This window comes from Tiliqua scincoides, chromosome 4 (assembly GCF_035046505.1).
Source record: "Tiliqua scincoides isolate rTilSci1 chromosome 4, rTilSci1.hap2, whole genome shotgun sequence".
NCBI classification, from domain to species: domain Eukaryota; kingdom Metazoa; phylum Chordata; class Lepidosauria; order Squamata; family Scincidae; genus Tiliqua; species Tiliqua scincoides.
This window is the reverse complement of record NC_089824.1, coordinates 193,908,304-193,980,392: the sequence shown is the minus strand read 5'-3', so window position 1 is coordinate 193,980,392 and position 72,089 is coordinate 193,908,304.

Below are 72,089 nucleotides of genomic sequence, written 5' to 3'. Positions count from 1 at the left end.
CATCTGCTTCAGCTGAGACACAGGCAAAAGGATTGACTGCTGCAAATTATGCAAGCCAGAAGGAGAAGGGAACATGGTGGGTTCCTCAGTCACAGGAGCACAGAAGAGTTTTCCCTTACCTACAGCTGAGCCACTTTGGGCCCTATCTTGCACTGGATATAGCGAAGGCCTCCTGGCCTGCCTGTATAATGGCTTGGTACAGAGCTATCCTTGAATGGGATGGGGGGGGGGGAGAAAGGATGTATATCCCTGACTACCATTGGTGAAAGCTGTAGAGCGAAGATGCTTTTGTCAGATCTCCAGATCTGGGAGATTCTGATCTCCCACAACTCCCACTCAGTTGCAAAGAGAGCACTAGAAGGAAGTACTTATTTCCAAAAAAAACTGTTTTGTTGTTAGCGCATTTTTACAGCCAGACCTTTCCAATGGAAATATTTTTCAAAACTGTTAATATAAAGAAAAAAAAAACCCTATTTTAAACACGTTCTAAAAAAGGTCAAACTGATAGTTTCCAAAAACCCAAAGGTAAAGCGAAGCAATGGTTGTTGAGTGTGTTTTATCAATTTCCTTTTTTCATTCAAACATTTACTTGCAGTGCTCAGTGCTGTTGAGCACTTGGTAAGCCCAAATAACTGTGCTTCAGGATCATCTCAGTGGCATCTGCTTTGACTATATATGGTTCAAGGTTCAGTCACTGGCATCCCCAGTTAAAGAGATTGCAGTTAGCAAATAAGTTGGAGAGCAACTATCAGATCAGTCAGATTTAATGGTACTGGTTTAGATCAGGGGTGTCCAAACCCTGGCCCTGGAGCACTTGCGGCCCTCAAGGCCTCTCAATGCTGCCCTCAGGGAGCCCCCAAGTCTCCAATGAGCCTCTGGATATTTGTTGGAGCCTGCACTGGCCCAACGCAACTGCTCTCAGTGTGAGGGCGACTGTTTGACCTCTTGCATGAGCTGTGGGATGAGGGCTTCCTCCACTGCTTGCTGTTTCACATCTGTGATGCAGTAGCAGCAACAAAGGAAAGGCCAGCCCTGCTTTGTGCAAGGCCTTTTATAGGCCTTGAGCTATTGCAAGACCTTCATCCATTCATGTAAGTTCATCTTTAATATATTCATTTATGTAAACTTATGTAAATTTATTTAAATTGTAAATGTAAATTAACTCTTTTCTTTCTGACACAGTGTCAGAGAGATGATGTGGCCCTCCTGCCAAAAACTTTGGACACCCCTGGTTTAAATGAATGAATGATTTGATTTTGTGTAAGTCAGTTTCATGTCCGCCTGTTACTCCAGCCCATCAGGACAGAGTGCCCTATGTAAGTGAATTACAAAGAGGTAGAGTGTTGAGCTTGGATGATCCCTAACATGCCTGCTGGGTGGCCTTGCATCATTTACTATCCTTCAGCTTAGCCTCCTTCACAAGACTGTTGTGTGGATAAAATGGGATAATGTCCTGAAGAAAGAATGGGAAGCATGATTGCTTATGCTCCAGCAATCCCTGTTTACTAAAAACAATCCTTGTTTTCTGGTGCCTGTCACTGCTAAACAGCGTCAAGCACCAGTCTCTTTCTTTTGTTTCTTTCTCTCATCTGTGCCTTTTAAAGATTGCTAGTTTGTGCATAGAGCTCTAGACTTTTACCCAGCCTCTTCCTAGTTCCTTCAAGTCAAATCTCCCAAGAACATCAGTCAGGCAAATGCAGCTTGCCTTCAGTTGTCGTGCACATGAACACACAATGCCACTTTACTGTAGCCCTTCCACTCCTGCACAACTGCTTATCCAAATAGCATGGGATGACCTTATTGTCCTCTGTGAAATGTGAGAGGGTTTGTCATCATACAGTTTGTATGACTGTACTGTACAGAATGCAGTGAACATTTGTAGCAGAGAAGCTGTTGGGGTTATCCAATTGCTTAATTATTTTATTTTAAAATTCCAAATCTCCTGATGATATAAAAATGTTAGCTGACTTATTGGAAAGGTTACCACAGTAGTTCTCCATGTGCTTGAACATTGGGGCCGATCATCTGAGCATAGTACACAAATGTTCTTCCATGAATAATTCAAAGCAAAATCTGTATATCCAAACAGCTTCCTTTCAATTCTCGGTTAGGCAGGGTAGTTTTCAAAGACAAGAGTGAGTAGCTAGACTGAAGTTGCAAGGAAGGAAACAGGAAGAGAAAAAGTCAAGGTGTGGGAGTAGACAGCTCCTCCAGGCATTTTGGAGGTGAAGGCTTCAAGACAGATTGCTCAGCAGTTAACTCAAGATGAATGACTTCTACACTCAGCATTAGGTTCTTCTCATGCCAGGCTGAGCAATTGTGTGCTAAAGACCTTAAAACCAGTGGCCCCTCTAACCTAGCTTCCATTGGTTTGCAATAGAAGTTTTTACCCCATTTAAAAATGGCAGTGGGGCTGTGTGATTGGGATAAAAACCAAAGTGAGGTTTTTATACTCAAGCCCTATACTCCCCCCAATCATGGCTTTGCCTGTTTTGCTATCCATGGTCCTTTTTATAATTAAAACTATGCCTTGATTGTCTAAATAGACCCCTTGTGTCTTTGACTCAAGCAAGACCATGCTTCATTCCCCAGGGGTAAAAATAATGTGGCAGACAAAATGTTTCTCCACCTGTATTTTTACAATGTTCAGAATACCAAATGCCAAGAAACATTTGCAAGAGTATTTTTCTAGAAAGAATGACAGAATATGCCTAGCAGATGTATTTTTAAAAGATCATCAGTGCTGAATTTAGATGCAGAATAATTCATCCAAAGTCATCATGAAGATCATGGCCAAATCTCTTAACAGTTCAAGAATGATTAACTAATGAGTTTTCATAGCTTGTTCAACATTTGTGAACATCAAGGTTTGGACCTTTGGATTGTCATGTCTGCCACCTAGATAATGCATAGTGTCTCAGTTCTCAGCTTCAATGACATCATGTGGAAAGTAATTCCATAGTCTTTCTATACATAGCAGGGTGTTTCATCTGGCCATTATAGAATGCAGTGGGAAGAATCTGTAATTGTGCAATTAAATAATTAGTCTAAAGTAGGACATGGCTCCTTCCCAAATCCCCTTGTGGGAGGATCATGTGGCTGGTTACAAGCAAGCAACCTATCTGTCTTGGTACAATATTTCCTCACTCAGGAAGCAGCATGAAGATTCAGTTTGTCTCCTCTGCCTGAGATCAGTGGGCTAAACAGTTTGTAATTTTGTTAAAAAAAAAAAATGTAACAGCAGCAGAGACTGGAGCCAAGATGCCTCTAGGCATTCAAGAGAGAAGGCCCAGCCTAATAGATGAGGCTAACTTCTCTACAAATCTCTCATCCTAATAAACTGCAGGTCTCAGGAGGCTCAGAGCGTAAATCCAGTGCTGGGGTAGGAGGGCAAATGGGTAGCCTTGTGGCTTTATGGTTCACCTAGTCTCATGAAGCATAAGCAGAGCATCACTGCTGTGTGCTAACGACACCAAAATCACTTCTGAGCGATTTCTGAATGGCTGTTAACATTCGCTGTCGTAAGACGCTCTCGTCTCCTGCTCCTAATTAGTGGATCAGACAGTAATTTGTAATCCTTTGAAACAGAAAGATTTCAGTGTCTGGTGCTGTAAATCGGCCTGAATTTGAACTGTGCATACGCAGGAGCAGCAGTTGCCCTCATGGGCACCAGTTCCTGATATAGTGAATCATAGGGCACACAGAGGGCAAAGCAGATGTAGCCTTTCATTCTACCCAGAAGAGTTTCCACTTGCAGTCCTGCAGTTTCTCTGCATTTCTAAAATAAATGTTATCAGTCAAAATGCTTTTTTAACAAATGTACGTACTTGGTAGAATGGCCTATGTTCTGTGTAAAATAACTACAAGCCAAGTTGGGTGAGATGTGAACACCAGCAGATAGAATGGGAGATTGCAAGTGCACAAGACAGGAGAGAAAACAGTGAATAACAGTGCAATCCAACTGTTACCCTGCACATGCCTGATGTCATCTGATCTTGGAAGCTAAGCAGGGTCAGCGATTAGTACTTGGATGGGAGACTGCTTGGGAATACCGGGTGCTGTAGGCTTATACTATAGTCTTTCGAGACTGAAGGTTGCCAACCAGTGCAATCCTATCTTGTGCTGGAACAGGCAGGCCAGGAGGCCTATACTGTATCCAGCGCAAGGTTGGGACAAGGGGAAACTCTTCCCCCTTACTGCCGGGTAAGCCACCATGGCCCCAGTGGGTGTCCTTGGAAGTCGGAGGAGAACAGAGATGCTTGCAGCCACTCCGTGCTGCTCAGGGAATGGGGTTGGGATCTTGCATAACCGCCTCCCACTCCCTGCCCGCCCACCCCCCAGGACCACTAGAAATGCATAATCGGTAATCAATTGTCTGTTGTTTGCAAACAAAATTAGTACTGTGCTGAAGGTCTGAACGCGTGTAAACAATTCAAAAACAACACAGATCTCAAAATACAGATTCCAGTGGCCATGCATGCTGGCTCTTGGCTTTTTGCACAGGAGTTTAATAGAAAGTACCAAATATCCAACATGCAACCACACCAGGGTAATTTCCTCTCTGTGGCCTTTTGTAAGAGCCTAAAGAGTAATTTCATGAAGAAAAGCACCAGAAAAAGGAGCAAATTAAGCATAGCAAAGAAAGTACAACTGCATTGAAGTCAGCTCTCTATTGTATATAAATGAGCTCATTATCTCAGTTGCTGTGTAATTGACGCACAATGGACAAGCCTAAAAGCAAACTGACCACCACCAGATGAAGCAGTTATGAGCACCCCAACCATGTAGTGCTGCTTTACAGATGGCGCACCAAGACCTGCAAGCTAATATGGCTGTTTGATCAAATTTCCAAAAACAAAGGAAGATGTCGAGCTGTTTTGTTTTAAAGTTAAGGACACTGATTAGCTACTGTAGAGCAGTGATCTTTTATGAGAATGGGCATCAGGGGCATCTCACTGCGGCTAGTTGTCCCAACTTTGCCTGAGTGAGTAGCGGGAGGGGGTGCTCTAAACACTCCCCGTGGCACTAAATATTAACCACTTGCTCATGTTTTGTTATTCTGATGGTACTGAAGACATGCCCCCTGCTATGCTGTCACAACAGATCTCAGAATCATGGGCATGTCTTTTTTCAATCCACATTTATTGAACAAATCAGCATCAGATCCTGGTTTGATAACCTGGTTAGTTTTAACTACCACTGGTTTGGACAATGCCCAATTCCCCATATCAGTGTTGGAGCACCTGATTTGCATTCAGAAAGTCTCATATTCAGTCTCTATCATCTCTTGGTAGGCCTGGTAGAGACTCTTGTCTGTAACCCTAGAAGTTGCTGTCAGTCAGTATAGACAATCTTGAGTTAAATGCTCCATGCTGTGACTTTGTATAAGGCCACTCCCTATTTACCAGCATCCTAAATTGCAAATGGAAGCTTAATGGTTCACCCCATGTGCAGGAAGGAGAGATGAAGGGGAGCGTGCAAGCCTGAGGCTTGTGCCTGCTCATGCACACGGCATGAAGTCATTAAATTAATGTTGCACCTGAACCAGACCTGAGATAAAGTAAATTATCTACACTAAAATACAAATGTATTGCAATTTAAATTCTTTGGCTCCCACTCAAAGATTCATGGTTTGGTAAAGGGGCTGTAAATTCTCTATTACAGTCTATTCCCCCCTGACAGAACTACAGTTCTCAGGATTCCCTTGGCAGATGGACTGATTATTAAATATTACACTGGTTTATGTCTAGAGCAGTGCTTCCCAATTTTTCTAGCCTCACGATGCCCTTGGATCCTGGAAGTAGATGGTGATGACGCAAAATGTGTCATGCGATGATGTCACTGCCACTTACTTCTGGGTTCAGAGGCCTAGTGCAAACCTAGTAATAGCCAGTAAGAGGGTGAGGGAAAACAGGTGGGCCTTCTCAGCACCCGGTTTTTGCACACGGCAGCTCTGCCTGCTGCGCTGAGCCTCCTGCTATTGCTAGGAGACTCGCGCCACAGTCTTGCTGCCAGACAGCAGCTGTCCCACAGTGCTGCAGAGAGTGACTTGTGACGCACACTTTGGGAATGACTGATCTAGAGCAGCGGTCTCTGAACTGCAGACTGCTGTGCCTTCGAGAAAAGCCTTCTGGGTGCGACACAGCAGTGGGGACACCATACCGTTCTACACCGCAGCACCCTATCTTTACAGCTGATCTTTGCAAAGAGTTATTGCAGGTCAGCCACTTCTGCTACAAATCACCCAGAAGGCCCTGCACACTGATTTCTGGGGGGAGCAGCTGCCTCACACAGGTCAGCTGCAAAGATAGGAAGCTGCGGCTCAGTTCAGTAAGGCTCTGCCACCGCTATGCCTGGAAAGCTTTCCTTGGAATACGAGATTCATCCCTGAGGCTGGGGTTTGGCGGCTCCTGGTCTAGAGGGTACATACAAAAAATCAGAGCAGATTATCAACTTAATTGAATTAATATGATCTAAGATTATACTTTCCAAACTGGTCCTTCTTCACACAATGAAGAATGAGATCACACATGTCTCACTTGCTTGAATAAATGCTGGTTCATAAATTATCATCCAAACTAACAGTGTATCCCCTTATATTCTGACTGAATGCTGGGTTACGTTCTCTGGGTATTATGTAAGAATTTGCTTGGCTTCCTTAATACTCTCTCTTGAAGTAGACTGAGGTTGACCAAAGGGAGTGCTGTCTAGTGGTTAGTGCTCTGCACATCCCTTTCTGCCCTCCTCTTCATTGATTTATTGGGTCAATGGCTGAATGAGGGAGACGATGGTGAGTCTAGTCAACTACCATCCAGGCTGAGAAAACCAAACAGAAGAAATTTTCTAGGAAACTCTTCTTTTCTAGGAGAGCATAGAACCCAGTGGGTTGTGCTTTTTTTCCCTAAAACTCAATTGCAGAAGCACCTGCAAGTGATCAGACATGACAAAGCACTGAATTGCCAATTAACTTGGATTAAACATGCAAGAAGTCCAAATATAACAAGTTTATTAAAAACTTAAAATAAAAAGGAATTAAGCAACATGGAGAAGGGGTGGAGAAAAGTGCAACAAGCAGGTTAATGGAAAATGGCTGGACTTGGCTGGATGATCGCAAAGAGCTTGATAAAATTGGATACAGTAAGTAGTAATGCCCTGCAAGGGCAGTCAGTTGCATCAGAGAAAAACCCAAAAAACCCAAAGCTTGCCTACACTAGCGATGTTTGCAAGCTGTCTTGGAATGGAAACAGCAACCAAAACAAAATTAATTTCCAAACGCATCTAGCTAGAAATACAGTCCCTACTGATAGCTCATATGTTGGCCTAGGAATACTCACTTTCTGCATTTACTGAGGAGTAAGAGGGTGTGCCTTCTGTGAACCAACAGCTGCTTTCAAGAGCAGTACTGCCAAAACACACTCAACTGTCCTTGTGCTTGATCTTAAGAGACCTAAGTTTGATTATGTAAAGGGGTTACCAAACTGAATAAGGGAAAAGCACGTAGTCATTAGTGACCTTGACTTGGTCGCTTGTTTCAGCAGTTGTGACAGTTTCAGCAGAAAGGTGGGCTTGGACCCAGTGTCCCTGGAGAAGTGCAGCCAGATCAAGCCATAAGAACATAAGAGCCCTTATGGATCAGGCAAAGGCCCATCTAATCCCGCTTGCTGTACCTCACAGTGGTCCACCAGATGCCTCAGAGAACACACAAAACAACACAATACATGGATCTTGTTGCTACTCCCTTGTATCTGGCATTCAGAGATAGCCCATTTCTAATAATCTACATATTATGCACATGTGGCCTTTTGGGAATGGCATTTCAAACAAAGAATCACAGAGGCACATCCCTGGATGCTGCTGCATCTAGGATGCCACATCTAGGACTTCAGATGCACTCTGTTTGGGAGGTTACAGCATCCAAAGAGGTTCTGGAGTGAAAATTGTCCGAAAGTAAGGGAAAATAGGAGGGAAGAAAGGAAATTCAAAGGCTTGCTAGAGAGAGGATGCTGTGATTGACAATGGAAAGCCATTCGGTTAAGCCACTTTCTTTTCCCAGATTTCAGCTGCCAACCCCCCTGAGGCATATGGAAGCTCAATAGGTTCTCTTGCAGACATGATAGTTGTGAACTGCATTGATGTTTATAGTTATTTTCCCTTATGTGGCTAAGTTTCTTGTTATAATATGAAACTCCCCTGGCTAATTTACAAGAATCTGTTCTTCTTTATAATCTACTTTATTTCCACATGCCCTTTCTTTTGTACCTTGTAATTGCTGTAAGTGCTGGCTCTATTATGCCCTTGGTATCTGCAGTCCTTTCAAGGAATCTCTCTTGTCATGCCTCCTGAGAATAGCACTGCAAAAGCAGGCCCAGGGCGCATAGGATTCGCTTTCCCGGATAATGAAACAAAAGCAGAGACCATTTGAATTGGGCCAGGGTGCTCAAGGGAAGTGTTTTATTTTTAAGTTTAAGGGAAGGTGGAGAATGAGTACCTCAATGTGTAATCATGTGTAACTCTGGTGCCTTAGGATGTAGCACTGCTCTTGAGGATTTTTTTCTTCAGACAGAGAGTAACTCAGACAGTGATTGTGGAGGTACCTATGAACTGTGCAGGAACATCTGCTGAACATTCAAATGAATGTTACTTGGGGGCATTTTCATGAGTTAGAAGCAAAGCTGAGAAGTATTTAAAATGCTCCATATCTAGGAGCCTGAATCAAATGTTCAAGAGCCTGCATATATATTTTAATTTTCTAGGCCAGTATTTTCTCAAACTGTGGGTCAGGACCCACTAGGTGTGTTGCAAGCCAATTTCAGGTGGGTTGCATAGCATCTAGCTCAGATGCCATCGAAAATACAGAGCTGAAAATACAGGGTACAGAGCTGCTGGGCAGGGCAGGCTCCTGGTGGGAGAGAGGCCTGGTGCCTGAGTAGGGGAGAAGATGGGATGCTGGAAAGGGGGGAGGTCTGTGCGGTTGGAGAAGGATCCAAGTCCAAGTCTGTGTTCTGCTTCGACTTTGGAGCTGGAATGTTTGAATTCCGAATTATGCAAAATAACAGAATTTTGTTGCTGGGAGGAAAACAGAATGAGTGAGCAGGCAGGAAGTTTGACCTCACCCCAAACACTTTTGTCCTCTTCAATCCATTTTCTGAAAAATTGATGAAAAAGTGCACGGTTGTCGTTTCAAAGACAATGAAAATGTTAGTGAAATGTACTCTTATTTTAGCCCTGTCCTGTCTCTTCTTGAAAACCCAACTTCCTTTCCACTTCATCGCTTGTATTCTTGATTTGACCTTGGTACTGAGATTACCCATCACAGTCAACTCTTAAAAGGGTTTAATCATTTCCAAGTCCTCCTCAGTTGTGAGTGTGTAAGGCTACACTCCGATTCACATTTCCTAAGCATAAGCTCTACTGAACATAAGGGGATGTATGTGCCGAGGATTGCACTGGAATGCACTAAAGCAATGGTGCTCAAACTTTGTAGCACTGGGACCCACGTTTTAAAATGATACTCTGTCAGGACCTACTTAGGTTTATCTTAGGAAAATGGTGGTCTAGAAAGTAATAATATTTATTTATTTATTTATTTATAAGTAATATTTTGTTTGTTTGCCAGAAAGCTCAATCCATTTCTTATAATGAGGCAATCCTAATTACTAATCCTAATTACCAATTACTAAGCCTCAAGTCTTGAGGGGCTTAGTTATGTGACCCAGAGCCCAATCCTAAGCAGTGCGCACTGGCTCACCACCGGCATGCACTGTTGCAAACATGCCATAAAGCACATTTGTGAGCCCTAACACCGACCCAGTGCCAGTCGGCAATGGGCTAGCAGTGGTGGAAAGCCGGTACTCTGCCTCTTGGCAGTCACCCAAACCACTGGGCAGCAGAGAGACAGGTGGTGGCATGGGGGGATGCTGGGAGGAGGCATACTGGGGTGGGGGAAGGAGAGGGGAGGGTGGAGAGGAGGTGTGCCGGGGGGTGGGGTGGGAGGAAGACAGGGCCGGTGGAGCTCAGTGGGGCTACTTCCTTTACTCGGGGGAAGAGGGTGAATGTCCCCTTCTCCCGAGAAGGCGACGGCAGCTGCCTGGGGTGCGTAGGATGCTGCAGCAGTCATTTTCACCACCGTAGCAGTCCCGTGCTCCAGGCAGCTCAGGATTGGGCTGCCAGTCCTCACCGGCTCCCAATACCTGTCATGGACAGATTTGGGGGGAAAAAACAGCAGAAAAAAAGATGCTCAGACATTTACCTTCCTATATTTACACAAGCTTGCAAACTGCAGGAGCTCAGCTCTTTGCGGGGCAGTTGGCAGCTATCTGATTTTTGAATAGCTTCAGTGCTTGAGGCAGTTATCTGAACTTTCCATCTTGTTTTCTTTCCAACTTGTTTTCATTGGAGGCTCCGCGGGACCCACCAGAAAATGGGTTGTGACCCACAGTTTGAGAAATGCTGCACTAAAGTATCCCATCTTACTAGTGGATAGCATAACATGGTTGACAGTATCTACAATTCCAAAAAGTGATAAATTTTTTCTGCAGTCCCTGTCACACATTTTCAACCAGGGATCAGCTACCAGGTGGTATTTTGCAGTACCTGGTGGACAGTCCTGGTTTTGCTAAATATGGAAAACTAGGGCCTAAAGCATCCTGTTGCTACACTGGAGCAGTGGCCGAATGCTACCATTCAGATGCAAGAAAATTTCTCAGGATAGTATGGTCTCCTTTAGGAAACACAGAACAATTTTGCATGTTCTATAGAAGCAGGAGGAGGAGGAGTTGTGTCTGTACAACATCAGAAGCACTTTTCAGTAGGAGTGAAATGCTTTGCCACACGTAGAGTCCACTTATATTTTTAGTTACTATTTTAAAAAAGTTGATACATGCTTTCCCCACGGTTTGTACCACAAAGAGACTTGCAGCACATTAAAAACATAGAACTTAATCCAATTGAAAGACACACCAAAACCCACAAGCAGAACAAAAGGCATAACTAGGCATCACTACACCATGGAGCATTTTGAAAAGCAGTCTGGAAAGACCACACGACATCCAGGAATAAAACCCAGCAAGTAATGTGTAGAGGAGAGAGAATCAGCTACACACTGACTGCTCACTGCAGATAAATGCTGAGTCCGAAGCTGGAAAGTTGTTTCTTCTTCATTGGCAGTGCATTTTGTTAGTGCTCAGTCAAAATGCATCAGCACAGCCTTTGGCTCTTCCCTATAGCCTAGCGGTGCTCCCTGTTACCATACTTCACTTTCTGACCCAGAAGACATTCTCTTTTGCTCCTACTAAGAATATATTTCCAGTAACTTTTGGTCATGTGGTTTAATGCCCACATTCATTCAGATTGCTTTAGTAGCGAAAATGTTTAAAATACTGCTTTTAAGGACTGAGTGGTCTGTAATGAGAGATGTAGGTCCAAATCTATGCAAACTATAGAGGTAGCTGCTTATCTAGTTCAATACTGTCTGCATTGACTGGCAATGGCTCTACTGGGTTTCAGACAGAGTACAGGGACAGGGTCTCAGCACTCCAAGAGATGCCATGGATTGATCCTGGGACCTTCTCCATGCAGAGCAAGAGCTATGTCACTAACAGTGCAATCCTATCTTGCTCTGGAACAGGCAGGCCAGGAGGCCTGTGCTGCATCCAGCGCAAGACTGGGGTCAGAAGTGGCTCAGCCGGAGGTAATGGGATACTCTTCCCCTTATTCCCGGGTAAACCACCACAGCCCCAGTGGGTCTCGTTGATCTTGCATAACAGCCGGGTCCCAGCCCCGCCTCCTGCCCACCTGCCTGTCTGCCACTGGGACCACCCTCCCCGGAATGCCTCCTCCCTGCCTTCTCCCCAGCTCCTCCCTCCCCTCCCCAGACCACTGTGTCATGTGAGCTTGGCCAATGCAACCCTCCCTTCCCAAGTCGGCCTGGAGGCTGGATACAGCCTTTGTGGGCAGGTGCACATCCCTGCACCAGCCCAGCCAACTCTTGAGGAGATGCAACTCCAGCCAACACTTGTGACCCTCCTGGGCCAGTGCAAGGGACTTGTGCCGGCCTACAGTGCAGTCAGGATTGCGCCCTTATTGATGCCCCATATCATCATGATTACATTAGCTGTAAATCTGTAAACCAGACTTGAATGCCAGGCTTGTAGCCTGGGCAAAGGTGGAATAGGAATCTAATAAATGAATATGAACATTTTATCTAAAGTGAATTTGGGGGTTCTTCCTCAGATGAATTTCAAGAGAAGCCAAAAGGAGAATCAGTCCAGTTTTGAAGCAGGGGCTTCTCCGGGTGATAGGACTGCATCTGCTATGAAAGTTCAGCAAAACTAACTTTAATAAGATTTGCAAAATCCTTTGCATTGAGACAGATGCTTAATATATTCACACAGTTGGGGTGACTTTTTGCCTAGAGCCATATCAAAGCCATATTTATTTGTTTATTGAGATTTGCAATGATAAAACAATGTCACTAGAAATGTATGGGGAGCAGTTTTATGCAAACAGGTTTCAAAGAAGATGAACCGCTCCATGTGATTGCATTTGAAGTGGCCATCTGTGGGTTGAATTTTTTTTTTTTAGGTTCAGAGTCAAAGTAAGTTAGCAGCAAAGCAAATGGGAAAAGGAACTAACAGCCCAATCCTATCCACATTTTCCTGAGAGTAAGAACAAAATAGGACTTACTTCTGAGTAGACCTGGTTAGGATTGTGCCCTAAAGCAGTGGTTCTCACACATTTAGCACCAGGATCCACTTTTTAGAATGAAAATCTGTCAGGACCCACCAGAAGTGATGTCAGGACCGGAAGTGACATCATCAAGCAGGGAAATTTTTCACAATCCTGGGCTGCAATCTTACCCGCACTTACCCAGGTGTAAGTCCCATTGACTATCATTGTTAAAAGAATATACATAGTAGCTTGTTAAAAGTACAGGTCTGTAACATTTCCCCAAATGCAGTCACATGCCATGGTAGCATCATCTAATATATTAAAAATAAAATATTGAAATGAATGGGGACCCACTTGAAATTGGCTCACAACCCACCTAGCGGGTCCAACCCACAGTTTGAGAAAGACTGAACTGAAGCATAGTTTGGTCAAGATCAAGCTCAGAAGGAAAATATATTAGAATTCAGCATCGTGGACATATTTGTACATGCACGTATTTGCAGAGTTCCTGCAAATGAGAGAGTGCAGCTCAATAAAGTCTGCTTTCTTGAATGATCGATATATTGGAAGTGCTTAAGGCAAAAGCAATTAAGTATCCTTAGTGTGCAATGTAGTGGATACCTGCAGTTCCCTACTGAGCTAAGCTGTTCAACAGGGTTGCTCACAGAACAGTGGTTGCTGAATGACTTTGAATTTAAAGAGAAATGGCCAGAGATTTCCCACTAACAACTCAATTATCTTGGCTAGACAGGTATTAATTTCTTTAATCCATTTCAAAAGCTACCAAAATCAGTTTCCCAGTTTAAAAGAGGAGAGAGGATATGTTTGCACAATGCCGTTTTTAACATTTTATTTATTATTTGTTTTATTTTCATATTTTTGTACCATCGGTTGGTGTACATAGTTTCCTTGTTTTTGTCCTCTCAACAGCTCTGCCAGGTAGCTTAGGCTGAGAGATAGTGACTTACCCAAGGTCACTCAGGACGCTCAGGAGTGGAGATTTGAACCTGGATCTAAGTCCAGTTCCCAGAACCACTACACCATCCTGGTTTCTTCCTAAAAATGGCAGATCTGGAGCTACCTTCCTACCTGCTTGACCTTAAAGGCAAAACAGGACACTGTTCTGAGTCTGCCAAAAAGCAAAATCTCACTCATTATGTAGAACTAGTGAGATAGCTGGAAAAATATGTGCTCCTGAGGAATTACGATAAATAGTCTGAAATGTAGGGAGGGGAAGGGGGTGATCCCCTATCCTGGCCACACAAAGCTGTACCCTGCCGTCCGTGATTGGTGCCTCAGTGGCAATGGGCAGCCCAATCCTGAGCTGCCTGGTGCCCAGGGCTGCAGCAGTGCCAAAATGGCTGCCTCTGCATCCTATGGATGCCAGGTAGTCACCAGTGGCTCCCAATCTCTCCTTGGGAGAAAGGGGCATTTGTCCCCTTCTCTCGGGTAAGCCCCACATTAGGGCTACTCAACTCTGCACCAGCTATTTAGCCAGTGCAAAGTAAAGATGTTCCCACCATTAAAGCAGCCCTGTGTCAGGCCTGGAGACCCAACGCAGAGCTACCCAATGCAGATCTGGCGGAGCAGAGCTCCACTGGTCCCGCCCTGCCACGCCTTCCCCCCACCTTTCCCCTGCCCCAGAACACCTCCCTCTCTGCCCTGACCTACTGTTCTGCTGCCTGGCACTCACATGGAGCCCTGGGTGACATCCAGCTGACCTCCAACCAGTGTTGTCCCAGTGCAGGCTTGTGTTGGGTCAGCTCCAGTGCTCAGCCAGTGCTAACTGTCACAGGCATTCTTTATGGCATATTTGCAACAGTGCACACTGGTGAGGGGCTGGCGCAAGTCCATCTTGATCAGGCTTTAAAATTTTTGAAACTCTCTTGTGGTTTTGCATTGTGATCCACTGATCCTCTGGTTCTGTAGTGGTTTCATGAGAAGACTGTGGCAAGGCTAGAATTGAATATCAGCTCTCAATGCCCTGAGCACAGCACCAGCTCTTCTCCCAGGCAGATGAGTCTGTTGTTATTAATGGTTTCTTAGCTGCAGTGAACATTCCCAAATAATAGTTTGCTTGAGCAGGGAGAAAAATACCATATCGGTGGCTGCAAATATCAACTCCAGCCTTTCCTTTTCTTCCAGTGCATTACACTTTTTTTGTGCACAGCTGCACAGACTATGCAGGCAAACCCAGCCGAGTCACTTTTCTCAATTAACTGAGGCAAACAACCAGCAAGCAGAAGTAGGGGGGGAAAAAAACACCCAGAAAATACAAAGTAGGAGCAACAGCCTTCAGTGTTGATTCTGGGATTATCCAAGCACTGTCATGCTTTGAAAGAACAAAGCTGTCCCCTGTGTTACTGTGAGAAACTAACCTGGGAAGCAGACACAGCAGCCACATGTTCTTTCAGGGCTATAACAACTTCTCATTTCCTGGTTAAATAAGAGAGGGCCTCTCTGCAGCAGTCTTTGCTCAAGCAAGAAACGAAACTGACTTGTTAGCAACTCTCCAAGACTTCCATGGACATCAGACATCTATTCTCAGCTGGCAATTCATCCACAAGGGATTGGAGGCTCTTCTGTTTCTGCATGAACTGTAGCAGCAGGGATAGTTATGAAGGCGCAGGGTTGGAATAGGAAGGAATTTGGGGTCACTACAACTATTGTACTATGTACCTGCCCCTGATTCTTCTTACCTACTGGCTTACCATGCTCTTTGTGCACCATCATTTACCACAGTGCAGAGACATCTGAATTCACCTGTTGTAGCCTAAGGTCAATGGAATATATTGCAGTTATTCAAGCAGCACTGTAACTTTGAGAGCAGACTTCTGAATGGAGCTGACCACAATATTTGCTGAGCCATGGATGATAGTGCTCTACATGGATACAATGGTATTCGCACAGACCCTTCCAAGCAGTTGGGAATCTATACAATCTGATTCAGTAAATAAGCATACAAAGCTTATGTACAGAGGTCTGTTCATAACTTCCTCTGAATTCATGGATGTCGGTGGCCAGGCCCACCTTATTATCCTGGTCAAGTAGTGATTTTTTTTTTTTTACCCTAGTGAAAAGGAATCTTGTCTGTGTAAATCCTCAACCATTGTTGAGCCATTGTTCATCCTCGGCGATTTCAATGCTAGAGTTGGTGCTGATAACAGTTCATGGCCCACTTGCTTAGGTCAGTTTGGCACTGGGAGGATGAACGAAAATGGCCAACGCCTGCTAGAGTTTTGCTGTCATCACGGTCTCTGTGTCAGCAACACGTTCTTCAACACAAAGCCCCAACATAGAGTCTCTTAGAGACATCCAAGATCAAAGCACTGGCACCAGCTCGACCTGATCCTCACCAGACGCTCCAGCCTTCCCAGCATCAAGATCACACGCAGTTATCAGGGTGCTGCCTGCGACACTGACCACTCCCTGGTGTGCAGCAGAGTGAAACTGCAAACAAAGCGACTGTATCACACGAAAAAGGAAGGAAGACCTCGCATTGATACCAGCAAGACCTGGGATCAGAGAAAAGTGGAGGAATTTGCACAAGCGCTTGAGGAATCTCTACCAGGCCTGGCCGACGCAAACGCATCCAACAGATGGGAACATTTCAAGAATACCGTTTACAACACCGCCTTGTCCATATTCGGCAAGAAGACCAACAAGGCGGCAGACTGGTTTGAAGCCCACTCTGAGGAGTTGACACCAGTCATTGAGGAAAAGAGGAGAGCTCAAGCAGCATACAAGGCCTGTCCCAGTGAGCGCAACCTGCAGGTCCTCCGAACTGCTCGCAGCAAAGTCCAACAGACTGCCAGGAGATGTGCTAACGACTACTGGCTCCAGCTCTGTTCCGAGATACAGATAGCAGCTGACACGGGCAACATCAAGGGGATGTATGATGGTATCAAGCAGGCCCTAGGTCCAACACAGAAGAAAATTGCCCCTCTGAAGTCTGCCACAGGCGAGGTCATCCAGGATCGGGCACAGCAGATGGAACGCTGGGTGCAGCACTACTCTGCGCTATATTCCAGAGAAAATGTAGTCACCGAAGAAGCACTGAACAACATTGAGTGCCTGCCTGTGCTGGAAGAGCTTGACAGTGAACCAACCCTAGAAGAACTTCACGTGGCCCTGGACTCCCTTGCCTTTGGCAAGGCACCTGGAAAAGACAGCATCCCTGCTGAAGTCCTAAAATGCTGCAAAAAGATCATCATCACTGAGCTGCATGAAATCTTCTGTCTCTGCTGGAGAGAAGGTGGAGTACCTCAAGACATGAGGGATGCAAACATCATCACGCTGTACAAGAACAAAGGTGACAGGGGTGACTGCAACAACTACCGTGGCATCTCTCTCCTTAGCGTTGTAGGAAAGCTGTTTGCCCGAGTTGTACTAAAGAGGCTCCAGGTACTTGCAGAGAGCGTCTATCCAGAATCGCAGTGTGGATTCCGAGCCAACAGGTCCACCACTGATATGGTATTCTCCCTTAGACAACTGCAGGAGAAATGCAGGGAACAACGACAGCCACTCTTTATAGCCTTCATAGATCTCACAAAGGCTTTCGACCTGGTCAGCAGAGACGGCCTCTTCAAGATTCTCCCCAAGATTGGATGTCCACCCAGGCTCCTCAGCATCATCAGATCTTTCCACAAGGACATGAAGGGCACTGTTGTCTTCGATGGCTCCACATCAGACCCTTTTGACATCCGAAGCGGAGTGAAGCAGGGCTGTGTTCTTGCACCAACCTTGTTTGGGATTTTCTTCGCTGTCCTGCTGAAGCAGGCCTTTGGAACTGCAACAGAAGGCATCTATCTCCGGACCAGATCAGACGGAAAGCTCTTCAACCTCTCCAGACTGAGAGCAAAATCCAAAGTCCAGCTGAAATGTCTGCGTGACTTCCTCTTTGCCGACGATGCAGCTGTCACTACCCACTCTGCCAAAGATCTCCAGCAGCTCATGGATCGTTTTAGCAAGGCCTGCCAAGATTTTGGACTGACAATCAGCCTGAAGAAAACACAGGTCATGGTTCAGGATGTGGACTCACCTCCCTGCATTACAATCTCTGAGCATGAACTGGAGGTTGTCCATGACTTTGTGTACCTTGGCTCAACGATCTCCGACACTCATTCTCTCAATACCGAGCTAAACAAGCGCATCGGTAAAGCAGCTACCACGTTTTCCAGACTCACAAAGAGAGTCTAGTCCAACAAGAAGCTGACGGAACATACCAAGATCCAGGTCTACAGAGCTTGCGTCCTGAGTACACTTCTGTACTGCAGCGAGTCATGGACTCTTCGCTCACAACAGGAGAGGAAACTGAGCGCTTTCCACATGCGCTGCCTCCGACGCATTCTCGGCATCACCTGGCAGGACAAAGTTCCAAACAACACAGTCCTGGAACGTGCTGGAATCCCTAGCATGTATTCACTGCTGAAACAGAGACGCCTGCGTTGGCTTGGTCATGTCGTGAGAATGGATGATGGCCAGATCCCAAAGGATCTCCTCTATGGAGAACTCGTGCAAGGAAAGCGCCCTACAGGTAGACCACAGCTGCAATACAAGGACATCTGCAAGAGGGATCTGAAGGCCTTAGGGATGGACCTCAACAAGTGGGAAACCCTGGCCTCTGAGCGGCCCGCTTGGAGGCAGGCTGTGCAGCATGGCCTTTCCCAGTTTGAAGAGACACTTTGCCAACAGTCTGAGGCTAAGAGGCAAAGAAGGAAGGCCCATAGCCAGGGAGACAGACCAGGGACAGACTGCACTTGCTCCCGGTGTGGAAGGGATTGTCACTCCCGGATTGGCCTTTTCAGCCACACTAGACGCTGTTCCAGAACCACCTTTCAGAGCACGATACCATAGTCTTTCGAGACTGAAGGTTGCCAATACAATACAAATCCTGAACAGATAATTTTGGGAGTGGAGCTCAAAATTGTAGCAAGCATTTACAAGAACTAAGAATAGTCATGCATGGTGTACTGTGGAATTTTGGGGGGAAAAGGTTTATCCAAACTCAGCAGTGAATTCATAGTTCTGGCAAAACTGGTAATCCACTGTTGTAACTGGATTTAGCTAAAATAAAATGTTGGTATACCTCCTCAGTTACAGATGAAAGCATTACTAGATGTGTTTACAACTTATATTTAGAAAGTGTAACATCCAAAACTATCCTGGTGTAATACTTATTTGACATTGGGTATTCAAAGTAGGCACCTTAACTGAATAGAGCGAAGGTTACATTTTACCCCTTGTGCCATTGAATATATTTTCACAGAGTGCCATACTATTAAGGTTAGATGTCACACAAAATCCAATTTACGATGGACTGTGGAATTCAGCATCTCAGCACACGTTCCTCTTAACCTTAAAGGCTAAACTAACCAGCCTTAGTTTAAAAAGTCAAGTGGCTGTTCTATCACCTTTCTATGATGCCAGCCTTAGGTAGTACTAGCTCAGGGATGTCAAACGTGAAACCTGTGGGCTGGATATGGTCCCTGGAAGCTCCTTATCCGGCTCACATGATATGAGGGCTCTCCTAGTGTCATGCTTTCAGCAGCACTGCTTTTGCTAGTGCTCTTGGAGGAAGAGACAGAATGTGGCCTGAGAAGGCAAGGGACACTATGACAGATGGCACAGATCAAGAGGAGCAAGAGAGAGAGAAACTGCCAAAGCACTGGGAGAGCTTTTTCAGCAGTGCCACTTTTGCCAAGGTGTCAATGAACTGCAAAGAGACTCTTTGACAGAAGCAGCACTGCTGAAAGGAAAGTCCACTTGATAATTGGCCTCTCCCAGCATGATAATCGGACTCTCACATATCTTGAACATTTGACCAAAATTTGCATATTTTTTTCTTCTGTCCTTTGCAGCTCATGAGTTCCTATGTGAGAACAAAGTGCTTATTTCTGGCCATTATCTTCTTAATGCTGTCACTTCTAGCTTAATGATGTCACTTCTCAGCAGGCACCATCAATGGTATACGGCCCACTGTATGGAATGTTTGACACCCCTGTACTAGCTGATTGAGATGGGAAAATGAAGCCTAGTAGCCTTTCTTAGGGCACAATCCTAACCCTTTATGTCATGCTTTCCAGCACTGGCATAGCGGTGCGAATGGGACGTGTGCTGTATCCTGCAGTTGGGTGTCACTCACGGAGGCCTCCTCAAAATAAGGGAATAATTGTTCCCTTACCTCAGAGCTGCATGTCCCCATGCACAGGAAGTGCATGTCCCCAGCACAGGAAGCAGTGCATACCCCATTGGCATTGCAGCATCAGCATTGGAAAATTGGATAGGATTGGGCCCTTACTCTACTAAACCCTCCTTCTCCCACTCCTCTATTCCATGCCTTCCATCACCATTCCAATCATGTCTATGACAATCTTCAGCTGTTCCTAATTAGATGGAGATGAGGTTGCAATATTTTGTGTCACAGCATGTTCAGAAAGCAAAAGTACCAGTGCAAAAAACTTCCTATGGATTTAGCAGCATGACTAAACCAAAAGGAAATGAGTTGGGGACAAGATCAGTAACTATAAATTGCCTTTCAAGAGGTGGAGATATTTCTCAGAGAAGAACAAAATACTTTCAAGTGTTGTTTCTATGGCAATCCTGTAGGAGGCTGAGCTGTATCAAACCTTTATCACAAGGTGGAAATTCCCCAGTGCTCAGCTTTTCCTGCAGTCCCTCAAATTCCTAATATTTGTGCACCAAGTATGAAACAAGGACACTATCAAGTCCCCTATCTTTTTAGTGTCCTTATAAGCAATTTGTAGCTAGCATGAGGATTGTGAGAATGTGTTTGATAGTACCAAGTGTAAAAATGCACTGTCATTGACTGCAGCAATGAAGTCCTATCATTATGGACATTTGCTTTTCATGGAAGAACATTAACACAGGGCATGTCTTAATTTGATCCAGGGATGGACAGTCAGCTAACTAAACACACCAAGAGTACATTTTGCTCCCTTCTGATATACCACAGATATGATAGCTCCCCCCAAAAACTAAGGGACTGGATTTTTAGAGTCGAAATATTCTAGGGCAGCCATTTTCAACCACTGTGCCATTGCACATTGGAGTGCCTCAAGTGGTCCACAGGTGTGTCACAGGAATTTGGGAGATCATTTATTAGTAGGGCCAATGAGGGATGATAGCTTTCCCCCCCCCACTGGCAGCACAGTGTGCCTTGTCAGTTGTCAAAAACCAGATGGTGTGCCTTGACAATTTTAGTGCCTTGTCAGTGTGCCATGAGATGGAAGAGGTTGAAAATTGCTATTCTAGGGAATCCTGAGCATTGGCATCTCTTTTTAGAAATTAGCCACTGCCTCTTGAGTTCTTTTGATTTTAGGCAATTTATTTTTTATTCATAAGCTCAGTTCAGAGCAAAATGCATGGCATCTGTAATCCAAGATAGCTATCTTTAGTCTGCATCTGCTGGAGTTCACCCTCTTCCTTTTAGAAAATCATGGAAATGAATGCAGATGCACAATGTTTTTTATAGCTGGAACGAGGGAGTAAACTTATTTATTTATATATGAATTTCTAATTGCTGGCTTTTTTTTAACCGTGAAAACGCCTTCAAAGCATGGAACAAATTTTAATCAGTTCCAAATCAGTCTAACCTTAACAACTCCCCCTAAACAACCTTGGAACCTGTGTTTCCATCAGAGTGTGAGAGGTGCCTTTCCTTTTCAGAGAAACATAATTTCCAGTATTTCTTGATTGCAAGTATTGACTGTTAAACACTGTCTGAAGCCGCCTTTAATGTATCAAGGGGACAAGCTTGCATTCGTTCTTTATCCATAGCACAGTTGCAGTTCGTGATACACTGAAACTGTATTGTCCCTTTCATGCCACCCCACTTGTCCTTGAACAGCTCCTTTTATACCCATCTATCTTCATCATGGAATTCCATGGAGTATACATGTATATTGTGTACACAGTATACATGGAATTAGTGGGCAGTCACCCATCCAGGCAGTGACCATGCTGAAACTTGCTTAACATTAGTAGGGCGGCTATGTCATGTGCCCCCAGACCACACCATGGGACCCAACCTTAGGGATCTGAAGTTGCAAAAGCACAGTTGTTATAGATGCCCTATATCAAGCACATTCCTCATGCAGGCTGTCCCCTCTTGTGGCTGTAGACCAAATGGGTCACTCAGTAGAAGAGCCAGCTGAGTGCCTGCCAGCAAGCTGAGCAGACAGCAAGGAATTCCCGGTGACCATTGTCCTGGCAACTGTCACCGGGGCAACCCCTCCTCCCTTACAGCCACAGACACAATGACTATTCCTTCCAAGTCATTAGGGGTTCCAGAGCTGGAGGATCTTTCAAGCCCCAAGCCAGAACTGTGAATGAGTTTTTAGGGGTTTATGTGCAAAAGCGAGCTTCACATCTCAGTGAGCGGTTGCAGTAAAAAGGTTATGATTCCCTTAGAATCCTGGGCATACAAGAGTTAAACAGTTCTACTAGCATGTTTCATTCCACTGACTGCAAGAAGACCTAGCAGCTTAAGCATAAGCCACTCATATTTTCTGGTATCTGCACCTTTCATTTTGCACACAAGTGAAGGTGATTTAAAAAAAAAAAAAGATATTGGTCTGGTAAAATGGTATCACTGTCTCATTCAGAAGAGCTCATTGTAGCAATAATACATATGGATACTGCCAGTGAAACCTCCGGACCAATTTGGACATTATTTACCCCTCAGTGGGAGGCCTCTGTAAGCACATCTGTGTGGTAGCGTTCTATGTGGAGGAGCATAATGTTTGTCGTATCGATCTTACCATGCAGTGAGGCCCATTTGCATGGAACATGTGCACTTGACACATCCCAGGCAGAAGTTGACACAGATGTGAAAACACAACTGGACTGACTCATGCAGCAAGCTCCAAATATATGCCCTGCTATGTGGAGTACAAATAACAATGTATTTCATTGATCTCCAAGTGCAATGGCCAATATTTGAACTGGCCCTCAAAGAGACAAAACACCTGATTTATAAAGATTAGGTCCAATTAGAAGTCTCATGAAAAGAGGGAGATTCAAGGGAAGCAAAGAATTCTACCTTTTAGCACCAAAGTAACAATGAGCTGATTGTGCCTTCCTCCCTTGGCAGTCATTGTCATTGCTTTGCTACCCCTTCCATTCCCCCTGTTGGAAGTCATGCTTCCTAAATGACCCCTCAGTGCAAGGCAAGATTCCCCTTTCACTGTTCATTTTTATTGCTGCTATGCGCTCTGTTGGGCTTGCTCAGGAAATGGCAAACGTTCCATGTGGGCTTGAGGACAAAAAAAAAAACAAAACCCCTTCTTCTTGTGCATCATTCCCAGCTCCTTTTGTTGCACAGATTGTGTTTGTTTCAGCCCAGTGCTCCCATTAGTTTTAAATGGAAGAGTTGATTTGAACAAACTTGAAAGTACAAAAACAACCTTGCCAGGTTCACCAGATGGAGCGAACAGCCTGGCAGAGCAGCCCGATAATGGCAGGCACCCTCAGCCAGCACCCTCAACAGCTGCTGGCTGGCTTCTGAGTCCGCGTCCAGTGCTTCCTCCTTCTGAGCTGCCTGTCTAACCTTAGCATTCTGAACATGTAAATGGCCAGGCTCCATCTGGATGATTAGCAATTGTCACAGGCAGTGCCACGGACTATTAGAAAAGCAATTTGCACTGTAGACGCAAGGTGCGGTTTCGGAGCGACTGACGGGCCCCGTTGACATTACCTGCCACAATTGTGTGGAAAATTTAGGTCAACGGTTGCTAGACTGTCTAGAATGCTTTATTAATTCAATTAGTAAAACCCTTCGGCTTTTATGAGATGCTTTATTTTTCTGTGTCATGGTGGCGGAGCAGAAGATGACGCCTGCTGGGAGGCCTCTTCTCAGTGCAACAAGGATTGTAACTGCAGCAAGTGGAAGGCATCAGCACCCTGTTAGGAAAGTTCTCCAACTTTCAGAAAGTTTGGCTTTCTATTCTAGGCAAGATGTTCGGGGTTGTAAGGGTAGCGGTTTGTCCCTTTCATGCTCTCATGACACAATACTGTGCATCAGTGTCAGAGGAGCACTAGGATATGTGTGGTTACTATGGCCTCTGAGCGGCCCGCTTGGAGGCAGGCTGTGCAGCATGGCCTTTCCCAGTTTGAAGAGACACTTGGCCAACAGTCTGAGGCTAAGAGGCAAAGAAGGAAGGCCCACAGCCAGGGAGACAGACCAGGGACAGACTGCACTTGCTCCCGGTGTGGAAGGGATTGTCACTCCCGAATTGGCCTTTTCAGCCACACTAGACGCTGTTCCAGAACCACCTTTCAGAGCGCGATACCATAGTCTTTCGAGACTGAAGGTTGCCAACATGATGATATGTTTTGTACATAAACTAAGACTGGAGCCCCCAGTGTTACATATTCCTAGATGGTAAAACTTTCTCTTGAACATGGTTGCTGCTGTTCCACCTCTCCCTGTGGATCAGTATATCGCAATCACTCTCTCTCTCTCTTTTCTCTGGACATTCCTTCATAATACATCTGCTTCATAATCTCCAATCTGGGTGTGTCAGGGTCTCCTAGGGTGGGCCTGTGAATCTGCTGCCTGGTTCCTTTTAAAAACAGACTTTGACAGCATTCCACATTTTATCATGCTTTGTGTTAATGGTATGCTAATTGAGTATTTGCCCAGCAGTGCTATTGTGTCATCAGAGCTTTGCAGGGACTAAGAAAACAGTTCTGGAAGCCATGACACAACCTTCCATGGCTTTGTGATTGTTTATGCACATCCCAGTCCATTCCCTAAGGCTTTGTAAAACCTACACAAATAATTTAATATTAAGAATTTAATATTAAAAATTGAATATTAAAAATTGAATATTTTCAGTCAAAGAAAGCAATCAAATGGAATTTCCCTACATATTTTATTTTCATGTCATGTTGGCAACCTTCAGTCTCGAAAGACTATGGTATCGCGCTCTGAAAGGTGGTTCTGGAACATTGTCTAGTGTGGCTGAAAAGGCCAATTCGGGAGTGACAATCCCTTCCACACCGGGAGCAAGTGCAGTCTGTCCCTGGTCTGTCTCCCTGGCTATGGGCCTTCCTTCTTTGCCTCAGTCTGTTGGCCAAGTGTCTCTTCAAACTGGGAAAGGCCATGATTTTCATATAATAATAATAATAATAATAATAATAATAATAATAATAATAATAATAATAATAATAATAATAATAACTACTATTTATATACCTCTTTTTAACAAAAAGTTCCCAAAGCTGTTTACAGAAATAAAATAAAATAATCAAATATGAAAACTTGTATTTGATCCTCTGGCTGGGAAGTAGGACCCGATTGTCCTTCTCCTTGCTTCTGTAGCTTTAGGCCAGCGGTCTCCAAACTGCGACCCTCAGTGCACCTGCAAAATGACCTTGGGTGCAGCGCAGCAGTGGTGAAGCCTTACCGTTCTAAGCTGCAGCCTCTGTACCTTGTGCCTGATCCTGGCAGAGAGCCACACTGGGCAGCCGCTTCTGCAGCACATTGTCCCAGAAGGCTCTGCACCTGGATTTCTAGGGGGAAGAAGCTGCCCAGCTTGACTCTCTGCCAAGATCAGGTGCAAAGAACAGCATGGAATGGTAATGCTTTGCCACTGCCACACACTTGATCTGGTTCATGGGCTGCGATTTGGCAGCCCCTGCTTTAGGGGAGGGACAAGTGTGGCGGGGCAAACATAAAGAGAAGCTCACTCTTCCTTCGAGGGACCAGCCTCTCTAGGAACTGCTCTCCTGTTTCACAGTAAGCAGACCATTGTGGTTTGTGCACTGCTGCTTCCTGCAGGGAACACGTTCAAAGCAAAAACACTTTCTTGGCACATAGACATGATTTAAGTTGCCATTCAGTAAAAATATGAGCGTACTGAACAATTACACATACTTAATTCCCTTCAGATTGGAAAAATAGTGCGGAAGAGTATAATCTGCTCCATCCTCTTTATTCAAAACTAAGTAGGCAGAGATATGTCATTAAGATAAAATGTGCTTTTTTCACTCTGTTAGATGGGACCATTTCATGCTGCCCTCCAGTCTCTACCAGAGGTGAAGGGCATCATAGCATATGTCAATGGGGCAGCAATTTCGGATGCATTTATTTACAATAAACCCTGCATTTGACCCATGACGTTGGTCTCGCAATAATTGGGATGCTTGAGATATACTTGTGCCTTAAAGAGAATAATGGGCTTGCTGGACCCTTAGGGTTGTGACATGCTGAACTCCTATTATCTCCCATTAAAATCAACAAAAGAAGAAAGATTTTTAGCACCTTGCTGGGTTAATGTATATAGCTGTTTGTCCAGAGCTATTCTTAGGGTTGTGTTATTCCACAGAACAATGCAAGAAGCACCTGGAGGAGTCATGGCCTGGGGCTGGTGTTCAAGAAACCTAAGATAGATTTCTTCCCATCTGAAGTGTTTCTGCATCAGTTTTTTCTAATTGTATTTCATTTCACCTTTGTTCCTAATTTTGCCAGTCCATGTACAGGTATGCACCACGTAACAACGTTTCGGCCACCAACTGCATATATAATGGTGGTCCTGCTGAACTCACCAGGCTAGCTTCCTTCCCTCTTTTCTTGCCAACCGGCTAACCTGCACTTTGTGTGTTTTCCTTTCACTAGCTAGCTGCCTTCCTTCCTGCTTTCCAGGTCCTGCAAGGCATTCTGGGGTGTTACGCAGCTGCTGCAAGGCATATACCTGTCTAAAATGATAGACCTTGCTCAGCTTTCTGAAGGTCAGCTAATAAGGATTTTGATATATTGGGGCCTCTCCAGTGGCTCCAAAGACATTGGCTTTCTGTGAAGAATGACTTTTCACTGTTGTCATGCCAAATGCTGCCCCCCTTATCAGATGATGTGGCAGACTCTGCTCCTTCTACTCTCTTATGTTCTAGCTCAGACCTCCTCCCCTCCACGTTTCCTCATCCTCTCTGTCTCTATCTTTTCAGTCCAGGGAGTGGAAGAGGAAGGAGAAGCAATGGAGGCAAGTTGGTCACAGATGGGTGCTCTCACCAATCTGCTGCTTGAGGCAGCTGGCTCTATTGGCCTCATAGTTGGGCTGGCCCTGGTCATAATCACTGTGTGTGCTGCCCATGCTACTCAGACCTGCTCTAGCAACAGCTGGTGCAAGTCCAAGTGGCCCAGGAAGGGGGGCAAGGATATTAGCAGCCGCCCACTCACTGGGTATGATCACTCCTCTTCCCTGATCTCTGCCCCATTCCTTCCCTGCCCCATTCAGCCTGTCTCCTTCTCTGTCTCTGTCTCTGTCTCCTTCTCTGTCTCCTTCTCACCTCCCATACTGACTTACCACTACCAGGGGCTAAGGACAGGTTGCAGATGCACAGTCACTTTTGGTGGCAGACTGCACAAAATGGTTTGTTGCATTTTTTTGACAACTGTAAAGGACCTTGCCAGTTCCAGCAGTACAGGGCCCCAATAGAATTGGGCTAAAAATGTTGCACCCTTTCAGGCTAAAGGAGAAATTGAGGTGGCTGTGGAGTTAACAGGAAGGAAGAGGCCAAAAATGACTTTTTAATTGCTCCTAGGTTCTTTTTAGCTGTTTCTTAGCTCTTTCAGTCTTAAACCCATTTGTCTTGTCCCTCCACTTCATGCTAGCAGAGCACATCTGCTTGTCAATGTTTGCTTAGGGCTTTGATCATTTATCTTAATTACTGTTTTAGAGAGCTGTGAGGTGTGTGTGTGTGAAGCTGATACCTGATAGTAAAGAAAATAGACACAGAGTTAGTCAAAAATTCATGCCCTCAAAATTTCACTGATGTACAAGCTGCAGCAATCTCAATTAGGATGGAGCAGCTCCAGTTCAGTTAAGTTGTTTTGTAAGGAAAATGAATTTTATATAAATGTTCTAAATGAAATAAATAACTGTATGTTTAACAAATATAATAAGCTTAAGTACATGGCTTTGAAATAAATGCAGGTTCTTCTGCTGTTTATCTCTGCCTCAATATCCTTCCCCTTCCTTTGCTGTTTCCCCATGATAAATTTTAGAGTGTAAGCCCATCAGGGCAGAGATCTATTCTCTTGGACTTTGTAGAGTATCATGCACACTGATTGCTATATAATTAACTACCGTACTCCAAATTTGAACTGGCAGTATCTGTAAACTATTTAAGAGCTGCTTAGATTTCTGCAAAAATATGCTAATGGCTGAATCCACATGCTAAGTTATACTGTTAATGAGTTTGAGGAAGTCATGACTAATTTTGGTGGTCTTGTTTAGAAGGGATTTTAAACCAAACACCTGTACCTCCCATTGCAGAAAGAGATGACATACTGGAAGATTCCCCCCCCCCCTTTAGAATAACAGGAACAATATTTAATTAGCAAACTTTTTGCTAGCTTTATTTTAGCTGGTATGTAGACTGGGCCAAGTGTGCTGGCTTTGGTGTAGGCACATATGCTGTGATGGAGATGTGTGTATTGTTTTATTGTATTCCTTTTCAAAAATTTAAGTCATCTTTCAGTAACAAGTATGTCAGGGTAGCATGCAGTTTAAAACAACAGATACTGTAAACTCATATAAAACAAAGCAGTAAAATGCAGAAGGAATCCAACTATTAAAATCCAGCACAAGCCACAAGCAGTACTGTCATCAGTCATAAAACATGCTGGAATGCCCATGCAAATTTTTTTTAAAAAGGTTCTTACCTGGTTCCAGAAAGACATCAAATTGATGCCAGGCATGTTCCTCTGTGGAGGGCATTCCATATCTGGATACCCTGAGAAGACTCTTTCTTTGGTCACCACCTACTTCAGATGCCATAGGGAACCAGAGGAGAACTTCAAATGGAGGGTTTGGCCAGGTGCATGTAGAAGATGGCCCTTCCTTTTGTAAATCCCAAGTGGTTTAGGGCCAGTACTTTGATTTGTGTCTACAAGTGGTGTTGCTCTTATTGACAATGTAGCTGTTTCAAAACTGGCAAGATATGTGCCCTATAAGCCACCCTAGTTAGTAACTTAATAGGCTTACTTTACTAACTGTAATTTTCAAGAAGGGCACAATCCTAACCAACTTTCCAGCACTGGCATAGCTCCATTCTGTGCTGCATCCTGCAGTTGTGGGGGGGCAGTCATGGGGGCCTCCTCAAGGTAAGGCAATGTTTGTTCCCTTACCTCGAAGTTGCATTACCCTTATGTCAGTGCTGGAAAGTGGGCTAGGATTGCACCCGAAGTCTCACAAGCACAATCCTATGTGTGACTACTGAGAAGTACGTTCCATTGCATCCAATGGGGCCTTACTCCCAGGAAAATATAGGATTGCAGCCTCAAAAGGTAAAACTCAATTTGGACAGTATGGTTTGGATGTTCCCTGTATCTTATCTAATCACTCAGAAAACTGTTAGTGCAGACTCACTTTGGTGGAATCTTTTATTAATATTAGCCCTCCACATTTTAACGAGACTAGCCATTGTGTCTGCCATGTATTCCCAGTGCCTGGCAGATGGGAGCAACTGACAGCAAAAGGCTACTGTATATCATCAACCTTTCCTGCCCACCACAAACCTAATCAAATTATACATGGTGACCTAAAATCAGGTCCCATGAAATCAGGTTGGGACAGCTGAAAGCGGAATCTGCCCAACTGTACTTCTTTGAAAGGATTTTAAATAAATTAGTAACAACATGCATTCAGTGGCGTAGCTAGAGGGGGTGCAAAGCGCTAAGTTGCATGTGCCATGCCAGCAGCCCCTCCCCTTTGGAGCCTTTCCAGGTGATAGGACCAAATGGAGGCATTTCACTCAAAAACCAGAAGTGCTCTCCAACCTGCAAATCAAAGCAATACAAAGCTTGGGGGAGACCAAAGAGGGGGCTGAGGGCCTTTTGGACCCTTTCCAAGGCCTGCAGACCTCCTCCCAGGTAGGGAGACAAGTCTCTGGGTGCCTGTGGCACTGCAATGCCACCAGGGCATATCCCCCTTCCCAGTTCTTGCCCCCACAAGCACGTAAACAGCAGTTCTCTTAACTCCTAGAGAGTTAGAGAACGGCTGCTATACACTTACCTGGGAGTACTCCCGATTAAACTCACTGGGGCTTACTTCTGAGTAGGCATGCATAGGATTGTTGTTTTGGATTCTACAGAAGAAAGGAAAGACACAAATACTATCAGCCAGTCCCAGCACAGAAACTATTGGGCCAGCATCTGGTAACAGAATAACTGGGCCAATTTTTATACAGCTATAGTCCTATCCACATTTTCTGGGAGGAAGTGGGACTTGCTTATAAGTAAACATGCATAGGGATTCAGGTGTAAGTAAGTAAAGGAATATGCCAACATTGCAGTTAATATAGCTTGATCAGAGGAAAGTTTGCAAAATTTTTCATCTTATGCAAACTTATGCAAGTTTTCAAAGATTTTGTATAATAAAGATACCATCTTCCCTATTTGGTATACCTGACAAAGGGATAACATTGCACATTGTGTAACAACATTCTTTATGGTTGGAACTGACTCCCAGAACACTTGTGTAATGCTTCCTCCAAATCCTTCCCTAACCCATTTCTGCCCAGCCCACAGGTGTACACATTTGGTCCCTGTTGTGTATATGCAAAGTTGGGTAGAAATGACTTAAACTTTGCAAGTTATTTTTCAGGGGTGGGGGGAGCACTTCTAATTTCAGCTCCTTTTTTGCTGCTTGCCTTTAATTTGCTCCAGGGTGTGCCCCTCAAATGCTGCCTTGTCAAACCATGCCCAAGTCTTTCCTTTTCATTTCCCCCCTTAGTTGATTTTACTTGGATTGGGATTCAGCTGACCTTGAATTATCTGGATAGAAGAACCTCTTTCTCTCCGTCCCAGAAAAAAAATAAATAAGATGCATGTTGTGCTTTCCCATCCATCAGAAAGAATTCTCTTTCAAACTGCTTCTTGGGCTTCACCTTCCTAATCCAGCTATCACTTGCTTTACAAACTACTTATTACTGTCGTTGCCAGAGAATGATTGGGAACCTAGAGTTGAGCATCGAAGCACATGATGTTTAAAAACAAATTAAATTACAGCAGGAAGCTTTCTTTGTTTTTTCTCCCTTCTGTATTTAAGAGCCAGCTCAGAAAGTGATGAGGTTTTATCCTCTTCCCAATATGTTGTGTGTGCGTGTGTACTGTATTTTTAAAAATGAGTTAATTACGTGATTTATATACTGCCTTTCTGCCAAGGCATTCATAGCAGGTTATGATGCAAGACCAAAGCCTGGGAGCACTTGCACTCACAGAGGGCCAAATCCTATCCAATTGTCCAGTGCCGGTACAACTATGCCAATGGGGCATGCACTGCATCCTGTGGTGGGGAGGCAATCATGGAGGCCTCCTCCAAGTTAGGGAGCATTTGTTCCCTTTCCTCAAGGCTGCATTTCAGCTGCACGTGCCCTCAAAACTTGGGTAGGATTGGGCCCTGAAGCATTTGCACCCCTTGGTGTATCAGTGGGTGAAGGGACTGGAAACCAAGTCCCATGAAATAAACCTGGTATGTTGAGCCTGGAAAAGAGGAAACTAGGGGGAGATATGACAGCTGACTTCAAGTATCTGAAAGATGGTTACACAAAGGAAGGAGAGGACTTACTTTCTGTGGCTCCTGAGGGCAGTACAAGAACCAGTGGATTGAAACTACAGGCTAGTCACTTTTGGCTAGACATGAAGAAGAATTTCCTAACTGTAAGAACTGTTTGGTCCTGGAACAGTCTCCCTTTGCAGTTGTGGGCTCTTCTTCATTGAAGGTTTTCAAGCAAAGTCTGGACAGCCACCTGGCAGAAATTCTGTAGTATTTGCCTATACTAAGCAGAGGGTTGGACTAGATGACCTTCAAATATATTCCAGCTCAAAAATTCTAAGATTCTGGGCTTTGCCAAGGCACTTTTAAGATTATATTTGCTGCAGCTGCAGCCATAAAGTTGAAATTCTTGGGATGGTGATATTTGTATCCCAGTACCAAATTTCATGGTTTTTCTGGCAGTTCACAGAACCAGAGAATCCATATAGTCCTGCACATTGTCTCTATTAAGGCTACCTTACCAGTCCCAGTGCCTGAGCCAGAACTGAAACTCTCTTTGCCCCAGATCTGGCTCTTATATCCATTGCTGACATTCTAGTGACTCTAGTTTTATCTCTTGCCCAGATACACCATTTTGGAACTGGACAGTAGCAAAAGGCCATCACATGTGATTCCTGTTGCTACATTCTTTGGGCCATAAGCCAAACACAAAGTGGATCCTGACAATGTCAGATCTTGCCAGAGGACACCACAAGCCCTTTTCAGACATTCATGGGGATCTAATAAGCATGCATATAGGGTGAGAAGAAGCATTGCCAGGGTTAACTCCAGACCTCCTAGTATTTGTAGCCTCCTGCCAAATACTACCCAACTTTATCTGGTGATGTGTCAGCCTCTGATCCTTCTACTTCCACTCTTGGGATTGAGAGGGACAGTGGCAGGCAACCCCTCCCAATCTATTAACATAAGAACATAAGAACTATTTTTTTGAGTCAACTCCCTCAGTTGGCCTCATGGGCATTACCAGTGCATGCTCCACCCCAAAGCTACATAAATTTATCATAAGGTGTAGAGAGCACTAGGGCTCTCTCTGCATGAGCAAGAATACTGGAAATGTGACTACCAATCACTCTTAGGTCTCCTGACATGTTTTACTTTAAGTGCGTAGGTGGAGTAGAGCCCATATGTCGCTCCCCAACTTGTGTTCTTTATATCTCTTCTCCATGAAAATTTGAAGAGGAAAAGTCTGAGAAAAGCTAATCCAGGTTAATCTTGTGGGTTTCCTACTTGTAACTGAGTTGTGAAGAACAACTTCCCTCAATAGGGAACAACTTCCCTCGAGTCCTTCCGGGGGAGAAAGGTGGGGGTAGAAATAAAGTTAATAATAAGACTATTTTTGATGAGAATGACTTTCAAGCACTTCACGGCTTCCCCAGTTAGAGTCAAAGGTATGTTAAAAAGCTGTAGAATTTAGCAGATGATTGGCGAGGAGGAGGCTAATGTAGGTTCATTAGATAAAAGAGGATATCACACTTAAGAGACAGATGGCCAGTGCACACAACCCTTTCAGCCTATGGTCGCTGGCAGTTTTCATCAGCTGGTGTTGCCATGGATGCTCAGTCACTGTTGTCACGGCATGAAGTCAGCACAGATTGGATTTTGACACTTGACTGCAACTGCTCCAAAATCTGCTGTCACAGTTAGGTTTACACTTGCAGCATGGCAATTCTCTGTGTACTCCACCAAAGGCCCATTTGCCAATTTAGTACATCCACAGTGCAAAACACAGATATTTTGCACTGAAGCACTTAATTGAGACTTAGGCCCTCAGTGGCGCACTTTTTTTTTTTTGGTTTGCTTCATTACTATCTCGGTCTATCTGAGTCGACCAAAATTTCACCACCAAAATCTGGCATCAATACTAAATCAAGAGTGAAAATATGTAGATCAGCTGTGAAAGTTATTCACAGCACAAATCTAGGCTTATCTACTCAGAAGGTAAGTCCCACTGTGATCAGTGAAACCTACTCCCAGGCAAGTGTGTGTTGGATAGCAGTCTGAGCCATGTAACTGAAAGCATCGTGAAGAGCTCACAAGTACAATCTCTTGTTCTTGTTTCTGCCCCCATTTGTGTCATTTTACTTCAAGGCAGGTTAAGTCCAGCTTGCTGCATTCATTTCCATTCTCTTTAGGTTCAATTTGCCATTTCTAATCTCATTACTGGGTGTACCAGCCTTTGAATGGATGGAAAAACTGTTCTTTTCTTGCATCATCAACTGAAACGTCTGGTATCAGTTATTCCCCCCACCTCCACCCCCACCATCTTGACATAATGGAGCATACACTTGCTGGAGAATAAGTTTGCTTTTTATTTATGCTACTCTCACCTTTATGAATTGGTAGCCTGTTTCATATCCCTCTTTTAATCCCTCCAAGTTTTCTCATTGATCCCTTCCTAGAATTTCATCCACATCATGTGGGACATATGCAAGGTTTTGAAACCAAATTCATTTGGTGAATATAACAGCAACTACATTAAACCACATACACAACTGCTCCTTAGCAACTGTTCCTAAAAGGATTATCCTTTATTCCAGAACCAGAATGTCTCAGCCTAGATCCACTGAATGAAACAGAAAGTACACGTACTGAAATAAATACATATTCTCCCTGTTCTCCAACTTCTTCATTTACTTCCCCTGAATTTTAGTTTGTAAGCTCCTCAGGACAGTGACCTTTTCTTTTACACTCCATTAAGTGCCATGTACATGTTAGTGATGCTAGATAAATAAACATGTCTTCTCTCTGTGGCTTTCTCACTCTTGTTTTTCATTCCTTTCCTAGATTGAAGAGACCATCAGCTTACTCTTGTGTAACCATCCATGATGAACTAGCAGCCTTCCAGGAACTTCACATAGCCAAGTCTCTACGTGGCAAGCCAATGGGTGTTAGGAAACATCAGGGATCTCCTTAAAGCAGTATTGTTCCTAAATAGAGATCCAACTCCTGGATGATCATTTTTATGGTGAGTGCTATATGATGGTTTTTCATACAAGTGTACAGCTAATGGGGAAATGTCTTTCCTCTAGAATGCTCTCTACAAATAAAAATGACACAGAGCAAAATAGGTATGTGAAACTGAATGTTTCTAGGAATTGTTTTGGCTTGCTTTGAGGAGTAAGGATGGTTGTTCTGAATGATAGTTTTGTTCTAGGAAATGTGATATTTACACAGACAAGTGCATAGTGTCTTTCCCTCACCCAGATGAGTGTTTGTGTCATTTTCTGTGGCTGATGTATTCACATGTGAAGCCAAGATTTTCTACAAGAAAAGGTCCAAAATGCCTGCTTCAAAGTCATATTTGCTTTCTGCTGACCCAAGCAGAAACACAGTGCATTGAAAATGTCTGAGCATAAGAAGTTAAGACTGTGTGTGTCTACTAGAAGTACACTGTGACCCCTTGTGTGTATATGAAAGATGGACTTTCTGATTCAATAACACACCAGGCAGCTCCTTAATTTTAGAATAGGTCAGTAGGCTCTATGTTCAACAACAAGGTTTACTTTCCAGTTTCTGTGTCTGTGTCTTTGTGGATTTGAATTGAAAAACTAGGTCTTGGGCTTGAATTGTACTCTATGTATGATGATTGTGAATAGAATATTGATTTATTATGACCTGTTTGTGTTTATGGAATTACTGGCTCATGTCAGTAACGAGGTCCCATTCACACATTTATCGGACTCACAGTGAGTGCTTTAATTTGCTGCACATGTCATCCCTGTGCCTGTGGCCAGCCAGTCATCAATTGCTGCCATGCTCATAATTAAGCTTTTTGTGTGACATTGGCCATTGTGATTACTTGCTGTGGCATGTAACGAACAGCTTAATTCTGTGTTTTTCAGTGACTGTTCGTTATTGTGGGCACAGCAGTCAGAGCCTGCTGTAGCATCAAGCAATTTTTTAAAAAACTCTGTTCATATGAACAGAGTTCATACTGCACAGAGCCATCATGTGTACAACTTGTATGTGTCTAGACCAGGGGTGTCAAACATAAGGCCTGGGGGACAGATGTGGCCCTCGAAAGCTTTTTATCCAGCCCTCAGGCTCTCAGTTACTGAGCAGTGCTGAGGTATTACTGCAGAAAGGGCAGTCCACATGAAAAATTGGGCTGTCCCTTATCTTGAAATATGATAAAGATTTGCATGTTTTCTCTTCTGTCATTTGCAGCTAAGTGAGAAAAAGTGTTTATTTTTGGTTATGACCTGTTTAATGACATCACTTTCTGTCTAATGACATCACTTTCGGCCCTCAGCAGACATGATGAATGCTATTCGTCCCTCTGTATGAATCGAGTTTGACACCCCTGGTCTAGACTGAATGCTCACCCTAGGACCTTGCTAAAAGCTATGTTCCCTGTTATACAGAGTGCACACATACACAACTTGTTTGCATGTAGGCCTTGTGCACAAGCCATTTAACATGGGAAGGTGAGGGAGGCCATGATCTTTGCCATTCATCCAGTATTCCCAGTTTGATCATATAAACAGACTGAGAGCCCAGTCCTATCCAACTTTCCAACACTGATGCAGCTGTAATGCAACACTTAAGTAAGGGAATAAACGTTCCCATACCTTGAGGAGGCCTCTGATACTGTACCCCCCCCTTCCAGGATGCAGTGCACGCCTCATTGTCACAGCTGCATCAGCACTGGAAAATTGGGTAGGATTGGGCCCTGAGTCTCAAGGATACAGTGGGTCCTCCTTATCCATGGGTTCAGAACTCACAAATTTGGCTCAACGCTGGAGCCAAACTCACAGGTGCTGCAGGCCTCAAGGATCTCCCGGATGTGACCAGAAGTATCTTCCCAAAGTGTCTGGGAGCCCTTCTGAGGCATGGGGAGTTGCATGATGCCTCCCTATGCCCCAAAATGCCTCTTGGATGCATCGGAGAGGCACTTCTGGTTTCTGGCATGCCCCTCCCCGCAGATTTAATTATCCACAGAATGGAACCCCCACAGATGCCAAGGGCCCACTGTATTGTACTGTTGCTCTAGTGGAACTGGAGAAACTGTAGCCTCATGGCAATATACTACTACTGACTAACAGCCCAATTCTACTAAATCCTCACATGACTACACAGTAGCATCGGTGTAGCCTCTACTGCATCCTATGGAGGATTTTTGGCTGCTGGAGGTCTCCTTAGGATAAGAGGACATTTGTCCCCTTGCCCTGTGGTAAGCCCAACCGTTGCTATGGGTCAGTTTGAACCTGCACCAGCGATATAGCGCAAATCTGAGTTGATCTGCGCAGGTTAATCAGACCCAGGAAGGGGGACAGGATACAGCACACATTGGCTGGTGCAAGCCAGTGCAGGCAAATCAGGTCCAGGAAGGAAGTTTGGATTCAGCAGATGTCTCCACCAATGAACCCAACCCTCTCCTGTGCTCAATTCATCCCTCCCTGCCCCATCTCCTCCCTGTTCCACCCACCCCGTCCCACTTCACCCCTTGTACTGGGCTTACCTGCTGTGGTGAGCCTCCTGATATTCACCAGTGCGTGCAGGAAGGCTTCAGCCTTCCCACCAGTGTGCCAGCAGCTTGCACTGCTGTAAAGTGCTTTACAACTTCTTTGTGGCTACCTGTGCCAATGGAACACGAATTCCACCAGCATGAATAGGGTTGGCTCTAACATCCTAACTGTGTAAAATTCCAATGTGAAACAGGCTCTAAAGCAACTATTTTCAACCACTATGCCATAGCACATTGTTGTGCTGTGAGTGGTCCATAGGTGTACCACAGGAGTTTGGGGAAGGGTCACTTGTTAGCAGAGCCATTAGGGAATGTCCCCTTTAACAGTGTGGTGTGTCTTGTCAATTGTAAAAAATAAAATAAAATAAAAAAATCTAAAAATGATGTGCCTTGTCTGTGTGCCATGAGATGAAAAGGGTTGAAAATTGCTTCTCTAAAGCAAACTCATATTTGGACTAATACGGAGTATACCCCCTATCAGATGTATAGGTCTGATAGCCTCCCCAAAGTTGGAATCTTGCCTTGGTTGGATAGTTGGTTGATAATATAACAGGAGGCTCAGTGCATCTCTAATAAATTCCAAGGATTAAGTATTTTCAAAGTGAATGACAAGCTGACCTCTCTGAAAATTATCTCATTTCCTTGAGTAATCCTCGCAATGTCAAACACTGTCTCAGAAACCACATGTGAGATCTTAATGGCAAGTATAAAGTCTCAGAGCCTTTAAGACCCATACAGAAGTCTCTTGACATTTCATGAATCAATAGACCTTAAGATCAGACACAGATAGGGGAGCACAGCTCAGTCGTGCTCCTTAAGGGTTATTAAAAGGAAACAAAGGAGAGGGGATTAAAGGACCAACTCCTGTAACCCTTACAGTGTTCTGGATGGGGGAAAAACAACTCTATCGGAATTGCATCTTGACTGCCCATTATAGTGATATGCTCAATTGCGCTTTGGTGAGACTGTTTTAAATTGATATCCCTGACAGCACATAGTCTTTTTCAACAGCTGTTGAATCCAGTATTTTTTCCTCAAGCTATCAGTCGTGGAAAGAAAAGGTAGCGGTTCTTTATCGAAAGCATTCCTTTTTATCACCTTCATTGCTGCAAAATGTTATCCTGGAGGTGCAAACTTTTTTCTTAAAGAAGCACAAGTGTTTTCAGAAAGCTTATTTTTAGTATGTTGAAACAGGTTTCCTTTGTTGTTGCTGTTGTTTTTTAAAAACCAGTTGTGTTCACAACGTGAGACAATTTTTCACAAGCAGAGAAATAATGATGATAATGGGCACAATCTACTGGAAAATTCTCCTGTGTAAACCCCATGCAGTTCTGCAGTTCCAATTTATCTTGTTTTGCAAGAGGACCTCCTGATGAAGGCTGCAGTCGTAAGCATAGCCACCTGGAAGAAAGTCCAAGTGAAATCAAGGTAAAGGTATTTAGTATTGGTCTGTTAGTCCCCCAGAGCTTATCTTGGAGGCTCTCCTGCTTTCCCAGCCTCTGCCCAAGGCTCGTATAATTTCCTCTTTTAAAACCTCTGAAAAAAAGATTTCATACAAAAAAATATATACAGCAACACCTTGCACTTTCATCTTGTTAGGGACCAGTACATGGATGAAAGTCAGAAATAGATGAATGTCAAAGCATAGCCTCATTTAGCTTGCAAATTTATTTTGGCCCATGAAAAGCCTAAACCAGTGATTCTCAAATTTTTGAGCACTGAGACTCACTTTATAGAATGACAATCTGTTGGTATCCGCCTGAAGTGATGTCATTGACCTAGAAGTGATGTCATGGCCAGAAGTGACATCAACAAGCAGGAAAATTTTTTAGCAATCCTAGGCTGCAATTCACACTTACCCAGAAATAAGCCCCATTGACTGTCATTGTTAAAAGCATACATAGCACATGGTAGACTGTTAAAAGTACAGATCTGCAACATTTCTCCAAATGCAGCCATATACCATGATAGCGTCAACTCTAATATATTAAAAAATAAAATACTGAAATGAATGGGCTCATGACCCATCTGAAATTGGCTCATGTCCCACCTAGTGGCCTAAATAACTAACTATATAACCCATGCTAATGCATGTGAAACTGAAATAAAAGAAAAATAAACCTAAGAACACTGACAAACTTCATGGAAGGTTGGATGAAATTGGATTAAAGAGGAAAGCATGTGGATGAAATTTGCAATGTAGTTATAGTTGAAAGTGGTTGAAAGAGCAAAGCGATGAAAGTCAAGTGGATGAAAGTCAATGCCTGTATGCCCATATACGGTGGACCTCCACTTTATGATACTGATCTGATCTAGTGATACCATCCTACTTTGAAAATATTGTAATATTTTCAGTGATACAGAAAGTTTTGGTAATTCATTTCAAGCTCTTGGAAGTCCTTCAACTGAACAGAGCATTCCTCTTGCCCTCCTCCTGCTGTGCAGACACAGCTGCCTTGGAGGTATCCCCTCCTTGCTATGGTTGAATCTTATTGCTCCTCCTTGAGATAGTTGGGTTGTTCAGGATTCAAGGACTCCTGGTGATAGCATGCTTCTCAGACTTAAAACCCCACTGAGATTTAAGGGATTGCTATCAACAGAAGGAAAATCTCTGCATCTCAAGTCTGCCACTGAGCTCCGGCATTCTCAAACCACATGCCCAACACAGAGAAGGCAGAGCCACTTGCAATGCATAGCCAACCACTGCCATTCATTTAGTCTGGTCCCTCCCCATTTCTTTCACCATGAACCCTCCACAGCCACCCCAGAAAGGGAGGTAGTGTTGCTGGCTCCACCATGGCACCATTGCCAGGTAAAGAACAAAGGCGCGAGGAGCTCCTCTTTCTACTCTGCTTAGTCATACAATAACTGGCCACTGTCCCCTCTTCCTTTTCTCTCCTTGATCATGGCAGGGCTTGCTTATCAAAGTGCATACTTTATTGTACTGTGAATGTTATTTTATTATGGAGTGGCCATCGTAAAGTGATTTCATTGTATGCTGAACCAATCATAAAGTGGGGGTTCACTGTATGTTTATTAAAACATATACTCAGAAAATAAAAAATAAACTCAGAAACATGATTATAACACAGTTATGACATTGAAAAATAAGCATATGGTTGACTGTTATCTTGATAATTATTTTTACAAAACATAATAGTGGCCATTTTGCAGGGAAGCTTTCAGTTTCTTTCCTAAAATAACTCCTGGGAAAATATGTTACTTTCATTAACAAAGCTGTATTCCAGATTCTTTTTTTAAAGCCATCCAGAACAAATGTAGACTCTGCAGCTTTTTAATGTGGTTTGTTTCATTGCCCAAACTTTTTCACAGTTTGGAGATTTTTCTCTCCACCCCAAATTGATGATGGGCTCCTTAACCGTCTCTGAATGGCACTAGTAATAAGTTAGTCTTCCTTTTCTTGTCAGGCTTTAAGTGATTTAAAACTTGCTGTCATCATCCCTTTACCCATTTGTCGAGGCTCCCCATGCCTTCAGCCTTGCATCATACATCATGCATTCCAAGCCCTCATTATTCCAAGCCCTCAGATCATTATTCCTGTTGTCTATGCACTTTCTGTGTATAGTGTGGATCAAAACTGTGTGAGTTTCTAGAGGTGAAATACTGTCCTCTAGTTTGTAAAAACAGAGAACCCTATTGCACCTTGGACCAGCATGTTCACATAAGATTTCTTGTACAAGGACACACTTCATCAGATGTGTGAAAGAGATGACGAAATGATTTATCTCTCTCTTTCTCTCTCTGAAGGACCGCCTACTCTTATATCAACCTGCCCTATCACTAAGATGTTCAGAGACCATTTTCCTGCCTGTTTCAGAAATTAGACAGGTGGTGACTAGGCAGCTGAGAACATTTATAGAGACTTGTAGGTTTTGTGAGAGCTCATTGCATCACCCCCGTACAGTACAGAACAAATTACAATATTACAATATCATACACACAACCTACACGTTTTCCAGACTCACAAAGAGAGTCTGGTCCAACAAGAAGCTGATGGAACATACCAAGATCCAGGTCTACAGAACTTGCGTCCTGAGTACACTTCTGTACTGCAGCGAGTCATGGACTCTTCACTCACAACAGGAGAGGAAACCGAACGCTTTCCACATGCGCTGCCTCCGACGTATTCTCGGCATCACCTGGCAGGACAAAGTTCCAAACAACACAGTCCTGGAACGTGCTGGAATCCCTAGCATGTATGCACTACTGAAACAGAGACGCCTGCGTTGGCTCGGTCATGTCGTGAGAATGGATGATGGCCGGATCCCAAAGGATCTCCTCTATGAAGAACTCGGGCAAGGAAAGCGCCCTACAGGTAGACCACAGCTGCGATACAAGGACATCTCCAAGAGGGATCTGAAGGCCTTAGGAGTGGACCTCAACAAGTGGGAAACCCTGGCCTCTGAGCGGCCCGCTTGGAGGCAGGCTGTGCAACATGGCCTTTCCCAGTTTGAAGAGACACTTGGCCAACAGTCTAAGAGGCAAAGAAGGAAGGCCCATAGCCAGGGAGACAGACCAGGGACAGACTGCACTTGCTCCCAGTGTGGAAGGGATTGTCACTCCCGAATCGGCCTTTTCAGCCACACTAGACGCTGTTCCAGAACCACCTTTCAGAGCGCGATACCATAGTCTTTCGAGACTGAAGGTTGCCAACTACTACACACAACCTAAATACAGTGGCATCACTAGGGTTGGTGCAACCCCCATTTATTCACACATCACATCAAGTTGGCCACTCGTTTTTTCGAGTGAACTATTATATATTAACTGAACTATTATATATTAAAATGATCACACAACTGAATATTAGTTAATAGAAAAAAAGAATATTAGTTTTAGAATTAGCTCTGATATGGAAATAAGAGCAGACTCATACTAACACTGTACTGGTTCCCTGCTGTGTCATAATAGCACCTCACTGGCTTTCAGAACAATCAGTCTCATTGGTCAGTTTTGAGTTAAGAAAATCTACTTTTTGTTACAGAAGGCAGTTGTGTTTTCCTTTTCTGGTTATTTGCTAGGTTTCCATTCCCAGAACTCAAATGGGTGGCAAAAATCGCAATAAAGCAAATCCATTTTTAAAAACCATGTTCTTTTTGCTCAGCGATTTAAAAACAGCCTTGCTAACCTTTCTGGTGCATCAAGCAGACAATCAGTCTGTCTCCAAGTGCTTAGAAAGGCTTCACTCTGAGGCAGCTAGCCCTCCCTTCACCAGGAACTGCAGCGTGGGGGGGGTGAATGAAGGAGGTATAATCACTGCCATTTAGCATTCTTTTGCATGCTTAGGGGAAAGGGCGGGTTGCTTACCTCCAAGTGAAGCTGTTCTAAATGCCTGGAGAGAGAATGATTGATGGATTGTCAGCTGGCTGCCCTCTCTCACATTAACAAGGCTATTGTTGAAGGACTTTTTTCCTTTCATTTAAAGGGCCTTTCTCATCGCATTGAGATAAAACTGCAGGTGAAAAACCCATGGATTATTAAGTTATACCTGTACAGATACTCCAATGTGGTTTGTTTAATTGCATTCTGCATTAAAGTACTCATCGAATTATATATAATATGATCTTTTTAATAAATCCTATTGATAGATTTAATAAATTTTAATATTTTTAATAAATTATAGATAGGCAGGCGGAAAGGCAGAGATTTGATAATGAGAAACCCTGTAATGAGAAACTGTGGCTGTCTTGATGTGAAAGAGGAAGCGCAAATCTTGAGTTCCCACATTTCACCCTCCATTTCCTCCTTTTTCATGCCAGAAGGGAGGAGATTGAAAACTTCGACTGACAGTTTAATTTATTATGTCTGAATTTAGGAAGCTCTAGTTTCTTCAAACCACAGTTAGATAAAACAAACCAAGATCAAACTATGATTTCAGATCCTGGTTTCTCAGCTAAGAAACAATTTCCTAAATTTGGATCTCATGGAAAATGGCAGTTTCTTCACTCTGGATGATTTAAATCAAGGAAAGGGGATATGGGGAAAGAATTCTCATGAAGCCATGATTTTCTGTAATGTCTAACTGGACTTGTGTTCCCTTGTGTGCTAACCCACAAAAATGTCTGCCATGATGGCCGGGACTGAAAGAACTGCACAAATGGTTTGGTACATCCAAGGGTGCTTCAGATTTGCATTTTTTAAACAGCAGCCCCAACATGCCACAGCCCAACCCAACCCAAGTCAAATTACTGTGTAGCAATGCAGCAGCTCCAGCGCAGGCCACCCTGCATCCTGCACTGGATTTTTGCCTGCTGAGATCTCCTCGGGGTAAGGGGACATTTGTCCTCTTGCCCCAGGTTAAGCCCCAGTAGCCACAACATGGCAACTTGGACCTGTGCCAGTGATATCGCCGGTGCAAGTTCACATTAATCCATGCAGGCAAATCAGGTCCAGGACAGGGCTTTGGATATGGCATGTCAAAGTCAAAAACCTTGATTGGCATAAACCATAGAGCATGTGCTGGGGCCAGTGAAATGTATGCTCCACCAGCACAGGCTTTTGTTAGGATTGCTGCCTGAAAATAAGAGAACTTTCAAAATCAGTTTTGGGATGTGGGATGAGGGTCTACTTCAAAGAGAAACAATCTCAGTGGCATGCCAAACCCTGAAGTGTGTGTCCAGGGCCAGCCCATCCACAAAGCAGGCTGAAGTGCCTTCTTCAAGCCGTGGGTTAGTGGGAGGTGGTGAACTGGTACCAAGAGGCCAAACACCTCCTCCTCCTTTCATCTTCTACCTGCCCAACTGCTGCTCCATCATCTTCTTGGTTGCACTCATTGTAGAGTTAGCAAAAAGAGGATGGGAGGCTTACCTACACCTTGAGCACTGCTACCAAAGAATGCAGTGTTGGAGCTGGAGGAAGAGGTAAAGAAGACTGCTGCGATCCTGTACCTGTTTACTCTCCAGCAGTCGTTAACAAGATTGTCTCCTCTCCTGTTGTTCCATATCCTCTGGCTGGACAGGGAGGAACTTGGGAACAGAACTCTTAAGATCGCTCCAACCCAGTCTTGAAGACTTAGCTGGTGGAGGAGGGGTTGAGGAGGCAGTGGTGGTGTGTGCACACACAAAAAAACCCAGAAGAAGACTTGTGTGCATGAAGACGTTCCTTGGTCCCCAGCCAATACATTTGCAGGAGGCCTCTGCAGATTTTGCTTCAAAGCCTTAACAAGACATTGGGTACCCTTTTGGAATGTATCCATTAGTGCTGAGTGACAGTGCAATCCTGAGCTCCTCTGGTGTGCGGCTGCCACAGCACTGAAAACAGCTACTGCCACATCCTGCGCGCCAATGGCAGTCGCGGGTGGCACCTCAGGAAAAAAGGGAAGTAGCCCCGCAATGGGGTTATTCATTTCACTGCTGACCAAAAGGTCAGCGGTGAAGTAAGACCGCTGTCTTCGTGTCGGGCGCCGAGCCCCACACAAACGCACAGGATTCAGTGGAGCAGAGCTCCACCAGTCCCACCTCCTTCCCTCCCCACTCCCTCCCCCCGGCATGCCTCCTGCCCGCCCTCTCCTTACCTCCTGCCTCTCCATCATGCCCTCTCTCCGCCCTCCCCCCGCCCTCCTCTCCCCTCCCCAGAATGCCTCCTCCCCGCCTCCCCTCCGCCCCCGCTTACCTTACCGTAGCTCGGCAGTACATGTAACCACTGAGCGGTGGAGGCTGGGTGCCCGCCCAGCACTGGGCTAGCGTTCGTGTTACGCCTCGCAAAAGTGCCTTATGGCATGTTAGTGCACACTAGCAGTAAGCCGTCATGTTGTTTTGCCAAATCCCAAACCACTGGGCCTTGTAAACTAGTCCAATCAATCAGAGTTGCCAATAAGCCACATTACTATCCAAAGTCAGGTTCCAGGTAGGTCAGTCCAATCAGTCAAGGTATCCAAATCAAAGTTCAAAGCCAAAGTCCAGTCACAATCCAATTCCCAATTCCGTAAACCCAGTCAGTCTCCTCTCCTACCTCCAACCTGCACTCCTATCACCCACCACCCTTTCTATCTCAGGTGCTCCTTATATCCTGAGGGATCTCCTTTAGCCTCTAGTGGCTGCAGCTGTGCAGCACACCTCCAGCTACCACCTGGGCCTTAATCCTGCATTCACTTAGAGCAAGGGGCACTGTGGACACCACACCCTATCTCCTCGGTAATATCTTCTGCAATTCCAATACAATCCACCCCTTGGTGTCACAGTGGTTCCCTTGATCAATTGCTCTTTTTTCTTGGACCATCCACCCCTTGGTCTGTTTCATCTTTTCCATACCGGTTGCTGAAGCTCCCATACAGTCCAATCCATTCTGGTGCCCATTTGGTCTATATCATGCCCCATCCCAGAGGGCAGCCTATCAATCCCAGTGGTCCTGCAATTAAGTCCAGAGGCCATCCTATTAATTGCAGGCATGCTGGCTCCTCCACTTCCATCTGTTCCCCTCTCTAGGGCATCTCTAAAACTACGAGGCATTCCCATTCTATTTCTTGGGGAGTCTCTTTCAAACCCCCTTCCAGCAGCAAAGCCCATTTTATTCATCCTGCCAAGCCCCATTCTAGGAGGATAATGGCCCAAACTCTCCATGCCATGGAAAGGGCCTTCCATTCCTCCCATTTTGTTCATCCTAAAATCCAAGCCTTTCATACCCGTTGTTCCAGGTCCCAAGTTGCCTATCTCCAGGCCCTTGGTCAAGTGGTTTGCATTAATAGGTCTCCCTCCTGGTCCCAGCCCCATACCAATGCCCCCAAGTCCATGAGGAAGCTGCTGGGGTTGCTCTGGAGGAGAGCAGTCTCTGTTTGGTAAGGCTCGTTCATCCATCTTCACGTGCATCTGTCTACCAAACAGCAACTGTCCATTGAACATGGAGATGGCCTGGACAGCTTCAATTACTTGCTCAAAAGTGACAGTGCCGATCCCTTGACTTCTGCCATCTTTGTCTTTAAAAATGTCCGCACGGACAACCACACCAGCCATGCTGAACACATCCTTCAGTTTCTTCCAGCCAACTTTGTACTTCAAATTGGCAACAAACACAGTGCTTCCCAATCTGCCAGCCTGAAAAGAGTCAAAGAGGCCCTCTTTGCTGCTCCTGCAGCCCCACCCCTTTATCTCTAGTCCAGACCGGCACTTCAGTTCAACCAGGCGTCCTGCCTGTGCCTTATACAGGCTCTCTGCAGCCTTTATATCTTTCTGGGCATTTGCAAAGGCCTTCACATATGTGAGATTCTTCTCTCTTTCAATGCAAATTAGCCCTTTTAACTTGGCAACTTCCTCCCTCAGAATTCTCTTTTCCACATCCTCCCCACCTGACCCCCTGAGCCTTTTCAGGGAAAGGATGCCATATTTAATGAGTCCACCCATATACTGCACCAGCTGGAAAATGGTCCAAAGAATGCTCAAAGTAGCCCAGACATTCCATAATAGGGCAGGAGCATTTGCTTTCCATACAGCAAGGTCCAGGGCCTCCCAGAACTGCCAGAGATCCATTTGCTTGCTCTCTTGTTACACAAGGAGATACTACTTGCCTTGGGCTTGTACCCCACTCCTGGTACCAATTGTTTTGCCAAATCCCAAGCCACTGGGCCTTGCAAGCCAGTCCAATCAGAGTTGCCAATAAGCCACATTACTATCCAAAGTCAGGTTCCAGGTAGGTCAGTCCAATCAGTCAAGGTATCCAAATCAAAGTTCAAAGCCAAAGTCCAGTCACAATCCAATTCCCAATTCCGTAAACCCAGTCAGTCTCCTCTCCTACCTCCAACCTGCACTCCTATCACCCACCACCCTTTCTATCTCAGGTGCTCCTTATATCCTGAGGGATCTCCTTTAGCCTCTAGTGGCTGCAGCTGTGCAGCACACCTCCAGCTACCACCTGGGCCTTAATCCTGCATTCACTTAGAGCAAGGGGCACTGTGGACACCACACCCTATCTCCTCGGTAATATCTTCCGCAATTCCAATACACATGTTGAGCCCAGGATTGGGCTCTAAAGCATTTTTGGTAGTATAGAGTAGTAATATTAACTTGATTGAGAATAACAAAATGTATTGGGTACCCTTACAAATAAATTTAGTTTAAGGAAGAGCTACTATTGTCTGCTGTGCCTCCATCCCTGCCCCCAGCTCACATCTGTAGCCCCATCTATAGCCTTCTGGGTCTTCTGGTACCCTTCAACATGGAATACAGTCAGGCACAACGGGCTCTGATGTTATGGGGAGATTGGCAAGAATTGCGTCCCTGTCTTTCTGCACAGAATTCTTGTTTGGTGGACAAAGAGGTTAGGACTCAATCCTATGCTTTGAACTACAGTGGGGAAGACGACATTACATAGTCCAGCAAAGAAGGGGATTCTCAGATCGTTTCATGCGGTCTATGCAGAAACCACAAAGTAGAATAAATGTTACGTGAGCTTGCCCAATGGATAGGCTGTTTTCAGATATATATTTTTTAAACATATTTACTGAAATTAGTGCAGAAACAACTAAAAAAATAGATAGGTTCTTTAGAAGATGGCCAGTCATCAAAGTATAGGGTGCCATGGTAAGAACTTGGAAAGGTCAGTGAGTGAAATAGGAGTATGTGTTGAGGGCAAAGGAGGGAGAACCAGGTATTTGATTTCTCTTGCCTAGATTACTTCATCTAACAAATTGCAATTGACTCCTTTGCTTCTTCTAGATGTCATTATGGATGCGAACCAAGTCTGGAGGTGTAGTATTACACGTCCCCCTCTATGCCTGATTCATAGATGGAATCTGGGTCTGTCACAGCTCATAGCTTCAGTCACTCCCCCATAACAGCAATCTATATAGGCATTTGTGCATTTTGCCTGAGGGTGTTGATCCCAGAAAACAAATCCCAATTGTGAGCTATTGTGAACTGATGAGTATATCATAAGAATTGCATTGCTACCTAACGGACGTCATCCATCATTTTTATTTTCCCACAGTGACCAGCTTGATAGCTTGGTAGCTCACAAGCAGGGTATGAAGGTGATAGTAGATACCATGTGTCCCAAGCATCTGACAGTCAGGGGTCTGCTTGAAGGAAAGGGGCTCCTTCAGGCTTTTATGAACGACCCTCCATTCGAAGAAGAAAGTCTGGCATGCTAGACAGCATAACTAGTAAGTGTTTTAAGCTGCAGTCCTTACCTGGAAGTAAGTCCCATTGAACTCAGTAGGCCTTACTCCTGAGTAGACATACATAGGATGGTGCTGCTCATAGCCTTTCTTTCTCGACAATTTCAAGATCTCTCAAGCAATACAAATAGCTTTGTTTTGGGTGAATTGCAAAGCTGATGCACAAAGAGACTGAACTGAATATAGCTGTTTTGCGTACAACCCTAAATATAGCGTTTCCAAAGCGGCAAGCGTTTGACTTTGCAACTTATGTAAGACTGTTTTAAAATAGTTTTGCATTTCAATGAATTAAGTTCCCAATAAAGATCGTATATAATATTGTTCTTTTTTTAAGTAGTCACATGTATTTAAATAGTCACATGTTTATTTCATTGCCTGTTTGGGTATGTTTTGCTTAGCTAAAAACCAAGAAGATTGAACAGAAATCTTTGACAGCCTCTCCTTACATTTGACACTAAGGGCACAATCCTAACCCACTTTGCAGCACCAACATAAGTGCAACGAAGCTCCAAGGTAAGGGAACAAGCATTCCCTTACTTTGAGGAGGCCTCCATGAGTGCCACCCAACTGCAGGATGCAAGACACATCCCACCAGCACAGCTGTGCCAGTGTTGGAAAGTTGGTAAGGATTTGGGCTTAAAGGTATTACATACCTTCAGATTTTATATTCTGGGAAGAATTGCTCATCTTTTCTGAGTGGGATTTAGGTTGGTGTTGCTGTAGCTCTTGATTGCAGTTATTGATGTTGTGATTCCCTGATTGGTATTGGGAGATGCCAAGTGAAAATGAAGGAAGGATTTCTTACTTCTCAAATAGTTTCTCCTTGTTGGCAACTCTTCTGACTCCTCCTCCAGTAATCACACATGCATGCATGTCTTCCTCTTAATTACAATCTCTTGATTTGTTGCTCTGTGTTTTCTGTCTCTCTCTGTTTTTTATTATTATTTAGGAGACACTTGCATGGTTCTAAGCACTTAATTATCCTCCAGGGATGCATTTCATTTATTCATTACCGTCGAGCCATCGAACCGCTTTTGATTTCAAAGCATGCTATCCTGTTAAAAATATTGAAACAAATGAAGTTGGCCTGTGATCAGCCAACCAGCTCCTCTCTAACCACAGCCTCTGTGACTGCTTGGCTGCCCTGGCACCACACTGAGCTGCTGTCTGCTCTGCTGAAGGAGAAGGTGGCTGCGGGTTGTTGGGTTTTGTTTGCTTTTTCTGGCAGACAGAAGCCCCTTGAAAACTGGAAGGTAAATCATGTCGCTCGTTTGAAGCAAGTGTGCCGGCCGCTGACTTGAGTACAGAAAGCCGCATGGAACTAGTGGGGCAGTTGCCAAATGTTCGGCGGCGCAGGCCTTCCAGCAGCCTGCTGCTTCTACTGGATGGAGCTGGCAAACCCCATTCAGGCGCACCTCCACCCTGCTCAAGGCAGGGCAGCAGTGCCACACAGGCCTGAATGGCAGCAGATAGCCTACCCAAAAGCAGAGGGATCACTCCACATGCTGCTTTGTCACCTTCTGTTCCATTGCATTGAGTGACTCAGCTGGAACAGAGAGTGGGAGAATCAGAGAGGAAGAAAATAAGCAGGAGAAAGTCGGGGATCTGGCAAACTGAGGCCTGGACTGGAGTTTCTCTGGATTCTCTCATCTGCATTTTTTCTCCTCTGTGAAGCTGCTTCCAACCTTCAGCGGAATCAAGTGATACAGTTTTCTCAAACTATGAAATGACAGACTCTGTGCTTGTGTGTATGAGTGCGTGTGGGGGGGGGGCAGGATAGGCAGAGGTGGGAAACCCAATCTGCTTTTGCTGTCTTCTAAGAAAACTCTCTGTCAAGCTCTTTAATGTGAGGATGGCTGATTGCAGAATTTTACCAGCTGTTTTTGGTCCATCTGTTAGGATGGTGCATACTGAGGCCATCTAGGGGATCTCTGCATCAGTAAACACTACCCATATAGCGATTCATTCTTAGTCTTCAGGACTGACAATTAATTATAGATAAACTTGACCTAGGACCCAATCCTATCCAACTTCCCAGCACTGATGCAGCCATGCCAATGGGATAGGCACTGCATCCTGCGGTGGGAGACAGTTGTGTTCATTCCCTTGCCTTGGGGCTGCATTGGTGCTGGAAAATTGGATAGGATTGGGCACCCAATCTGATTTGAAATGGGCTCATGTAGAGAAGTTTATTTTCAAAACAGATAAAAATAACTGGTTTTAAACTGGGCCCATTCTAAAGTGTGGGCCTAGTCATGCTGCCAATGATGTCCTAAAGAGGATGATGGGGCACCAAGGTTTCCCTCCCCCATCCTGATTGCTGTTCCCTCCCCCCAACTTGCGAGCCCTATCCCGTACCTCTCCCTTTCCTAACTACCTGGCGGCAGCAGTTGTTGTAGGATTTTTTTTAGGCTCTGTCTGGGCTGCCGGGAACTACAGGAAATAAAGTTTCCCTTATACAATCACTAGGAGCTATGGGAACTATGGAACTGCATCGCTCATGGTTTCTGACAGCCCGGGACACTGCTGTGCATGACCATGTCAGCATTTAGTTATTGTTTAATTAGAATATTTATATTGTATACCACTTTTAAACAAAAAATAAAAGAGGGACAAAGTTGGGGATTTGGGAGGGGGGTTTAAAAACAATTTTGTGCTCTCTTGCTATCACTACCAATTACTCTGCTCAAATAAGCATTAATATCTGCATTGGATACGTGTGGGCCCCAGCAAATGCCAGACATACTCTAACAGCTCAGCTATGTATTGCTTACAGCTCACTGCAAAAAAAAAAAAAAATCAAGGTGTGAAAACTTGGATTAGTAGTGGGGTGGACAGATAATAACACAATTTAATTTAGGACTATCCCTAGTTTCTAGTTCATCTGGGCTTAGGACTGTTCAGGCCCTTGAAGAGATCAGTCAGAGCCAAAACTTGCACAGACTTTGGCTCCAAAATGGAAATGGTTCCTTAGTTCTCTGATGATGATGATGATGATGATAATAAAACTTTATTTTTATCCCGCCCTTCTCCCTAACGGGACCCAGGGCGGCTAACAACATATTAAAAAAAAACAGATTTTAAAAACATTAATACATAGCAGATAAAAACATTTAAAAACACATTACAGAGGCCATAAAAACAGTAGTCAGATTAAAAGACAAAATAAAAGAGCAAGTCACCGAGGAATCAAGCCTGTAAAAAACTGAAAGATGTATAAAAATGTTAAGAAGGCCAGAAATCAGAAGGCTTGTTTAAACAACAGTGTTTTCAGGCCTCGCCGAAAACTCTCAAGAGAGGGAGCCATTCTCAAATCAAGGGGACCTCCTTGGGTGGCGGCACTTGCAAAAAGGCCTTCCCTGATGACCTGAGATGGCGAGCCGGATTGTACGGGAGTAGGCGGTCTCTAAGATATCCTGGCCCAGAGCAGTATAGGGCTTTAAAGGTCAAAACCAGCACCTTGAATTGGGCCCGGAAACGAATGGGCAGCCAATGTAGCCCCCGGAGAAGCGGACTGACAGTCAAACCGCCTGGCTCCGGTGACCACACGGGCCGCCGCATTCTGTACTAATTGTAGTTTCCAAACCGTCTTCAGGGGCAGCCCCACATAGAGCGCATTACAGTAATCTAACCTTGATGTCACCGTGGCATGGATCACCGTGGCCAGGTCTGCACGATCCAAGTACGGTCGCAGCTGGCGCACCAGCCAAAGCTGAGCAAAGGCCCCCCTAGCCACAGCCGCCACCTGGGAATCCAGGAGCAGCTGCGAGTCCAGGAGGACCCCCAATCACCTTTTATCTTGGTGCTTCTTGAATTTGGCTCTTAAAGAGACAGCACACAGTATTTACCTCCGATCAGAACACATTCATGCTAATATTGTAGCTCTGCAAAGACCTCTGTTAATGAATGCTTACTGCTAACTCTTTCTGGAGAAAGGAATGTCAGAATTGTTTACATCAAGAGTTTAAATTGGTAGCCTACATTCTTTTAGTGTATTTGTGGTTTGGTTTTATTTTAAGGTGTGTTTTTTTTCCCGTCAATTTAGATGTTGAAAATTAAAATCCAAACAAGGAAAAACTAAATAAAGCTAAATCCTTTTAAAGCTTTTGCTCTCTTGTTTGTGTAGGTGTGGGGAAAAAATGCACAAGATGAGGGGAGTTGTGATTAGAATGGGCTTCTTGTAGCCCCAGGAGTTGAGCTAAGCAGAGAGAATGGCTTATTCTGAAAATGATTTCTCTGGGATGCACTCGGTACCAATTGCGGGTGAATGAATATTTTTGTGTTACCATTTGATAGAATAGTGATTGTCCTAAACATCATTTTTAAGGAGGCTGTTTTAAGAGGCTGTTTTAAGAGGCTGTTTCTCCAATAACAAGAGGTAAATAACAGGTAGAGATTATAGGTTTTGTTCCCCAATTCCCACAGTGTAAAGAAAATATTTTTTTAATTCAACTCTCACCTTTTTCATGAAACAAGTGCAATGCAAAAAAAGGGACAGGTCTATGCACTTCTGTGTCTCCATGTGTAGCCAATTATCCCTAGGTTTCTTCAAGAACAAAGTGGTACTTCTATTCCAGTAGTCTTCAATCTTCTTAGACCCAGACTCAGTGGCATAGCTAAGGGGGGCAAAGGGGTCAATGCCCCTGGGTGCCACACCTGAGGGGTGTGTGGGAAACCTTTCTGAGGCAATGTTCGACCTCCTCAAGCCTCGGAAGGCCTCAGAAGACTTGCCAGCAGCCTTAGAAAGGCACTTCTGGTTTTTAACAAAAACCGGAAGTACCTTTTTAAGACCTTCTGGGGGGACATTAAAAAATTTGAGCTCCTATGCCACTGCCTAAACCTCACCTTTAACACAACTTGCAAAATGGGAATCAGTTTGAATATCCATCCCTGTATATCCATCTTGCTCCCTAGTTTTTCTTTCTCTGATTTTCCTGTTCTCCCCTTTTCCTCATTCCCTCTTCTTCTGTATCTTTTTCTTAAACAGCAATTATGAAAATAGACACGAACCACCTTGGGTCACACGTGACCCACCTTAGGTCAGAGTGTGACCTAGGTGTGAATTTCAACTCACAAACAAAAGTCTAGTGCAGAGATATTTCCTAGCTTTGTTACTATTCCTGCTCAATCCTATACCCCACTATTACTGACAATGCAACTGCGCTGATGGAGTGCAGGCTGCATCCAGTGGTGGTGTAGTGCAATCAGGTGGTCTGCCAGAGTTGAAATATATTCAAACTACCTCTGCATATGTAAGCTGGTGAATATAGGTAAGCTGCATATATATAGCGGGCCTATATATCCTGCATATGTCCAAGGAGAGAAAAGGGGGCATGGTGGGTTGGAAAGGGGTGATAGGATCCTGGTGCTGCCAACATCCTTCATCTCCACACTGTCTACCTCCACCCTGAAGTTGCCCCTGCCCTCCCTGCCTATGATGCTCCCCTGCCACCAATAGTTGTCTTGGCAGAGTCTCTGAGAGCCTTTGCATGTACGCCATGCCTCTCGCCTTTTGTAGCAATGGCCTGGAAGCATGGGGCAGCAGCCTGTCTTTCACACTACCATAAGAAACTTGTGCTGTCAGAACAGGAGTTCTAGTAGGTCAAGGCCCAGGTAGGATTGGGCTCTTTTTTAAAGCACGTATTCCAGGATTGAGCATGGAGGCTGTAATCTGCAAAATATGTGCGTTATTGTGCTGTGGCTCATCCCATACGTACCATACCACGATGTCTAGTCGGCAGTAGTGATTTGACCATTTCCAAATAATTGCTCAAGAATTTGGGTGAAGGAAGTCATGCAAGACTGCCTCCAACACCAGTGTGGCGCATTCTGGCTGCCTCTTTGCAAGTCACCCTTCCTCTCCGTACTCAATACGTGTCTCTTCCACCTTTTCCCATCTCTTCCTCATCTTTCCAAAGCTCACAAACATCATTCCTTGGTGTGTGACAGAAATCAAAGCAAATGCTTGCAGCAGCTTTTAAACTTGATTATTCAGCAAGAATAAATGGAAAGAATGGAAGCCCGAGGCAAGCAGTTTAGGAGTGAATTATCTTCTGAATCCCTGGAAGGCTTTTACATTTATCAGAGACTTGGGGGTGCCTTTCTCTGCTGGGGTGCATTGCTTCCCCACCCTCTCTTTCTCTCTAGCTTTCGTACTGTGAAGTCAGAAAACCTCAGGCTGGCACTTACCTCTGTGCTAAGAGCCACCATGTCCTTTAAGTCTGTTTCTCTACAGTGGCAAGTGGAAGAATGGGGAGGGGGGATGTCAGACAACATGTGCTATGACCTAAAGCAGTGCAAATCTGTCCATATGGTTGGGGAAGTCTGACATTGAGTGTCCTTTGTCTTGAGCTAAAATCATCAAGAATGAGAAAATGCATGCACCAGTCAGTTAAGTACATGCTGACTTAGTGAAATGATGGTACAAAATCCAATCTTGGTTGGGGGGGAGGGTAGGGTTGAATACTACTGTTGAAAGACCTTACTGAAATGACATCTACCCAGAACTCTTCAAGATAGACAGAATACAGCTAGTTGTGCGGACACAGGGCTCAATCCAGACACGTGCACGCCAGCTCACCACCAGCACACACTGTCGCAAACATGCCTTAAGGCACCTTTGTGAGCCCTTTCCATGAGTCCAAAGCTTAGCTAGCCATTCCACCACCCTGTGGTCGCCTGAACCGTCTGGCGGTGGAAAGGTGAGTGGGAGTCTGAGGGGGAGACAGGGAAAAGGTGTTCTGGGGTGGGGAAGGCAGGTGGAGGGGGGAGAAGGCATGGCGGGGGAGGGAGCAGGGAAGGAGGAGTGCGAAACCAGTGAAGCTTGGCTCCACCAGATCTTAAGCCCCATGTTGGACTGCGTGGCCCAACACAGGACTCTTCGATTCTGCGGCAGCTCCAGAGCTGCTGTAGAATCGAGTAGCCCCATTGCAGGGCTGCTTCCCTTACCTGGGGATGGTTGCCTGGTTGTGCACTGGATACTGCAGCAGCCATTTTGGCACCATAGCAGCCCTGCACACCGGGCAGCTTAGGGTTGGACTGCCTGTCTTCCTATTTCATCCCTGTTTCTCTTTTCTGATCCTTGGGAAATACAAAATTATTGACTTCATACAGTTATGCTTTCAGTCCCTTGTTGGCAACCTTCAGTCTTGGAAGACTATGGTATCGCACTCTGAAAGGTGGTTCTGGAACAGCGTCTAGTGTGGCTGAAAAGGCCGATTCGGGAGTGACAATCCCTTCCACACCGGGAGCAAGTGCAGTCTGTCCCTGGTCTGTCTCCCTGGCTATGGGCCTTCCTTCTTTGCCTCTTTGCCTCAGACTGTTGGCCAAGTGTCTCTTCAAACTGGGAAAGGCCATGCTGCACAGCCTGCCTCCAAGCGGGCCGCTCAGAGGCCAAGGTTTTCCACCTGTTGAGGTCCACTTCTAAGGCCTTCAGATCCCTCTTGCAGATGTCCTTGTATCTCCTTGTAGACCAGCTGTGGTCTACCTGTAGGGCGCTTTCCTTGCACGAGTTCTCCATAGAGGAGATCCTTTGGGATCCGGCCATCATCCATTCTCACGACATGACCGAGCCAACGCAGGCGTCTCTGTTTCAGCAGTGCATACATGCTAGGGATTCCAGCATGTTCCAGGACTGAGTTGTTTGGAACTTAGTCCAGGGTCATACTTGCCCAAGTTATGTTCCGAGCCAATGCATATGTTAGGTGTGGTTGTGTTATGTGATGTTTTTGCTTTGACTTCAGTCCCTCTGACAGGGTCCTGAAACTGATCAGATCAGTCACACTGGGGAAGAGAAATTTAGCCTCTTTATCATCATGCCCCAAGTCTGAAACTCCCCCCTCAGCTGTTGTTATTCCTCACACCATACAGGTACCCCCATTTTCCAGGGTAACAGCAGCAGGGTGGGAAATTTAGATTGGAAAAACAGTGCAAGGGAGAGTATTAACCACACTGTGTCCTGACTGATCCAATTAAATTTGGAGGCTTCTGTGACACTAAGGGCGCAATCCTTATGCCAGTACTTTCCAGCAGGCTTAAACCAGTTTAGCAGTCATTCCCTCTCCCCAGGGAACCCCAACTATATTTCTTTGGGTGGAACTTAATTTGTTTCTGTGGTTTCATAAATGGTGCTTCTGTCTCTGTCTCTCGGTGTCGATTGATTGTGAAAAACCCATGACTTGAATTAATTGAATGGATAAGGATGGCTGGCAAGCATGAAGTAATAGAAATTTCTGCCCATCTAATCACTTTTGCTACAGACCCTGCCTCTATAGCATGCTGCATTTGGGGACAGTCGCTGTCTAAGCTTGATAATTGCACAAGTCACTTGCCTCTACAGCAGGGGTGTCCAAACTTTTTGGCAGGAGGGCTACATCGTCACTCTGACACGGTGTCGGGGGCGGGGGAAAAAGAATTAATTTACATTTAAAATTTGAATAAATTTACATAAGTTTACATAAATGAATATATTAAAGATGAACTTATATGAATTAATGAAGGTCTTGCAATAGCTCAAAAGGCCTTGCACAAAGCAAGGCTCCTTTACTGCTGCTACTGCATCACAGATGTGAAACAACAAGCAGTGGAGGGAGTCTTCATCCCACAGCTCATGCGAGAGGTCAGACAGTCACCCTATGCTGAGAGCTGTTGCGTCGGGCCAATGTGGGCTCCAACAGATCTCCGCAGGGCCATAGGCTCGTTGGAGACTGGGGGCTCCCTGAGGGCCACACTGAGAGGCCTCGAGGGCCTCAAGTGGCCCCAGGGCCAGGGTTTGGGCATCCCTGCTCAGTATTAGTTTGGGTCTGGAGGTAAATAACAGTGGGACTTGTCTAGAATGAAATAGGAGTTGAAAGAAATGGGGGGTGCATGTGCTCCGTCTTGGCAAAAGAGTCACTGAAATGCCTGGGGGTTGGGATAGCTGACCATTCAAGGCAACAGCAACTCCTTGTACATCAATGGACTGAACCATATGGACCTAAATACTAGAGTAGCCTGAAAAGACACAACAGAAGACTTTAAGAAAAACACCTATGGCTTTCTTGTCACTTTCTTGTCCAGGGAAGAGATTTTTATTGGTATTTATATGGCTCGATTTCAAATGCTATCAAACCCAGATTTTGAAAAAAGGCTTAGTGCCCAGTATCGGAACTCTTCATTCAGTAACACGTATCTCCAGAATAAATCAGTATACCAAGTGAGAACAGAAGCTCTTTAAAATACAGCTTTTTGTAACATATTCAGTAAGCATTTGTTTGGTAGGTTTTTTTCCCCATCCATTTTTGTTTATACAGACACGAACCAAGTCCTCCTGCACCAGATGCATATTGAGCTGACTCTGTCTAGCATAAGAAGACTATCTAAGCAGCAGCGTGAGTTATTGCTGTCTATGACAAATGGAGGACAGATTTAGTGTAATATAAATAACTGTCCCTATTAAGCAGGTATCTTCGTAACTGTGGCAACAGTAGTAGTGAAGTCCAGAACACAGTTGCTTAACCATGCAGATGAGCCCTCTTCTGTTTGTCAAAGTGTGCTGATGGCACATAAAACATGTGTGGGCGAATAAGTGAGGATGCGCCTAGATCCAGACCCTGGGTTACCAACTGCTCATTCCTGTTACGTGGCATGAGAAGAGCATCTCTGATGCTAACATGTGAACAATTTAATGCTTAAATTACCTGCTAACAGTTTAATGCTAACAATTACCATGCTTTTTTTCCGAACAATCATTCTAAGACTTTTATTAAGACTACGTATTCATTAACAACATTGGATTTTTGTTTAGAACCCACCACTGTTATTCTGAAGAGCAGGAGGGCCTGCCTCGGGTCTACTCTGAGTAACTGTTATTGGGAGAATGAAACAGGACAACTGCCAGGAATTACTGTACTGTATGTGCCCTCCAAAATTCTCCTAGTCGTTCTTGTTTGTTCTCTCTCTCTCTCTCTCTCTCTCTCTCTCTCTCTCTCTCTCTCTCTCTCTCTCTCTCTCTCTCTCTCTCTCGCTCTCTCAATAATGAAAGAATTATCATGCTCAATAACATCTTAGAGTCAATGTCCTGATACTTATACAGGATTAACTAGGCTAGTTCGACACTGTGGTGTCTGTCATTCATTGTGCATGCACAGAGCCCTACATTGCAAATAATACCTTTGGAGCAACAATGAAACCTGCTGGATTCTGGTGAGCCTCCAAGCCTGTTCGTGAGTGGTTTTGCTGTGGCTGTAATAATGAATTCAACAGGACCTTTTGTCCTGTCCACTCTTTCTTATTTCACACTACTGACATTCTGCCGACAAACACACATTGTGTAATCAAACAGTGGGTATTCTTGATCAGAATGACTGTGGCTGATCAATAACTGATCAATTTATTGCAGCTCCACACAGAAACCTATCTAAATAGCTTGCATATGTGCTAAAAATGGGTGGTACCAGTGAAATCAGAAGGGCTGAATGGGGCAGAGACCTATAATGCCACATTGCTGTTGATTTGGGATTGTCCTTTCAAAAGGGATAAAGAGTTAGGCCTAATTTTTCTCTTGCTTGAATGCAAATCAGGCATAACTCCCTTGACAGCACTGGAGTTGCAGTTATTATTAATATTATACAGCAGCACTGAGGAGCACCAACTGAGATCAAAGCTGTATCATTTCTCAATTAGACTTTCCACTAGGGATAACTTGTCACATCTCCTGCCATTGCTTCTGTCTATAAAATCCTATTAAGCTCTTGGTCTCAGTGATATCTCGAGGCCACAATTTCCACAGGTTAATTATGCATTCATTGCAAAAGAAAAGAAGGAGAAGGAGACACTCTGTCTCCAGTGCTAAGAAAATATTGTTTTTCACACTGCACTCTTGTAAGATTCTGTGCAGGTTCCTGTAAGTCCTATTCTGCCTGGTAATAGGGATATGCAGTGCTCCCTACACAGTGAATTCTACTGGTATGTATGTTTCTGCGCTCTTGAAATCTAGGCTTCAATTCTGCACACAGCTAGCCCATTGAAGTTCATGAGATTTAAACAGTCTGTGTGCAGAATTGCAGCCCTAGGGTGCTTCCAAACAAACACATTCTTCAGCAACTGCAGCACTAAACAGAAAATGTGGGAAAGGTCTATGTGCTAGGAAGTGGCACCAGCTTACACCAGGTTCAGTGCTACGTTTGGGATATACCACCCACACTGATCCTACCATTTTCTTGGGATTAGCAGTTTTCAGCACAAGAATGAGCAGAGACTGTTTGTTGCCAGCATCAGGCACATGTGCACACCCAGCAGAACCAAAATGTTCCATCAAGAAGCCAATCTGTTTTGGTTCATCCTTCAGATCACAATCACACCAATCACCATTTTTTAAAAAGAGGGGTGGGCTGGGCCCTACCCTAAGATCAAAGGCAAATGCACAATTGGACAATTTTTAAAAAGAGAGAAAATGAGTGTTCAGGAATTAAGAGGAATTGATTTGGGGGTGACCAGGATAGTTAATGAATGAGTGTACACATGAAAGAGAAGTGGGTTTTTTTTTCTTCCCTGAGCCAACAGATGGAGTTTGTTCTACTTACCTGCTACTTTTTATGATAAATCATGGTCTAGACAGGTGGATGGATTTGAGCTTCATTTAAAGGACTTGATGGATGACTGTTTCACCTTCAAAATAAGATGTGCAGGATAATAATGTTTCAAAATACGAGTGGGCAGGATAGATTCTGATACAGAGTTGGAAGGTTTTGAGGGGAGGGATGGACCTGAGTGGATGTTAAGACAGATTTGATAGGAAAGATGTGTGTTCTGACTCATTTAGTTAAGGTAAAACCGAACAGGTAAAGAAGCTCCCCTGTTAATTGACAGGTCAAGTTCCTGGTGTCAGCTTGTAAGTTGTATTGTTCTTAAGTCCAACTTTACTATTATCAATAGATGCAAGGGAGGGCACCAGGATGAGGTCTCTTATTATCTGCTGTGCTCCCTGGGGCATTTGGTGGGCCGCTGTGAGATACAGGAAGCTGGACTAGATGGGCCATAGCCTGATCCAGTGGGGCTGTTCTTATGTTCTTAAGAATCTGTAAGCCTATCATACACACAACTGGAAACCCAGATACCGAGGAGAGTGTTGTTATGTCTGTATCCCAGACTACCTATCAGCCCCCACCAAACCTAGTTGTGGGGTCACAGAACTCATGGGATCCTCCCAGAATCTGAAGCCACATCATGAGTATGCAGCTGAGGGATTCCAGTACAGAAAGAGCCCCTGATGGGGTCCCTGGAACAACCAGCCAGACTCCTAAAATGCCCAGCCAAAGCCCTCCAAGCAACCCACTCACCAATTGTCCAGAATTCATGTTCAACTACCCTTTCTCTCTTGAGATGCTAACAGGACTGCAAAGGGAATACTGATTGCCAGAGGCTTCAAGTCAGAGGGTGACCTCTGTAAAAAATTCATCACTGAGGCTGCCCTGAGGTGGTCTTTGAAGCCAGTGCTAGTATATAGGGTTCAATTCTGCACTGGAAGTTGTCAGAAAAAAAGTTGTTTGCCCAGAAGCTATCCAAGTCCTACAGAGTGAGCTGTCCAAGTCCTTGAATCCAGGTGCCTGCCTTGGCTTGTATTGCTTTGCACAGTTCAGTTTCTCCTCCTCCAGCTCCAGCATGGACATCTGGCTTGCATGATCACTGCCTGCTGCCTCTTTTCTTGCTTCTGCCTGGCTTGATGCCTTGCCCTGTGGGGTTTATCCAGCCAAAGCAGGACAAAGCCACACTTCTGGCAAGAGCATCTGTTAGGAAGACAAGGTGCATTAAATCCAGGTGTAGTTCTTAGTTTCATTCTCTAATTGACAGTGAAGGAATGTGCCATTAACACAAATCATGAAAAAGCATTGCCCTTTCAATCATGGCATTTGTTTTCCACATCAAAGGCATGCTGTTCTTGGCTCTGACTCCCCTGGCAAGGACCTAAACCAAATCTTGCCTCATGGAACTGCATACAATTGGTTTCACACACTTCAACCAAAGAGAGCAGAAGCGCAGATCGTAGATCGCTTTAAAGCCTGAGCTCACTCCATTATAGAGTGGTCTTCTGGTGGGAGTCACCTGCCAGGGTTTCTCCTGCTTTCCAGTGGTGTAAGTGTCATTCTTGGTTTCTGATCCTTTATACCTGAAGTGCTGGATTGCCTTGCAGTCAACTTCCAGGGCTTCATTTGGAACTAGAAGCACTACTGGTCCTGTTCTAAATGAGAGCTGGAACTGTATGAGGCAGCAATCCTAAATGTATTTCCTAGGGAATAAAGTCGATTGAACTCATTAAGTAAACATGCATAGAATTATGCATGGTCTGGAAGAAAAAGACAAAAGGCTCAATCCTATCCAACTTTCCAGAGCTGATACAGCTGTGCCAATGGAGCATGTTCTGCATCCTGTGGAGGGGAAGCCTCCTCAAGGCACAGGAATGTTTGTTCCTTTACCCAAGAGTTGCATTGTTGCTGCATCAGTGCAAGAATGTTGGATAGGATTGGGGCCTAACATGAATATTTTCCAGACTGATCTATTTTAAAAAAAATACCCTCTTCATCTAGTTTCTAATCATCTTAAGATGGCTTAGAACCAAATAAGAATATTTTAAAAAAATTAGTCAAACAACAATAAAACAAAACAACTGTAAAAAAAAAAAAAAACACCAAAAAGCTCAGAAGGCTCCAGTGACCTCTGCTATGAACCAGAGGAAGTGTGGGACTTTCCCTGCCTGGCGCCACCTCTGCCTTTGTGCCCCTGACCCAGAAGTAATTGCAGTGACATCATTATCACCACAGTTACTTCCGCTGCAGAGAGTGCAGCCACTCTCAGTACAGTTCTCCACTGGTCTGAGCGCCGTTCCTCTCCTCCCCTTTAAAGAAAAGGAGGGGAGGAGTGCAGCCCTCAGAGCACCGCGGAATCACGCCAACAGTGGCTGCACTTCTGCACCCACTCTCAGCACAGTTCCCGGCATATCCGGGAGGGTGAGAGGGTTGCTGTGCCGCCCCCAATAGCAGCACCTGGGGCATTTGCCTCCTTTGCACCCCTCTGGGTACACCACTGCTATGAACTTGTCTTTACTTTGTGCCAGAATAATGGCATCAAGATAGCAAATCCTACTTCCTTTGGGAGGCAGCTCCAGAGCTTTGGGTCCTGGGTTTTCAAATGGGAAGGGAACCTAAGCAGGGCATCTGAAGCAAAGAATAGTTACATTCATGTGATAGAAGGCAATACTGAACCCAAGTCATTTACAGCTTGGAAGGTAACAACCATCACTTTACATTGAACCTGGATGCAGATAGGGAGCCAATGTAGTTGTTTCAGAACTGGCATGGTAAGGCTTCTGAGCTAGATAATCAATATGAATTGCCTCACAGTAGGGACCAATTATTTCAGTTAGAAGAGGCAGAAATTCTTGGAGCAATAATTTTGTCTTTCCCTTGGTTGTCTTCAACATTTTAGGCCTTTTAGAGTTGCTTCTCAGTATGCAAAGCCAACAGTCCTATAACTTTACAGTTCAGCTCACAAGGAGTCGCTTAGAGGGTCTATCCCACACCAATTCAAAGAGCCAGGAGAATGGAGAAGCTGCACTGTTGTTACTTATAACCTAAGCCTACCCTGTCACATCAGATCCTTCATCTCACTGCATCAGATTCTGTGTTTGGCATTTTTCTTTCTGTTCATGTATTATGCTGCAACATGGAACAGATAAAATAAAAAGACATTTACTGCACAGCAAAAAGAAGAAGACGGAAGAAGAAAGTGCCACAAAAATGGCATGAGTCTCTATGGAGAAAGAGATCTTCAAAACACACAGCAGAATGAATGCCTCCAAGAAGAGAATGTCAAAGTTCTCCTTCTAGAGCAGCGGTAGTTGTAGGACTAAGTGCAAAGAAAACAAAAGCATTCTTTGATGAACAACAATAATTTCTGAAGCTTCTTGTGGGTGTGCAGCTAGGAGTTTTTTGGACTTAGGCTGAATTTTAGGTCTTTTAGAGTTGGGATCCATACTTTTTTGGGAGTGATCCCCAATGACTATAATGGGACTTACATCTGAGTACTTACATCTGCATAGGATTGGGATGTTAATTAGTTAAGGTATGTGCTTTCAAGAGGACACAAAGGCTTGATTGTACCCCAATCTGAGAAGCTCCACAGGAGCAAAAGGCATGGCAGGGGGTATGCTGCACCCATGCTCAGGTTGTTGCTGGGACAGGTTTCCTGGAGAAAGACAGTTCAGGCAACCTGGGCACTGGGCAGTTGAAACTTCATTTGTTATGCAGTAGTGCTTGCAGTGAAATTCTATCGAGATGGAGCACCCAGTTTTGTAAGATCTTAGAGCAGTAGTTTCCAAACATTTTCAACTGGGCCATTAGCAACAATTCTCCATTAGGGGTACAATTCTATACATCAGTGGTTCTCACAGCACTGGGACTCACTTTTTAGAATGAGAATCTGTCAGGACCCACTGGAAGTGATGTCATGACCAGAAGTGACATCATCAAGCATAAAAAAATTTTCACAATTCTAGGCTGCAATCCTACCCACACTTACCCAGGAGTAAGTCCCATTGACTATCATTGTTAAAAGAATACACATTGCTTGTTAAAAGTACAGGTCTGTAACATTTTCCCAAATGCAATCACATACCATGGTAGCAACAAGTCTAATATATTAAAAATGGAATACTGAAATGAATGGGGACCCACCTGAAATTGACTCATGACCCACCTAGTGGGTCCCAACCCACAGTTTGAGAAACACTGCTATACATTGTACAGGGTGGTGGGTTTTTTGCGAAGATTCCGCAGCTCTGCCGCCTGATTTCTGCAGCTCCCTGGGGAGCCACAGCTCACAGTTTGGGAACCCCTGCCTTAGAAGAAAGGAGACATATGGATATCCCCCAGCACTACAGCCTTCCTTCCCCTTAATGGCTCTTGATTAACATGACCTCTCCAAGAGTTTAACCTGACTCACCCTTCCTCTGCATGACATCCTGGCTAGCTCCTAAAATAGTCAGACAAACCAAAATGGGGTTAGAATAGACCACACACATGTTGGGAAGGAGAGCATGTGGGCAGCACATTGCTGGTCTTAGAGTTGCACCTGTTCATAAAACAAGGTCAATTTAAAACTTGGAGACTTGTAATTTAGTGAATTACTTGCTCTGATTTTTTTAAGATCTATTGGAAAGCAAAGTTGAAGCTGAAAATTTATTCTTGCACAGTTCAATGTTTGAGCCACATCCGCTTCTTCAGTCATCAGTCTGAAGATATCTAGATATGTACATGTTCACACTTACATTTATATCTGTTATTGCAAGAGGTTCAACATAGGCATCTCCTTCTAAGAAAACTGTACTTTGATACACTTTGAAGAGTGTTTTAGCTCCATAAAGTAATCTCGGCAGCTAGAGGTGAGATATCATCTTCCCATATACTTTTTTTCCTGTAGAAAAGAAAATGGTATCCAATTTCATCCAACCTCTGAGCTGACATTTCCAAAGGGAAATATGAATAAACTCATAGAAATAGATTTTGGAAATAAATTGGCCACAGGCTCTTGATACTTTCAGCTGAAAATAACACCTACTGTTTCGTCCTGTTTCGATGAGGGATATACTTTTGATGAATAGCACTTGTGCAGCAGACTGTCCAGCACTTTTTCCTCATTATAAGCGCAGCATAGCAGGTATATGGGAAATCTATTCATTACAGGAAGTTGCTGTATTTGTATTAATTGCATTCAAAGAGCTAGACTGTGGCCATATGGCCTTCTCAAGATGTTGGGGCATCCAAAGAAATGAGTAAAAGGTGCAAAATGGAATGTATCAGTGGACAGGTAATGCAATTTGTTTCAAGCTAGATAAGCTCTTCATCAAGAGATTTTTAATTCTGGCATGAAACCAGTTGAGTTCCCAGTTTTGTCAGTAGATTTCAAAAGACCAACTCCCGTGTCATGGAATGACAGAGATAAATTCAAACCTTTGACATCCACATCACAGAATCAGGCACCAGATGAGGTTTGCCTACCCCTTTGTTCAAAGAGTTTTGTATACACCAACAAGTCTTATGTCCCTAGCCAAACCTGTGACTTGGGGGATAAATCAACTGCAGTCAAGTCCTTTTCTGTGTGTTTATTTATCTTGCTATTACAGGTGGAGCCTATTTATATGCAAGTCTTGCCTCACGAACCTTATAGAATTCTTTGAAAAGGTCAACAGGCATGTGGATGCAGGAGAACCCGTGGACATTATATATCTGGACTTTCAGAAGGCGTTTGGCACGGTCCCTCACCAAAGGCTACTGAAAAAACTCCACAGTCAGGGAATTAGAGGACAGGTCCTCTCATGGATTGAGAACTGGTTGGAGGCCAGGAAGCAGAGAGTGGGTGTCAATGGGCAATTTTCACAATGGAGAGAGGTGAAAAGCGGTGTGCCCCAAGGATCTGTCCTGGGACCGGTGCTTTTCAACCTCTTCATAAATGACCTGGAGACAGGGTTGAGCAGTGAAGTGGCTAAGTTTGCAGATGACACCAAACTTTTCCGAGTGGTAAAGACCAGAAGTGATTGTGAGGAGCTCCAGAAGGATCTCTCCAGACTGGCAGAATGGGCAGCAAAATGGCAGATGCGCTTCAATGTCAGTAAGTGTAAAGTCATGCACACTGGGGCAAAAAATCAAAACTTTAGATATAGGCTGATGGGTTCTGAGCTGTCTGTGATGGATCAGGAGAGAGATCTTGGGGTGGTGGTGGACAGGTCGATGAAAGTGTTGACCCAATGTGCGGCGGCAGTGAAGAAGGCCAATTCTATGCTTGGGATCATTAGGAAGGGTATTGAGAACAAAACGGCTAGTATTATAATGCCGTTGTACAAATCGATGGTAAGGCCACACCTGGAGTATTGTGTCCAGTTCTGGTCGCCACATCTCAAAAAAGACATAGTGGAAATGGAAAAGGTGCAAAAGAGAGCGACTAAGATGATTACGGGGCTGGGGCACCTTCCTTATGAGGAAAGGCTACGGCATTTGGGCCTCTTCAGCCTAGAAAAGAGACGCTTGAGGGGGGACATGATTGAGACATACAAAATTATGCAGGGGATGGACAGAGTGGATAGGGAGATGCTCTTTACACTCTCACATAATACCAGAACCAGGGGACATCCACTAAAATTGAGTGTTGGGCGGGTTAGGACAGACAAAAGAAAATATTTCTTTACTCAGCGCGTGGTCGGTCTGTGGAACTCCTTGCCACAGGATGTGGTGCTGGCGTCTAGCCTAGACGCCTTTAAAAGGGGATTGGACAAGTTTCTGGAGGAAAAATCCATTATGGGGTACAAGCCATGATGTGTATGCGCAACCTCCTGATTTTAGGAATGGGTTAAATCAGAATGCCAGATGTAGGGGAGGGCACCAGGATGAGGTCTCTTGTTATCTGGTATGCTCCCTGGGGCATTTGGTGGGCTGCTGTGAGATACAGGAAGCTGGACTAGATGGGCCTATGGCCTGATCCAGTGGGGCTGTTCTTATGTTCTTATGACTTGTCACAGTTAAGAAAAAACTTGTTGTGCTAAATTCCATAGAGTTACGCAAATGTGCTGCAGCCTGACACTTGCGGCTGGAAGGAAACTAAGGAAGCTGTTATCAATCCCCTCCCCTCCGATACTTCGCCTCCCCCTCCTCCAATCTGTACTCAGCCCTCTCCTTTGCCAGCTGTCCCGCTTCTTTCACAGGTGGGATGCTGAGTGTTTAAGAGTCCAGTCCTATGCATTTCTACTCAGAAGTAAGCCCCACTGTAGTCAATGGGGCTTACTCCCAGGAAAGTGTGGATCGGATTGTAGCCTAAATCTCATGCTTTGCTTGCTGGGAAGACTTGCTTGCTGAGCTGCAAGGTTTCCGTAGGCTGGTGCAGGAGAGCCTGCACCATCTCAGTGGGGGGGGGAGGGATTTGGCAAACACTCCCTGGGTTTTGTAAAGCAATTCCCTCTGTTACTACTGCCCCTGCCCCTGTGTGTGTGTGTGTGTGTGTGAGTGAGAGAAAGAGCAAGAGCACACCACCATGCTCTGGCTACAGAGGTTTTCTGCCCCCCCCCCTTTAGCCTCTTTGCTGGCTCAGGGGCTCCAAGAGTGTTACTGTTCCTTTGCAAGGGGAGCCTCTTCCATGGCTCCAGGGCTATTCTGTGCCAGGCGGAGCCTTTTTGCAGTGTTTTGGGCTGCCTGGAAATGGAGCAGAGGCCAGCATAGGGCAAAGGAGGCAAAGGTGTGTGTGACTTTCAGTTCCCCCCACCCCATTCGAGTTGAGACAAATCCGCAGATAAAAAATTTGTTGATAAATAGGTTGCACCTGTATTTATTTTGCTATGTAAACCATTCTGTGAACTTTTCTGGTTGAAAAATGAAATAAAAATGTTGTTGGTGATGATGATGATGATAATCATCCAAATTAGGAGCTCCTTTAGAGGATTTTGGGGGGAGGATAAGGTAACTGGCCCATCAGATTTTCTGGCTAGAGGAATCTTCACAGCCTTCTTTATATCCTCTATTCTAAATAGGAATGTTATCAAATAGCTAGATAAGTTGGTGCAATTTTGGAACTTTCAGTATCACACCAGTCAAGAGCAGCATTTCTCAACGTTTTCCCCCTGTGGTCCCACTTTGCATGGTCTACCTATGGGAAGTACCACCGGAAGTAATGATGTTGGTGGTGATGTCATCACCAGTTACTTACTTCCAGATTGGGAGGCCAGAAGCAACACTCATAAGAGGCTCAGTGAAGGCCGGAGAGCTTTTCAGCTACACAAAAAGTGCAAGATTGGGCTCTGCCTGCCAAGCCTAGCCTTGTACTGCTGCTTGTTGCACTGTGTTGCTGGTCTCACTGCCAGGCAGCAGGGATCTGGTGGTCCCACGAGTACTACTGGACACCACTGGTGGTACGAGAACCACTGGTTGAGAAACACTGGTCTTGAGCACTTGAAGACAAGAAGATATTTTTATTGATTAGCACTAAGGAGAACAAAAAGAAGGTCTGTTTAACAACACAATCCTATGCATATCTACTCAGAAGTTCCATTGGATTCAGTTGGGTTTACTCCAAGGAAATAGCAGGAGGGGTGGGCTGATGCCAGGACTGCCTGAAGAGCTACACAGAAGAATCTGTGGTTGTGTTTTTGGATGGGAGATGGAATGCCAGGCTGTGACAAGATGCAGTACCTGTTGTGGCAGGATGGGGACACTGTTGAGCTGATTAGCCACACAGTGAGAGAAGGGATTGTGTGAGAAGGCCAGCCCGCAAAGAAAAACCTTGAGGACCTGTCCAGGCTTGATTTACAATTGGTTCCTGAAGCTTGATGTCATGCAACCACAGGAGATAAGCCATGAAGCCACACTGTGAAGGCAACACTTGGTGACAGAGGATTCTGTGATTCATATAATGTATTTATAAAACCTAATTGAAAAATTGTGGTTTAGACTAGCCTGCCCATGTAAACTGCTCTGAATGCTGTCTAAATAACAGAGAGTATATAAATAAATAAAGTGTGTATAGCAGTGGTCTCCAAAGTGGTGGGTCGTGACCCACCACTGGAAGCGAAAACTGGGCCATTCCGCCTTAAGGGGAGTGGCCCAGGAATGGGTCTCTGACAGCGCTGCAATGATCACAGATCGGAAGTGAGTTCTGAGAGCCTGATGGAGCTCATTGCAGCCACGAAGAGGGTCATGAAGGCGACTGCAGGCCTCCATGACCTTCCAGGAGGCTGGAGGATGCCCCCAGGTACAAGGGGATGTCCCTGGGTTCCTACAGCGCCGTAATTGCTGTGATGCTGTTTGGGCCACCCCCCGCTCCCACCCCTATAACAACTTAGTGCTGAAGATTGCAACCTAACGTTAGAGTTAGACTGGTGGCAGCATACTAGTCTGGAGTTAAAGTAGGCATGCCATTCCATTTCATTCCATTTTTGAGATTTAAGAAAAGCCCCTTGCCGCAGGGGGCTTCATCCATCCCTTAACATGGTGAAGGGGAAAGACTTAACCCTTTTCTCCTACATCATTTTCCCAGTGAAAATCCCCCTCCCCAAGAAATCTATTATTTGACTTGGGAGGAGAAGCCTATGCACACAAGTAGCAGCTTCCTTCTGAAGGCAAACAGCAGCAGTCATTTTTGTTGGGTAAATGGCATGAGGGGAAACAGGTTAATATTTCTCACTCCATGCCATTTACCCAACAAAAAGATTTGCTGCTGTTTGCCTTCAGAGAGAAGCTGCTATCATCGACTTTTCCTTTTGGGACAAATAATAACAAATAATGAGTTAACCCTCCTCCCAGCCTGTGTTTTGGCTCCCTGCAACTGCTATTTTTTAATCACAAACTCATGGAAGTGCAGTAACACATTTGCATAATGTCTCCTTTAACCTTAAACTGGTTCTGTAAGAGTTGCTAGAGTAGGAGTCACATCTCCATATGGTAGGCAAGTCTTGATATAATAATAATATGTTAACCACCTTGCGCTTCCTTGTTCAGTTAGAAAGGTGAGGTACAAATGCCTTAAAATATATCGCCAGGGTGGTGTAGTGGTTTGGGAGCTGGACTTAGACCTGGACGATCCAAATTCAAATACCCCCTCAGCCATGAAGCTTTCTGGGTGACCTTGGGCCAGTCACTTTCTCTCAACCTCACCTATCTCACAGGATTGTTGTGAGGACAAGAAGGAGGGGAGCAGCTGTGTACACCGACCTGAGCTCTTTGGAGGAAGGGTGATATTAAAAAAATGTGAAAAATAAAAAAAATTATATAAAAACAAATCAGTTCATTTAAGATGCTGATTTAGCCTCATTCAGTATTAGCAAGACTTTCCAGAATGTGTCAGGTATTGACAGTGCTTCTCATGAAGCAAGCCCTCATTTTGGTATGCTAAAAATATTCGCTAACTGTAGTTCTTTATCAGATTTCAGATTTTAGACAAAGTCATGACATAATCACTGAGAAATTCAAATTTCTGGGAGGGGGAAGGCTGGTGGGGGGTGGAGAGAGGGAGCGCGGGAGGCATGCTGGAGGGACGGCACGGGGAGGGAGGGAGGCGGGTTCGTGGAGCTCTGCTCCACCAGATCCAAGGCGTTCATGTGGGGTTTGGCGCCCTACACAAACCTTTTAGTTGGCAGTAAAGTGAGTAGCCCCACTGCGGGGCTGTTTCTCTTACCTGGGAGAAGGGGACAAAAGTCCCCTTCTCCCAAGGTGCTGCCTGCGGTAGCCCGAGGCGCGCAGGATCCGGCGGCAGCTGTTCTCAGTGCCGCTGAAGCTGGGCGCCCCAGGCAGCTCTGGATTGGGCTGTAATTGTCTTATTGATTTCCTTAAGCTTCATGCACCATAAATGCATAACCTATGGTTCCAAATTTCAGATGCCATTGCACACTTGCATGGAGGGCTTCAGAGATCAATGTGAACCTATGCTGTCATAAGTTAGTGGCCGTGCAGTCACTAAGTTGTTCTGCTTGAGACTAGGGCTGACCTAAAACACCTTCCCCAATTTTACTACCCCATTCACTGGTGGAAAAGTCAGGTGGGGCATTTAGCAACTAAAAATGGAAAAAAGTAGTAAATATTATTATTATTATTATTATTATTATTATTATTATTATTATTATTATTATTATTATTATTATTATTATTATTATTAACTTTATATCCCGCCTTTCTCCCTGCAGGGACCCAAGGCAGCTTATAACAATAATAATAATAATAATAAAACTTTATTTTTATCCCGCCCTTCTCCCTAACGGGACCCAGGGTGGCTAACAACATATTAAAAAACAATAGAATTTAAAAAACATTAATACAAACAGATAAAAACATTTAAAAACACACTACAGGGCCATAAAAACAGTAGTCAGATTAAAAGAGTAAAAGAGCAGATCACCGAGGAATCAAGCCTGTAAAACTAAAAGATGTATAAAAAGTTAAGAAGGCCAGAAATCAGAAGGCTTGTTTAAACAACAGTGTTTTCAGGCCTCGCCGAAAGCTCTCAAGAGAGGGAGCCATTCTCAAGTCAAGGGGAAGGGAGTTCCATAATGTTGGTGCCACTACCGAGAAGGCCCTATTTCTTGCAGCCACCCCCCGGACCTCCTTGGGTGGCGGCACTTGCAAAAAGGCCTTCTCTGATGACCTGAGATGGCGAGCCGGATTGTACGGGAGTAGGTGGTCTCTAAGATATCCTGGCCCAGAGCAGTATAGGGCTTTAAAGGTCAAAACCAGCACCTTGAACAAGGGTTAAAAACATTAATTAAAAACATAATTTAAAAACATATTGGAAAACAATATGTTGGAAAATATCGATTTTCCAAACAATTAGAAAGTATCGATTGTATTGACATTAAGGACATAATCCTGAACAGCACTGAACAGCTGTAAAGCACTGAGCAGGGAGGCTGTCACACGGAGGCCGACGTGAGCCCCATAAGATAAGAGTTAGGCTGGCGCGGGGGTCAAGGGGACATGGGGAGGACAGTAGGGAGACATTCCGAGGCAAGGAGAGGGTGGGAAGTCCTGTGGGTGGGCGGCAGGTGAACAGGGGATGGGCCCAGGACAGGGGTCGGCAACCTTAAACATTCAAAGAGCCATTTGGATCTGTTTTCCAGAGAAAAGAAAACCTCTGGAGCCACAAAACCCTTTTGACATCTAAAATGAAGATATACTGCATATATAGTTTTTTTTTACCTTTATGATCTGCTGCAAGCTCCCCTTCCTGTGCTAACCAGACAATATACCCGTTGTCAAGATAGATATATCTTGACTGAGGGCCCAATCCTATCTAACTTTCCAGCACTGATGCAGCCCAGATGTAAGGAAACAAATGTTCCCATACCTTGAGGAGGCCTCTGTGACTGACTCCCCACTACAAGATGCAGTGCATGCCCCATTAGAATGGTTGCACCGACACTGGAAAACTGGATAGGATTGGGCCCTGAGACGGCACTCTGAGGCACACACAGGGTGACCAGATGTCATAACAATAAAAGAGGACAAGTCACCCCAAAATGTAGGATATTGAAGAAAAATGTAGGACCACAAAATAAAAAATAAAAACACTCATCTATATTGATAATATATTGATCAATACATAGATTATATATTTATTATATATTGTATTATTGATCTCATGTGCCTAATTTAAAATTACTTATTATTGAATTTAAAACTGTATTACATATAATTTATTAATTACAAGAGGGAATGCGTTGCCTGCTCACAGGGAAAAGCAG